The sequence below is a fragment of the Apium graveolens genome, chromosome 1, assembly GCF_009905375.1.
Source record: "Apium graveolens cultivar Ventura chromosome 1, ASM990537v1, whole genome shotgun sequence".
Lineage (NCBI taxonomy): Eukaryota > Viridiplantae > Streptophyta > Magnoliopsida > Apiales > Apiaceae > Apium > Apium graveolens.
This window is the reverse complement of record NC_133647.1, coordinates 11457595-11529683: the sequence shown is the minus strand read 5'-3', so window position 1 is coordinate 11529683 and position 72089 is coordinate 11457595. Positions and strand designations below refer to the sequence as shown.

Genomic DNA, 72089 nt, shown 5'->3' with positions numbered 1-72089 from the left:
AACATAATTATCATGCACATTTTGGTTTACATGAAAAGGCATGCTATTTGCAAACATGTTATTCCAGTAAGGCATGCTAAATGACATTTGAGACATACTAAATGCAGCATAATAAGGATTAGGTGCAAATGGCATAATAGCAAATTGTGCATTCATATTCTGAGTAGTCATAGCATTCATAGGCATGGTAGACATGACAGTCATATTGGGAAAAGAAGAGGGTGCAGACATGGGAGTAGGCATGGCAAGCTTGCAATTAACAAACAAATGATTAACACTACCACACTTAACACAGATTTTTCTTGGTGCATATTTATCAGGTGTGTAGTTGTTATGTTTGTTAATTCCTACTTTCTCATTTCTATTGTTTTTCTTTTTAGCTTATGTTTTAACCTCAATCTTTTCTAATCGGTCATTAAATTGTTTGATAGACAGATGCCCAACATTAACTCTCTTTTCTTTTCTAACTTGACTCGATTCTCCTGGAATAAAGTTTTTAGAAACTGATCCATATTTCTCATTTAATTTAGCTAGCTTAGGTTTGCTAACTGGTTTACTCACAACCGATGGATGTGGTTCCTCTTCGCTCGACGGATAATCCTTTTTATCATCCGACGGATGATTTTCATCATCCGTCGAGTCCACATCTGTCAACAATCCTTCAACCAAATTGGACTCAAACTTCTCTTTACTCTTCTTCCAGGCTGCATCACAAAAGGACTCAATACCTTGAACTTTAGTGATTTGAGCATGAACATCTCTAGATGATTTCCATGCCTTAATCACTTCTTGTTCTCGTTCAAGCTGCTTCTTTAAAATCTCTTCTTTCTTCAAGGACTCAGTTAATTCATCCTTAGCAATCTTACACTCAATTCTCAATTTCTCAAATTCAATAAACTGAGACTCTAGCACATTATTCCTCTCACTTAAAAAAAAAAATTTTCTTTAATTTTAGCATTTTCCTTAGTGAGGGACTTAAGTGTAACATGCAGGTGATATAATTCTGTAGACTTGTCATTTATTGCATCATTACACTCAGCTTTAGATAAATGAGCTAGGTTAGTGGTGATTACCTGATTGCTTGAAGAGCTTATTTCCGTTTCATCAGATTTGGCCATTAGGGCTAGATTGACATAGCTTGTTTCTTCATCTTCATCCAATCCATCTGTAGCCCAGTCATTCTCCTGTGTGATGAAAGCCCTTTCCTTTTGTTTGAGTAACTCAAAGTATTTCTATTTATAATCAACAGGCTGAAACTTCTTTTTGCTGAAATCAGACTTTCTACATTCACTGGAAAAATGACCCGCCAAGCCATATTTGAAACACTTGAATTTTGATTTATCAACCATGTTTCTATTTGGCTTGGCTGCTCCAAAATTTTTCTTAAATTTGAGCTTGGCAAATCTCCTGGATAAGAATGCTAGATGTTCATCAATTTCATCCATGTCATCTTGGTTCAACTGATCTTCATTTTCAGCTACCAGCCCTTAATCCTTGCTTTCACAGACCTTTGAAGTAGATTCAACCGCTTCTACCTTCATCTCTTTCTCCTTCTCTAACTCAGCAACCAGTGCTATGGATCCTCCTTTCTTCCTTCCTTTCTCCATCCTTTCTTCTTACTCTATTTCAAGCTCATAGGTTTTTAAGATGCCATACAGTCTCTCCAAGGTGAACTCCTTGTAATCTTGTGAATTTCTTAATGAGACTGTCATTGGTTTCCACTCCTTTGGGAGAGATCTAAGGAACTTGAGGTTAGAGTCTTTTGTTTGATAAATTCTTCCATGCAGTTTTAGAGCATTTAGTAGCTTTTGAAATCTACTACATATATCAGTGAGTGACTCACTATCTTCACAGTGGAAATGCTCATATTGCTGAATTAGGAGCTGCATCTTGTTCTCCCTTACTTGCTCAGTACCATCACAAATAATCTGGATTGTGTCCCAAACCTCTTTGGCTGTTTTACAGTTAATGATTTTATCAAACATATCACCATCAACTCCATTAAACAATATGTTCATGGCTTTCTTATCCTTCCTGACTTGCTCAATATCAGGATCTGACTATTCATGCCTAGGTTTTGGAACAGATGGTTCATTGCCAGTTGCAGGTCTGGTCTCATTGGTACATGAGGACCTCTCTCTATGCAGTCCACATAGGCCTCATCTTGGGAAAAAAATGTAGGTGCATCTTCACCTTCCAGTGGTGATAGTTGTCTTTGTCCAGAAATGGAATTTTAACTCCAACATCCTTTTTGTTCATCTTGTTGTTTGTTGTGATCTTTAAACTCTTTGTATTTCAAGAGCTTGCACTTATACCAATTATTATTCCCTAACAATACAAGAAGAATTACAGAAGGGGGGGGGTTGAATGTAATTCTGGCTATTTTTCTTGATTTTAAAAATGTTCTAACTTAATACATATAACAATCTTTGATTTGCTGAAGTGCGGAATAGAAAGATAATTGAAATCAAAACACTAAGTAATAAAACACAAGGCTTTAAAACACAAGATAATTGAAAGATAATCTTTGATTTGCTGAAGTGCGGAATAGCTCAAAGCTGCTTTACAAGTTGAACAAACAAACTACAGAGAAAATCTTGCAGAATACAGCCTGATATGTTTCTCTGAAAATAAACTTGCTTAGTTAACTGTTCTACTTGCTACTCTTGGTTTTTTTTATATATCACCAAGTCACATGATAGTAAGACAAGATAATAAAACAAAATATATCTAGCCTAACTCCAACTACTTCACTACTCTATTCCAGCATCTTTGAATATCTTCACCTTTTCATGGAAATGGTAATGCTTCTTTGTTGTCAAAATCTTTCTTAACAGACTGCCACATTCCTTTTACAAATACCCAACACATATGACTGTGTTGTCACTGTCAACAGCTATTTTGAATTTGATCATCCGTCGGGACTATGTTGGTCATCTGTCGGAAACTTTATTGATCATCCGTCGGGAGTCTTGTAGATCATCTATCGGGAGTCTATCTGCCACTTGACTCTATTTCACTTATACAGAAATACAAGACATTGTTAGGGGGAACACACACAAGTATAGAACCAAACAAACAATGTAAAACACACACTCAATATATGACGCGGAAAAACTACGTCCCAACTTGTATTATTAATCAAAACAATTATCAATAATACAATCAATCTCACCAAACGGTATTCACTCAAGCGATACTTAAGTCAAACAATACTCAAGCATACATCAAAACAATAACATGACTATGTATATATAGCCATCACAAACTTAGCCAACAAGACATACCTAATCTGATTACAATAATAATTGTCTACCCATACAATTATTACCCATTCCCATTATAATAATAATTGTCAACACATACAATTATTACCCAACTCAATTATGATAATAATTGTCTACCCATACAATTATTACCCAATTCAATTATGTTTACTATCACCAAGACCATACTACCTATTGGGTTTAACCCCAACAATCCTCCCCTTCAACCCAATATGATTTCATGCACAACCGAATTAACGATCACCATCAAGCCATCGACGTCGATCGCCCAATACCTCCCCTCGAACAATAACCCCTCCTTCTAGTACAAAATGATTTATCTTATCTTTTCAACCTTTGAGTATCTCTAAATCTCCTTAAGTGACTTTCAACATACTGTTCTTCATCATAACAGTATATCCCAAATCAGCTAATTTACCCAACGAAATCAGATTTCGATTTAACTCCGGTATGTATCTTACTTGAGTTAACTTCTGAACACGACCGTTGTGATGTTTCATTGTTACCTCACCAATGCCAGCAACCTTTACCATTTTACCGTTCGGTAAAGTTACAATCTTTCCCTCACACTTTTTATAGGACGAGAACCACTCCCTCCTACCACATATGTGATGAGAACATCCCGAGTCAAGCACCCATTCTTCTTTTGATCCCTTCTCTTCTTGAACCAAAAGAACATCTTCATCAGCTTCTACAAGCGAAACACTACCCCCTCGATTTTTCTTCAACTCTCTCAAGTCTTCTCTTGCCTTTGGACACATAAATTGTATATGACCCAATTCCTCACAATAAAAACACCTGATATTAGGGTTATGTTTCTTAGCATACTTCTTTTCAATGTCACGCGCACGTACCACAAATGCACTTCCATCAGATGTGTCACTCGATTCTTGTTTCATCAATCTTTCGGCCTCCAGAAGAACAACAATAGTCTCATCCAAATCTAACTTCATTTTCCCAACCAATAAAGAAGTCATCACAGTATTATACTTCTTCGGTAGAGACACTAGTAGTAGAACAGCTTTGTCCTCATCCTTTAATTTTTCATCCAAATTATTTAGCTGGTTGATTAAGCCATTAAAACGATTCAGATGATCTCTTAAATCTCCGTCTCCTTCCATCTTGAGCCCAAACAAATCTTTCTTGAGAAGCAGCTTGTTGGCCAAAGACTTTGAGTGATAAGTCTTCGTTAACTTCTCCCACAAATTCTTGGGATTGTCCTCTTCAAGAACATCATACTTGATTTCCGGTGCAAGGGCCAACCGGATCGTTGATGTCGCACGTAACTTCATGTCTCCCCACTTTGTATCATCAACTTCAGTAGGCTTCTTCCCTCCGAGAGTCGCATATAACCCTCGTTGAATTAACAGATCTTTTACCGTACTTTGCCACAAGGTAAAATTGTTTCTTCCATTAAACAATTCAATTTCAAATCCCCCAAGCTTCTCCATCATGAACCTTGGCTCTGATACCAATTGTTAGGGGGAACACACACAAGTATAGAACCAACAAACAATGCAAAATACACACTAAATATATGACGCAGAAAAACCACGTCCCAACTTGTATTATTAATCAAAACAATTATTAATAATACAATCAATCTCACCAAACGGTATTCACTCAAGCGATACTTAAGTCAAACAATACTCAAACATACATCAAAACAATAACATGACTATGTATATATAGCCATCACAAACTTAGCCAACAAGACATACCTAATCTGATTACAATAATAATTGTCTACCCATACAATTATTACCCATTCCCATTATAATAATAATTGTCAACACATACAATTATTACCCAACTCAATTATAATAATAATTGTCTACCCATACAATTATTACCCAATTCAATTATGTTTTCTATCACCAAGACCATACTACCTATTGGGTTTAACCCCAACAGACATCTCATATTTATAATTAGTCAACCTATTCTGCATATCAATCGAGTAGACAATAAGACTCAGAAAACCCTACACAATCTACCAGACTAAAACATGTTGTTTACAGAAATGTGCTACAATACTTATTTGTTACACAAGCTACACTCTCGATGGATGTCAAATTGTCATCCGTCGGGACTATAAAGTTCATCCGTCGGGACTATACTAGATCATCCGTCGAGAGCTACAAATTTCACTAAGTTAAATCTACTAAGGTGTTTTGTTTGACTTATCATCAAGTTCACAACATATTCCTAACATTTATGATCTTTTAAAGAAGTTTGATCTAATGGATTGCACATCTGAAGAAACTCCCATGGCTACTGCAACTAAACTTGAATTAAATACAACTGAAAAGTCTGTGGATATTTCAAGCTATAGAGGCATGGTTGGCTCACTTCTGTACTTAACAACTAGTAGGCCAGATATAATGTTTGCTAATTGTCTATGTGCTAGATTTCAGGCTGATCCTAGAGAATCTCATTTAGTAGCTATTAAGAGAATTTTCATATATCTCAAGGGCACACCAAAACTTGGCATTTGGTACCCTAGAGATTCTAGTTTTGATCTAACTGGTTATTCAGATGCAGATTATGCAGGTTGTAAAATTGATAGAAAAAGTACAACAGGAACCTGTCAATTTCTAGGAAACAAGCTAGTATTCTGGTTCAGTAAAAAGTAAAATTCAGTTTCTACTTCTACAGTTGAAGCTGAGTATATTGCTACTGGTAGTTGTTGTGCACAGATTCTATGGATGAAAAACCAAATGTTTGACTATGGTCTGTAAGTGGACAGAATTCCTATATTCTATGACAACACAAGTGCAATTGTCATCACTGAAAATCTAGTATAGCATTCAAGAACAAAGTACATAGACATCAAGTACCACTTCACTAGGGAACATGTGATGTCATTTTGTTCCAAGTGAAAAGCAGCTTGTAGATATCTTTACCAAGCCACTTGATGAGTCCACCTTTACTAGGTTGGTAAGTGAGTTAGGTATGCTTAATTATTCTTAGATTATTTCTGATAATTTTACAAGATGTAATGAAGCCAGAAACTTAATTGATTTTTCTGTTTTGGATGAAATTTTGGCTAAGTCCAAATTTACATCTCGACGAATGTTCATTATCCATCAAGTTTGATCATCCGTCGAAATAGTAAAATATGATAAAAATCAATTACTTTTCTGGATTATTTTTTACCCGACGGATAATTGCTTTATTCTCATCCATCGAATTGTCTACATCTTAGCCGTTAAAAGTACTGAACATTATCCATCGGATATACTTACAGTCTGTAAGTATATCACGACGGATAAATGACAGAATTTTGACAGTTTATTTTTTAAACGACTATTTTGGGCAATTCTCATTGGGTCTTTAATTTTTATCTTTAATTTTTTATCCCATTTTATCTGAGAATTCATAAAAGCCTTTAAGTTTATTTTAGCTTTTATCCTTATCTATTGCAATTAACTGCTATTTTCTTCTTCAAAGCAAAATTCTCTTTCTCTCTGCAAATTTCCTTACTTTAACAATGGCACCAGTAGTAAAGATCATGTCTCAGTCAGAATTCATATATGAGAAGAACAACTTTGTAGCACTAGTGAACAAAGAGATTCCAGCATCTGAGGATTATCATAAAATGATGGATTTTGTGAAGGGATGCAAGATTATCTATGCCATGCTGGAATCACCCACAATCTACTATGAAGTTGTGGAAGAGATGTGGACAACTACTTTGTATCAGGCAACTGACAAGACCATAACTCTCTTTGTGAAAGGTAAGGAATTCTGCATTAACAGTGATATTATCAAAGCATGCTTTAAAATCCTGATAACACTACTACTAAGCCACACACAGATGTTGATATAGTTAATTTGCTTAATTCTATGGGCTATGCACTTCCTACCATTAAGTTAAGTGAAATTAGGAGGCTAGGTCTTAGGAAAGAGTGGAGTTATTTGTATGATGTAGTTACCAAGGTGTTTTCTGGTAAAATAAGTAACTTTGATCCTGTCAACACTACAATGCTTCACATTCTTTACATGCTTCTTAATGATAAGTACTATAATTTTAGTGATGCCATCACGTTTAAGTTAGGATACAAGTTTTGGGAAATTAAAAAGAGATCTAGGAGTGTCTATTATGCTAGATTCTTTATGATTATTGCTATTCATCTTTGTGAGAATCTTGAGATTGTGAACCCAACCAACAAACTGGATTATTGGGTTCAAGAAAGGAGAGTAATTGCAGATTTGAACAGAGCCAATCACCACAAAGAGGTGCCCCTTGTCTATTTGCCTATCATGGAGGGCACTCAGGTAAGTGAGGTAAGCTCTACTGTCTCTACTATCTCTACCTCTCAAATTTCTTTGCCATTGAGTGTGGCTATGGCATCTATCTCAATGACTCAACAGATGCCTACCCAAGCCACCAAATCTAAATCTTCAAAATTCAAGACAAAGAAACCACACTCTGGTGTCTCTCAAAAGACGCCAGTTTCAAAATTCACCAAAACCAAAGAGGGGAGTGTGAAGGTGGGTAAGATAGGTGAGGGACATGGTGAAAATAAAATAAACCCTAAGGATAAGGATGGAGAGATGAGGGTGTAAGGGTGGTGAGCCAAGGGGAGCCCTTGATGCAAGAACAGAGAGAAATTGAGAGAAAAACAGGTACAGCTGAATGGGAAGAGCCCATTGTAAGTGAGTTAATGGATGTCAATGAGGCTGAAAAGAAATAACTAATTCAATAAGAATATCAAGCTGTCTTAGATTCTGTTTCTTATGAAGCTGAGGCATTTACTCACCCTATCTCAACTTATCAAGTTCAAGCTGAGCAGGACAATGTGGCTGCATAAAGAATGCTAAATCAGGTGCATACAACAGCCTCCATGCAAAGAGCTAAAGATGTCATCTCAGCCATGCCTCCCACGACTGGTGATGATGTTGATTATGGAACTGGTGGTTCTGAAGACTTTTTTGGAGATGAAGATGATAATGAAGAAGAGCTCATGGACATAGGGGGAGAAGCAGGCCCTAGCTCAAGATCAAACATTTCATCTTGGGTGTTTTCCAAAGAATGTGATAAGCAACACTTCAAGACTACTCTCTTTCATATCATCCAACAAACGCAAACAGCTCTTCAAGCTACAACCAATGCCAACACCAAGAAGCTTCTTCAAACTCATCTCAATTCTCTTCAACTGCACCAAATTCAATCTCTCAAATAGTCTATGGATGTCACTGAACTGAAGACAGAAATTGCTCAAGTCAAGAAGGATGTTACAGACATGCTAGATGCTAAGTTTCTCAACACCACCATGCTTGACATTAACAGACAACTCAGGAAAAATTCTGATCTGGCCAGTAAAGTGGACTCTTTGGACACAAGACTCAAGACAGTGGAAGCTTCCATCACTGCAATTCATTTACATCAAGCTCAACAAACTTAGTTGCTTCAAAAGCTAGTGGTTGCACAAACTTCTATCTCTACTCAACTTGATGCTAACAAAAAGGGGGAGAAAGATTTACTTGTCCAAGTTAGTCAAGGAGAGCCAACAAGTGAGGGGGAGAATGTGCTAAACATACAAGTCAGTCAAGTAATTGTTCTAGAAATTACTTTTTCTAAGCCACCAGTCTTGGACATAATTGATCTGATCCAGATAGCAGCTGCTAAGTTAAATTCAAAGTCAAATTTCACAAAGCTTGATGTTGCAGCAGCTGAAAAGGAATTAGATGATAAATGGAAGAAAATTGATGAAGCAATTCAGAAGAAGTTTTGTCCCATTGAGAAACCTAACACGATTTTTCATCACTTCTCTCAAGTCAAGCAAATTTCTGTGAATGAATTGAGTCTAGATAACTTGGAAAAGGGCCAACCTTCATGCATAAAGTCTCCAAAAGCCAATATGGTTTTGAAGCCCAAAAGAAACTATCCAAAGTCATCTGACAAAAATCCCTTGGATCTTATGTTTGAGACTCCAAGGCCAGATGAAAAGAAGCTGTTATCAAGGTCTATTGCATTCTTCAAAGATCCAACTGACTCGGTACAAAAGAAAAGAATTGCCAAAATCTACAGGAATGGGAAAGAAATCTTTGTGGTGGCTGGACACCCTCAGTTTGCAGAAGCCAAAAGGGAAGAAAAACAAAGAATCAAGCAAGAAAAGAAGCAAGCTGCTTTAGAGGCTAAGAAGCTCAAACAGAAGAAAGAGCAAGCTGCTATAGTTGCCAAGCTTCAAGTTGTGAAAACTGTAACTGACATTTCTGAGAAACCACATGTGGTAGCTGAAGATCAAGATTAGAAAATGCACAAGGAACCTCAACAGAAAAGAAAGTTCAGATACAAACTCTTTTCCAAAAGAAGATTGGACTTCAATGATGATGAGATGGAAGACTACATTCCCAAACAGTCTACAACTTCAACTCAAACATCCAAGCCCTCAGTAATGCAGGATGAAGTTAAGGAAGATCCTACAAAGAACTTTCATGGTGAGCCAATAGTTCTAAATGATGAGCCTATAGACTGGGATAACTTGTCTTTTCCTGAACTTAACTTACCATTCCTCAACAAGCTAAAGAAGACAAAGACAAGAGCAATCAAAAAGGTCAAGCCTGTGAAACTCAGAACCAAAACCCTAACTAAAGCTCAACCAACTATCAACAAGGGAAATCTTCTATACATTTGTGACATCAAAGAATTTTCAGATATATATCTCTACTTGGATGAACTAGAAGAATTAAGAGGAATTGATGATCACAGACATCTCCCTGAAAGGCTGGTATTCAAATACAAGGGTGGTAAAGAAATCATATGGCCCCTTCACAAAATTCTCCAAGAAAGTTGTTCTGTTTTGATTAAGATATTCTCATCCCTCAAGAAGAATTTTGGATTCAATGTGACAGCCAGGAAATTGGTTCTAAAGAAGATCGAAGAACTGAGGAGCAGAAAAGCCTCAAATGCACTTCCAAGAACTCTAACAATTCCCTTTACAGGAAGTACAGTGCACTTGAGGCCTTACTGGCTGATGGAATTCATGGATGAGAAAGGTGTGAGAAGATTCTTCAGATTGGATGACCAATTGAGCCTCTCAAGCAATGAGACTCTACTGGAAATGCAAGAAAAGCTAGATCTGTCAAATGCTGAAGAATTTGAATTCCACAAGCAGCTCCAAAATCAAATAGAAGAAAACAACTGAAAACTTAAGAAGAAATCAAGACCATCAAGGAAATAGAAAACATCTGCTCAGACTAGAGGAGCACCTTGATAAGGATTGTGAGAACTCTCTGTACACTTTACTTTGTCCAATTTTTAATAAATAGTAGCACTTACTAGTTTCATCTACTATTATTCAATCTGTACATTTAGGATGTTTTGTTATCATCAAGTTTCTCTTAATTTATGGCTACAATTCCAGTAGACATAAATTGGGAGAGATTGTTAGGAATATGTTGTGAACTTGATGATAAGTTAAATAAAACACCTTAGTAGATTTAACTTAGTGTTTTTGTATCTCTCGACGAATGTTCTAATATAGTCCCAACGGATGATCTTTATAGTCCCGACGAATGACAATTTGACATCCATCGAGAGTGTAGCTTATGTAATAATAAGTCTTGTAGCACATTTCTGCAAACAACAATGTTTTTAGTTGAGTAGATTATGTAGGATTCCTTAAGTCATGTTGACTACTAGTTTGATATGCAAAATATGTTGGCTAATTGTAAATATAAAATGTCTTATAATTCTGCATAAGTGAAATAGAATCAAGTGACAGAAAGACTCTCGACGGATGATCTACAAAGACTCCCGACAGATAATCAACAAGGCTCCCGACGGATGATCAACATAGTCCCGACAGATGATTATATTCAAAATAGTAGTTGACAGTGACAACAAGGTCACATACGTCGGGTGTTCGCAAATGGAATGTGGCAGCCTAATTGCAGAATTTAGAGAACAAAGAAGCATTACCATTTACATGCAATTATGAAGATATTCAAAGATATTGGATAGAATAATGTAGCAGTATGAAGTTAGACTGGATTAAGTTTGTCTTATTGTCTTGTCTTACTATCATGTAACTTGGTGATATATAAACCAAGTGTAGCAAGTAGAACAACTAACTTAGTAAGCATTATTTTCAGAGAGATAGAAAAAGCTGTATATGTTAAGAATTTCTCTGTAAGTTTGTAAGTTCTCTTGTAAGCAGTTGTGTGCTATTCAAGCATCACAGAGTTTTCATACTAATATATATCTCCGGTGGATAAGTTCAAATCTACCAGAAAGTTTTAAAGCTTTGTGTTTTATTACTTTGTGTTTTGATTTCAATTTAAGTTCCATTCCGCACTTCTTGCAAAATCAAACACTGTTATATATATATATATATATATATATATATATTAAGTAAGAACAGTCTTAAAATTCAAAAAGGAGCTAGAATTACATTCAATCCCCCCTTCTGTAATTCTTGTTGCATTTCCTGGGAATAACAATGGATATGTTTGAACATAGTACAGTGTACCATGGCTTTTTTTGTGACATACGCTTAAATGTATATGCATAGAAATATGTAATAATTTGCACATAAATAAATATTTGAATATCTTTGCTACACGGTACTTTGTAGCCACACAATCAAAATCCCTTCTATAAAATCAGAAACTAACATTGATTATCTTAGTAAATATTTGGATATATTAATATATGCATCTTTTTGTAGGAGAGGTGGTATACTGGAAAAAAGTGCTCAGAAAGTCAGGAACTAACACTGGTTTTGCAAGGCTCTTGATTGCTTTGTAAATGCTACTAATAAACATAAAATTGTAATATAATAAATAAATATATCCATATAAGGCATAAATTATATTTATAGATGGTATGTACTATCCCAAGCAGCCGATTTCCTTCAACGACTTTTTAAATTTAAAGCCAGACTATAAAATTTTTAAGTGGTCTAAATAAATTTAACTGCAGAAGGGGATATGGCATAAGAATATCTACATATTATATTTTTATCCTTTTTTATGATAAACTCAAGTCCAACTCTTAGCTACCATAAATATAAACAACTTAGATCAGAACACAAAACCATTATTTTTAAGTTAGTCTAGCTACAATAAGCAATTTAATAGTAGTGATATCAGAAAATGGAATTTTCTGCAAGCTCACAATTATAACATAAAATGGCGAAAAAAGTTATTTTTCTTTGTATTTTTCGGGTGTGCTTAATCATTGAGTTAGAACAATACCTCATTTTGCATTAAAGGCTCCAGCCTTGTTTTAAATTCTTATACAAAGGGTAACATGTTCCTTAAGCACGGTTTTGTGCAACTCTACATATGACCTTCGCCAGATATCTGGATAACTGCATCTTTTGCATCAATTTTAATTTTTTCTGCTCAACTCAGATAATATAGAGATATAATGAAAACTATACTAATGAGATAGAAAGTAACCAACAAATTTAAGCACCGTATCTTCAAAATATTAGCAGAATTTTTCGTCACAAATTGAATAACATCCCACTCACCAATAAGAACATCTATAGTATTCCCCACGCTGGTGGATCATCTATAAGTTGCGTTTCAAGTTTTCATGTGGACTTAAAACTATTTGCAGATCACTTTTCGGTTGCAATTTAGAAATTTCAACTATTAGAAAATACAAAATCATATAGAAACCATCTTACTGCTTAACTATCTTAACTATATAGAAACCAAATTACTTAAAAATATGATATGTTAAAATCATCTTACTACTTAATTATATTATCTAAAACACATTAGATCCAAGAGCTAAATAGATAAAATAATTTTTCCATTTTATTAAAAATTAAAATTAGTTGCCAGATTTTTTGCTTGTACTATTTAAATCTCCTTTTGAACCGATGTATCAGATGACATAGTTATGTTAATGCTGCTGAATTTTGATATAGTCGTGTCATTTATATTATCTCTGAGAAATATCAATTCATTCATATTTTATTTAGTTATATATTTTTACAATACACTTATTGAAAATGGGTAGAAGCTAATGATGTTTTACGCCTTATCAACATGTTTAAAAGTTGGGATTATAGAAAGTTCCGACATGTGTTGGACTTTATTAATTAAAGTTATTGGACTTTATAAGAAGTAGTGCATCAAATTTTAAGTAACTTCACTTATAATGTAAATATTGTATTATTATCAACACACTGAAAGAATACCTAGTTTCTCTATTCAACGCACTGTTTTGCATAAAGCCCAGTAACTTCATATGTCCTTTCCAGAAGGTTCATTGTTATATCTTCATATAGAGATCTTCTCAACCTGATCATACAAATATATTATCAAAATTTAAGAAAAAATTATTATAAAGACAATGATATCTACATAATCCAGCTGCAAGAGACTTCCTTAAGCATATTTTATTTCACTCCCCAACTCCGGAGATCTGCAGATATTGTCATTGTGCAAATGATTATATAGTTAATCTATTTGCTCCAACCCAAAATACAATATTGCATCTAATCTAAAATAAAAACTGTTTAATGTAGTTATTCCATATAATACAATCATCTGCCTGAGTCGTATTATCCCAACTAAAAAATAAATCTGTATAATATAACTTGTAGCATTGCAAGATGTATGAAACTCAAACCAATTAAGGAACTAACCCGACGAGTTTTCCGGAAAGATATCCTCATTTCACGCCTTTTGCTGAGCAGATTTGAGTTTTTGTACAGGTTATCCCAATCAATTATTATGGCCTCTCTATCTTAACTGGCCATTAATCTGCAACTTTGACATAATTTAATAGACTTGAAATAATAGATACCATAGTTGAGTGACAAATAGCTTGTTTACTTCTTTGACATAATAAGATATAATAGATAACATAGTTTAATGACAAACTTGTTTGCTTGCTCAACGTTTGATATCTAATACTTCAACCTCTTTAGCCATTCTTCTAGCGGATTATGCGTGTAAGAATCCTCCATTTTTCCAGCCTCAAACTCTACATTAATATTCTTTTAATGCCTCTATCTCTGATTGGTGCATAACCATTTTACTGTAACTATTGTAATACAACACCATAATATTTAAAAATGAATGATCAAAACACATGCATACTTTTGAGTCATTTAAAATAATAAAGTGGTTACCGGTTGAACAGAAGCAATATTGATAGACATATGCAAATAGAAAGCAACCTTTGACAATCATCTGCAAAAATAGGAATCAAAATTGTGAGTATTTATATAAAAAACAAATCAAATACGTGAATAAGCAACCAAATCTCATACAAATATAAACATAAACATGTATGTACAAAAAGAGGAGATTGCCTGCATACTATGAGGTGAGGGTTGTGTAACGATATGAGCATCACTTTTCTTATGACATGATAAGTCCTTATTGTCAGTTACTCCATTTTAATACCATCCTGCAAGAAACAAAATACCAAAGCACACATAAAGTTGTTTAGAATTAATATCAAATAGTTGGAGTGCAAAAACTTAAGTTCTAACAAAATCGAAAACATAATTGAATCATGATAAGACTAAAAAATCACAGGATTGTGTATTGAGATGTTTCAAAAGATTAACGAAAAAATATTAACGAAATCAAGATATATAAAATAACAGTAGAATGGTATATAAAAAAAAGAATGTTAAACACAATCATACCTTTGAATCATTTAAAAGAATAAATTGGCTACCGGTTGAATAGAAACAAATATTGATAGTTATCTGCAAACAGAATCAACAACCATTGATAATCATATGCAAAAAAAAAATAATTTAAAATTATGAGTGTTCATCTATAAAAATAAATCTAATACGTGAATAATTAACCATCACACAAAAATAAAAATATAAAAGATGTATCTACAGATATACTGTAAGAAATTATGGATTTATGAAGAATGAAGAAGAAGAATGTTTGAGATGATGAGTACTGCCCGTAAAAAGTGAAGAAGATACAATCTAAATTTTTTGAATTATTCTGTTAACGTAAATTGTGGATCTATAATTGATTTATTATTGATTTGTTATATTGGTGAAAATATTTTAATTGTAGTATTGATTTTGTTTATAATATTTTAATTAATTTAAAACCCATGTAACTATCGGATAGTTCATGGATATATCTAGGCTAATTTGGATATAAAATAGTATGTTTAGGAAAATGGATCGACCCACTAGTCAAATTTTAAAAATATGGATCAAAATATTTACAAAAATGTCATTCTTAGTACAAATTTTTAGATCTATTCACTAGTGCTTATTAAGATATAACAGATTTTTGGAAAAAATATATTTTAGTCAGAAAAAATAAAAAAGGTAACTTGTTTTACCTAAAAAGATAATTGGTTTATCACTAATTAAATAAGATTAATTAAGTAAAATATTGAAATCATTAAGTAAGCATAATTAAGTAATTTAAGATAAGACTCTGCCAACAAAACTTTCAATATTTCGTTTATCATAAAATGGACTCAGTATTCGATTACTCAGTAACCAATCGGTTCAGTATCCGATAAACAATGCGCAACGCTAAGTATACATACATAGATAGGTGTGTGAAATAAGTATGATATTATATTTAAATATTGGAAAACAACAAATTATAATAATGAAATCACAATATACAAAAAAATTAAACAATATTTTATTTAAACAAATATGGTCTCATCTAGGCCTGTCAATGGAGCGAAAATCCGATCCGACCCGATCTGATCCGAGGTCATTTTAGCGGATATGGATCGACCTATTAAAAATCCGATCCAGGATCCGATTCGATAAGAAATATCCGATTATAAATGGAGCGGATATGGATTTAGGCCGATCTGATCCGTTGATAACCCGATCCGGTTATATATATATAATATTTTTTAATAATTCTAATTTTAAACGTATTATCCTCGAGTCAAGTTCCATTATCTATATTTCGTTCGATTCAGTCTCAAGCGTAAAGTCCATTTCTATAACGTCATTTCTATAACCCTAGTTCTTTTACCTTTTAGAGTCGCATAACCCAAAGTCTCAATTCATATAACACTTACATTTCGCAACATTAATTTTTTCATAGTTAACCTTAAAATATTGTACAACTCGATATGTTTTATTTCAAAAAGCGAATTTTAGTTTATAATTTATTTCTGAATTTCGTTATATTTTACCTGTATTTTAATATTTTTCAGAATTGTAAATTTTAAATAAATTTTGTAATAAGTTAAGTTAAAAAATAAATATACACAAATGGAGTGGATATCCGATCCGAAATCCGTGATCCGAACGGATCCGGATATGGATCGGCCCATAAAAAATCCGGAGTCGATCCGATCCGAATCCGAAAAAATAAATAAATATGGATATGGATTTAGACCGATCCAAACCCGATCTATTGACAGTCCTGCTCTCATCCCCGTGAAAAAAGGAAAATTGGGAATGAACACTTGCAGCTGCAGGCTTATCATCTTCATCCGGACACTGTAAAACCCTCCATAAATCTCTCTCTCTCTCTCTCTCTCTCTCTCACATACACATCCAGACACTGTAAAATCCTCCTTAAATCTCTGTCTCTCTCTCTCTCCTTCTCTCTCTCTCTGAACTGCCTAAACACACATACATACAGATAAAATGCTAGCAGCAGCTCCTTTTTTCTCACCACCACCACCTCTCTGTAATTCACAATTTGGTCCAAACACCAAAAGACCCAACTGGTTAATTTCACCCACACCTCTCCAAACATCAACATTATCCACAACACCAAGAAGATTAGTTTGTAAACCACCTTCTGGGAAACATGTTAGAGAAGACTATCTTGTGGTATGCATTTATTAACATTTATTTACTTATATTAGACTTTTAATATTTTGGGTTCTTGATTTTGGTTTAGCTATTGCTTTATATTGTGTTTGGATGTTATAATCTTATTTTAAGTGATGGATTTGGTGTAAATGACATGTTTGGAATTTTCGAAAAAAAATTGGGTATGGATTTAGTTTAATTCCCTGATTTTGGATTTTTCGAAATGATGTTGTCTAATGTGTTTGATTGGAAATACATTGTTTGAAATAAATGGCGTGTTTTCTGATAAAGTCTTTTTGAATTGTATATACTATGAATGCCCGGAAAATCTTAACTCAGTGGATACAAGAAGTTGTGTTTTTAGGTGTAATATGTGAAAAAGGAAGTGAGAAAGCTGTAATGATATCCAAAATTATAGTTTCCCTTTTTGGCTACTTAATTTTTACCGTTATTTTAATGAATAATGTTAATTTTGAACTTAAGTTGAAGGGATAATAGTGTGGGCAAAAAGAAGTTGAGTTTTCCTGTTTAGTTTGTTTTAGGCTTTTAGCTGTTACGATTGCTATTGCTTCTAAAGTTTTGAGGTATTTATTTGGATGGCCTTTTGGTTTTTGTTGCAGAAAAAGTTATCTGCTACGGAGATCCAAGAGCTAGTTAAGGGAGATAGAAATGTGCCATTGATAATTGATTTTTACGCAACTTGGTGTGGCCCTTGTATCTTGATGGCTCAGGAACTTGAAATGGTACACTTACATATAAATTGAACTGTTTTGAGTTATACAGGTCCATTTTCAATAGTTATTGTCAGTTTTATGTCATTACTTGTAATCTTGTAAAGAATGTGACTACGTTTAAGTTGTCCAAAGATCTCGTATATGACAAGGCCCTTCCCCATTATAAAGGAAGACTTATTGGTATATACAGAGTATGCAACTGATAACCGCTTCCACATGATTGTATGCAAATGACTGCAAAATATGCACTCACATGTAACATGGTTAAGTTTGGAGAAGTAATCAATAATATTATAGCGTACGCCTATAGTTCTCTGGGAGTTGTATTTGATTGGTGGGACTTTAATCTGGTGGTAATTTGATGAGATCTAAACCATTTTGATGCATTTATGCTAAATTAACAATCTTTCATTCCATTAATTTAAGCTGAAGTTAATTTCATGTCTCCTTCTTATCTTCAAATCTTTTGACGGAAAATTACAGTCGGTCTTCACTCTCACCACTCTTTCTGCCCTTCATCCTTCTAATTTTCCATCTTCACATTTTTTATTCTGTTCCATTTGAACCAACTAAATACAGCCGGGCTAGCATAGTCTTAGATATGTATAGCATTTAGAGTTACCAAATTTTTATGTTGAAGACTTATTTATAACGATAAAAATATCTATGTTGCTTTTCTAAGACTTCCTAGCTTACAGTTGATAATTCTACACAACCGGTTATCTGTAATTGCATACTCATCAATGTCCTTAATCTGTCTTTCTGAAAGGGCATATAATTGTAACATGGATACCAAAATGTTAAAAGGATTCTTTTAGAAGAGGATCCTTTTCTGATGGAAAAATAAACTTTTTCGGTGGTTAACAGATAAGTAGGTGGATTTATCTTTTAATTTGTTCATGTACTGGATTTTCCAAACTTTGATTTGTCATGTGACGTGTGTCACTAACAAATTATAGACATGATGTCTATAATTTCTTGAGAAGAGTTTGCATAAATAAACTATAACAAGTTCTATTCATAAAGTCTAAGGCTTTCCAACCTGATAATAGTATAATGGTCATATATGTTACTCTTTTATGCATTTTAACTGTTTTTTTAATTCAAAAATCAATTAAATTGATGGACTCGCAGTTGAACATAGCTCAGTACATTTGTTTGTAAAAGAGTATATAATAATAATACTCTGCAATTTATCTAAAACAATAAAAATGTTTCTGTTTTTTCAGTTCATCCTTTTTGTTAGTGACACAAATTAAATGGCGAGTCAGCGTCATACTACTCTCGGTTGGCAAAGAGATATCGATTAGCGTCATAATGAACTGTGAACCCCACCCTGAACCTCCAACCTCCTCCATGTAATAATTATTATTTGTACAAGCTCTATCATGTATGCTAAATCTTTTTGGAGAGATGTATAACAGGTTTGCAGCGTAAAAAGTCTTGATGAAAAAAAGCTTTTGGTCACCATCTTTTGCATCAAAATGTGTCTTTTAACTTAAAAAAATCTTAGATCTTAGACTGGAATTGCGTGTGAGGTATCATTTTCCACCGCAGAATTGTTCCTTGCCATTAGCCCCTACCAATGACTAATATAAAATCTCTTTCTACTTCTGTAGACTTTTCGAAACTCTGAACTGATTCTTAAACTACGAAAATTGATAATAGGAAGCTACATACCTAAGTAGGTCAATTCCTACGACTTCAAAGTAAGTTCCCAAAGTAAGTTCCCAGTTGATCAAGTTGTTCAGCTATCAACCGTTGGAAGATGCACTTGGGCAAAAAAAACATATTGTATTTATATACTCAAAATTGAAATTTTTGTTTGTAGTTAGTTCAAAAAGAGAATAAGATGCAAAAACTCGATACATGGTTGATATCATTTTCACGGTACAGTTAATTTTTTTGACAGTTAGCTGTGGAATATGAAAGCAATGCGCTAATTGTGAAGGTTGACACGGACGATGAATATGAATTTGCAAATGACATGCAGGTAATTTAAGTGGTTTATATCAAATTTTACCTCGAATCAAATAAATGATAGTAGAAAGGAGATATCAATTTTAAATAAAACCATCGTGGAATCTAATATCAAAAAGGAGGATGATTTACATCTCAGTACATATCAATTCATCATCATGATTTTATACTTCTCTAGGATTTTCTCTATTATACTCTCAGAATGTAAATCAAATGCATCACAATTGATCAAGTAAATTAGTGTCTTGCAGGATCTGAACTTAATTTGCATTTGGTTGGCATTCCTTTGGCCAGAAAGATTGAAACAAACTTTTAAATCTATACAATGTACATTCAAACATAATACTCTCATTCCTTTCTGCAAATCATGTTCAGTTTCAGTTATTTTTCCCACATAAGCTTTTCTCATTATTAATATCTTTAATAAGTTCTTCAAGTTCTCCCAACTCTCCTTTTCCTTTGTAAGAGAGTTTGTCAACTTCTTCCAACTCTATCTGCTCATTCTTTGTCATCCATTTCTATTTTGAGATTGAAAAGTAACTTCAATACAAGGAAATGCATCTAAACTTTAAATATCGTTTCAGGTACGGGGATTACCAACAGTGTATTTTATCAGTCCAGATCCGAATAAAGATGCAATCAGAGCTGAAGGTCTTATTCCAATACAAATGATGAGAGATATCATTGACAATGATATGTAACATGGCAGGCGCTTGTGAACTCATTGGGAACCAGTTGTACAAGTTCTTGTAATGTGAACATTCTTATATTTAGAGTATACGAAATTTTGTTAATTATGATAGCAGCGTTGTGACCGTTGTATTAATTAGGTTGAGTAGTGGCGACATCAGGAATGTGTGTAGGATGGTAGAGTTTGCTATTGGGTATTGAAATTAACAAGACATGAGTTTATTGTTGGCTCAAATATTAAGGTGTTGTTTTTGTCTGCGTTCAGTAACTATTGCTTGGTTGTCTATGCTCCTTGCTAGATTCTAGAGCAAGTCCAAGAGTGTCCTATAATGTTGTCCTAAACTAAAATTTGAGGCATGTTGAGCAAATAAGTGATCTAATAATGTCCTAGTGGTGCTTTAAAACACTAGGACATTTATTACATGCCTTATTTAGAGCAAGTCCAACAATGTCCTAACACATGCCTTATAAATATAATAAAAAATGATGTCCTAGTAATTTAGGACATTAATATGATATATCAATTCCAACAATTTGCCTTATAGTTATGTCTTATTATTTAAATAATAATATATTTGAATTAAAATTGGAGGGAAGAGTAAAGATGAGAGGAGAGAGATGTGTAAAAAAAATAGGGAAACAAATTTTTTATTGGTAGAAATAAAATAAGGCATGTATCGTGGTGCCCTAAAAATAAGGCACTTGAAAGATGTTCTATCATTTTAAGGCATGTTTAGGACACTTTTGAAGCTCTTATTTTTATCAATTGCCCTAATTTTGATTTAGGATAAGTTTTAAGGCTTCTCTTGGACTTGCTCTTATTTTTGAGGCACTATTGTACATGTCCTAAATCATTTATTTTAATAAAAAAAATATGTTTCCCTCCCTTTTTACACTTCTCTCTCCTCTTATTATTTACTTTCCCTCTAATTATAATTCAAATATATTATTATTTTAATAATAAGACACAAGTATAAGGTAAGTTGTTGGAATTGATTTGCAAATACATTGTCCTAAATCATTAGGACATTATATTTTATTATATTTATAAGGAAATTATTAGGACATTGTTTGAGTTGTTCTTACATGGATTCCTTGTACAATTAAATTACAGGTTTAACGGAAACATTTACAACTAACAGTGAGAAGATGAGCCAAATCAAAATCTTTGATGGCGTTGTAAAATGACCTATGCAATTCTCACTTAAATTGTACTCAGAGCATCTCTAATCTCTAATGGTGCAAAACCCTTATCTAAATTATCTATGTGGTACTTAAGTGACAATATTTGGAGATTATATAAAATTTCAAGCACTCCAACCATAATTGCCCTTAGCAAAAAATATAGATAATCATATTTGGTTGTTTATATTTGTCCAACCATTAAATCCTTAGGTATAATTTTGCTATCATAATTATACATAATATCATTGGAGTGTTCCCTTCCTCTTAGGTAAAATTTTACATAATTCCTTATTTATCATATTTTAGCTAACAGCTCTTATAATTATCATTGGAGATGCTCTTAACCGGTGGCTATTATAATTTTTATGGGGAATTTGCTGTTACAAAATTGTTTTAAATGTAGTTACTCTAGTATTAGCTTAATGCACAGATTGTTTTTAATATTATATAATTTTTGAATTTAATTTGAAGTGAAAATTTTAAATTCTGAAATTTATTTATTAGAAATTTTTTATTATATGATTTGATAATTATTTTAAATATGCATGTGTATAATATAATGAAATTTTTGTTTTAAAAAAAATATCACTAGTTTATTAGTTGACATGAGCTATCGAAAGACATGTGGGAATCGAACTCGAATTGCTTTATTCTTCTATACAACCACATATCACTACACCATATTGTCACACATGTGCTTTTTATGATACACATAATATGTAAGTGTGCTAAAGGAATATTTTATTTAACTTTAAAGATAGCTACTTGAATTCCGCAAAAAAAATGATAGTTACTTGAATATTTGTACAATTAATTTTTAAGAACTGAATTTCAGATATAAAGTTAGGCATAGTACATAAATGGATTATTATCTTATTTATTATTATTTTTTAGTTTAAAAATATATCTCATATAATTTTAACATATTTTTTATTATAAAAAATAATTAAAATGTACATATATAAATTTTAAAGAAAATATTGAAAATAGAATCGCCTATATATAAATAATCTAGATTGGTATTAAATATTTAGATAAGTTCGAATTATAATCTAGATTGGTATTAAATATTATCAAATTATTATATGAAGAAATATTAGAGTTGTAATGAAAAAACTTAAAAATATTTTAAATAACAATATAATTACAATTTTTCGTTCAAATTCTTGAAAAAAATCATGAACATCAATAATAAGTCTTACAATATATAATTTATTTTTATATTACATGATTGATACTCGGTCGCGTAAAAACAGATATGGATTGTTTGTCAGTGATAATGTGAATACCATATATAAATTATTGCAATTTATTTATTACATAATTTTAATTTTTGAATAATTATAAATACATGTTATTTAAGTAATCAATTGCCTCACTAGATATTAATAATGATTATACATGTACATAAATCAGATATTTAGCATATAAATAATTGAAACCATCGTAATTTCCTAAAAAATGTAACATACGATAATTCACATGCTAAAATAGACACATATAACTTAATCTTATTTTGTTAAGAGTGGTGTAAAAAAACTAAAATTTTTCCAAACATACATACGTTAAATTTCAAAAACTAACATTTTTCATTAAAATCAACTTTTATATTAACAGTAGTGTAAATTTTATATTATTTTATATTATGATTGCAAGTAATTCTGAATTCAGTTATTCATTTTTTATCTTTTTAAATTGAGTAAATTAATTATAACTTAGTAGAGCACTCAGTAATAATATAGACCAGTTATATAATTAATTTAAATAAAATTCAAAATTTTTGGTCAACTTTGTATCCAACATATATGTTAATTTTTAACTTTTTCTTTGTAAACATACCAACGACATTTTACATATTAAGTTTATTTGTTTTATTTTAAACGTACACTGACTACCTGTTTATATTCATTCATTAAATACAATTATACAACACAAATAGGAATATATATATTTTTCTTAATGAGCTATATTGGAAACGTTGTGTAATTTAGTAATGTCTTGTATGAAAATTATACACAGATAAATATGTTAGACATTATACAACATTTACAAATAAGAATATAACTAAAAATATTATAATTGCATGCATAAAAAAACTCTAGAAAATAACCCGTGCCTCGCACAATTTGATGAGGGGACTTTTTTTCTTCCTTGAGTTCTTTTTTTATATTGGGTTTTACTCTCGGAGGTTTTAATGAGGCTTTTGTGTGGATTATCTTTTCGGATATTAAAGTTTTATTGTCTAAGCTTTCGGGGTCATTTTACATGTCCTTCGGTCAGATGATATAAATGATATGCTCTTTCTATGCTTATTGTATTTTGACTACAATTCATCAATCAAATCATTTACTCACAAAAAAAAATATCACTCATTGAAATATGTTTTAATTAAAAGATAAATTTTAGCTCACAATAGTAATCGAATTATCTTTACTTTACTATAGCAAACAAATCTAACTAATTATATTCAAATTTATTTTGGTTTAATTTGTTTAAACCGAAATCAATGATAAAAAATTTATGTAACAATAATAAAAATATTAATCCGAATAAATGTACATATTATTTTATTTTTGCTGATATTGTTATTTTCTTATTTTGATTTTGATTTATCATGAATCAATTGTATAATTTTTTTAACTCTGGATGAATAACATGTATTAATTTATTTTAATCCGACGCAATTATACTAACTAAGGACATCTCTATTTTTATTTTATTAAAATAGTTTTAGATATTATAAAAATTGAACAAAACTCGTAATTATATAAACTCAAACATTTTACAGACATATATGCGATCAAATTTTTAATATTTAGGCTATTATGGTGGTATCCCAGTTATCCCACAATCCTAAGCCTACATTATACTAAATAACGAAGTAGTTATATTTTAATTTTATTCCAACACAAATCAATAATATAAGAATTATTTATTATTTAAAAATTATTTTTTATCGTAGTTAACCCGCAGCCGCTACCCTTCGGGTGCACACTGGGTAAACCCTACAGACTCACGTAATAGCCTGCAAACCACGTGAACCAAGGTAAACCGCATTTAAGCGACAGACTCTGACTTCTCCTCCCATGTGATTCGAACCTGTGAACAAAAGCATAGTTATCCCCTTTTTAATAAACTGAGACAAAATTTGCTAGCATAATTATTTTAGTTTAAATTTAATTTTAGTTTCAGCGTAGATCACTAATATACATTATTTTGTTTTAATCTTAGGCTCGTTATATCAACCATCTAATTACATTTAGTTTGTTTTTAATTTTATTTTAACTCTAATTAAGTATTATTTTAACTACACTTAGTTCTGTTGACATTATATCGACCAACACATTATGTTGTAGTCCGGTTTGATAAAATATTTTTTTAGTTATATCGATAGTATTTATTATATTATTTTAGCTTGAGATAACAAATCTTCGTTTTAGTCTCACACCCGTTATGTCAATCAAATTCACCTAATTATATTTAATTTTTTGTTTAATTTCTTTTTAGCCCAGAATGAATGTTATTATGTTTTAGACCGAATTGATAATATGTATAATTTTATTTTAATCTGATGACATTATATCTGCCGAACAAATTTACTTTCAATTTATTTTGTTTTAACTCGTTTATTTTTTTGTATTAACTTGATGACATTATATCGAGCAAACGAATTTGCCTTTAAATATCAGTCTTTATTATTTTATTTTAATCTGAGAATGATGATCCAACTAATTGTACATAATTTATTGAATTTTATTTAGGATTAGATCAATAACATAATTTTATTTAACATTATATATTATTTTGTTTAAATTAAAACCATTAAACATATTACAATTATATATTTATATTGTGAATAGTAATATATTTATGAGAATATTTATTTTAAATATTACTATAATTATGGTGACCAGACCGACTATTAACCAAACTTTCATTTTTTTTAATATAATAATATAGATAGATAGATAAATAGAAAGACCACAAATAAAAGATAAAATTGCACTATTCATACCTCAGTTATTTTGTTTTTGCAGTTTAGTGGCTCAAACAAAAAACATGCCAATTGTTTGGCTAAAAAAATCTTTTTAAACCAATTAAAGGGATCGTGACAACTTCCGTCTAATTAAACTAACGTCGTTTGGTTTACTTTTAGAAAGCACAGTCTGGAAAAGGGTGTTTAAGTAAACTGTCTTCTATTACAATATCTTTTTATCATTTCTCTTCCTTCATCCCCAATTCCCTCCAAAATTATAATCGTACTGTACAACCCTACCAAAATTCAAGTTAGGAGTAAGATCAATGGCTTGGTATCGAAGGTTGAAGGAAGATGCAGATGCTTATAAACCCAGAGAAAGCCCCGTTTATATAGGTACATCTTTTCCCAGGGCCGGCCCTATGTATTTGGGTGCCCTAGGCGGGATTCAAAAATGGTGCCCCATATTCATAACCAAAAAATCACAATAAGATATATTCATTGTATAAAAGAAAACTTACTTGAATCTAAAGTAGCAAGTGAATATAATGAATTTCTTGTACGCTAAATATCCAAGTTTTCAACCTCCTGCAATAATCTTCTGCAAGCCACTAATGTAGTATCATGAATATAGAACAGTCATCATTACTAGTACACAAAAATGTCAAAATAAAGTTATAAAAATGAGTGTACCTTTATTGATTTTGAAATTTTTTTCTAGGCTTTTGAGATGTGAATCTCTCTATGATTTTACTATAATCTAGAGAACTTGCCAGCTCATTTTCAATAGACAATAAAGCCAATCCATTAAGTCTATCTTGAGACATCGAAGAGCGGAGATAAGATTTGATCAGTTTCAATCTAGAAAATGTCCTTTCCGCCTCTACCACTGTAACATGAATGGTCACAACGATTCTATAAGCTATCCAAGCATTTGGATAATTTATTTGTCTTGAACTAGAACTTAAATAATTAAGCACGTCTATTGCCTTTGTTATCTCATCGGGTATTACCATTCGAAACACTAGTAACTCGTTAAACAACTCTGCGCCAACAATATCATATCGCATATCATGTCTAAGAAATCCCTCAAGTTTCATGCAACAAGATTTTAACCCCTCATCATCACCAGACAAATGCTTCTTCAGGTTAAATAAAAACCCAAATTTTTCCTTATAATCTTGAAACTGTTTAAACCGTTCTTTGAGTTGAAAAGCACCCTGATCAACAATATACAAGAAATAATACCTTCTGAATTTTTGTTCAACACTCAAGTTCTGATCATCATCAGCTGCTGTAACCCCAAGATCATCAAAATGAACAAGCCTACGAATTTTTCGCTTTTCAGGAAACACAGGCTCCACATCCAACTCCAAAGCTAACTCTTTTGCCTCCTTCTTACAAGAGTCATAACCAGTTTCTCTAAACTCATTAAAGAAATTTATAAGTTCTTCCAATCTTGACAATGCAATATCAATATCAATATCTTCAAGTTGTAAGAACTTACTAACTGCATTAATGATATTTAACAAGTTAAACCAGATGCACATAGAAAATAGAAACTCAAAACTCTCAATTTCTTTCTCAGTCTCTTCTACATTATTCTCGACAAGCCCATCTTTTAAATTTTGAGTTTCTGGCTCTTCAGTTTCAGTCTTCTGCTCAAATTCAGTATATGTAGCTTCATTCTCAAATTCTTTTCTAATATCTGTATTCTCAATAGGAACCCCAATATCACCACTATTAGTTGTTTTTTTCCCAAAAAACTTGTCAAGAGAGCCCATTTGCAATTTCTTTGCTTCCGCCGCTTTCAATTTCTTTTGCCTTTTTTGATGCCCTGATAACTGGTTACGCTTCATTTTCAAATTATCTAGTCATCAAACAAAATAATGCAATTAATTTTAGTCACCAATCCCAAATCAGTAAATCACAAAAGACATACTACTTTTTACAAAAATAAATCTCAATTATTCTCTAATCGTTCACATCAAATCCTTAAATTAAAAAATAATAATAAATAAATAGTAAATTATAATATTATTAAAAAAGTAATTAGAATAGAAATCTTTAAACCATACCTGTGTTATAATTGCTGAATTGCAAAGCACAGATGATCTGATCTTCACGATGAGTCGATGACTTCCAGTGTTTTGATAATTGATATTCAGAATGAACAGAGAACAATCTGTGTTCTGTATTTTATTCGGTAGCTAAGCAGAGGGAAGGAGAGGGTTTTGTACTTTTGTAATATGACTTCATCTAGCCATCTGGGGTAATGGGTATAGACGCGCATAGTCCAAAAACTCAATTTCTCCAAATCTTTCACATTTTTACTTTGTTTTATTTATTAAATAAATTTATTAATTATATTTTTAAAGTAAATTAAAGTAAATTATATTTAAATTTTAAAATAAAGTTATCACAAAGATAATAATATATTTTAAAATTTTAATATGTCCCCCAATCACATATATGTTAATGTATTCTAATTAAAATTTGTATTTTAAAATATAAAAAATAAATACACCTATATACATATGTTATTGAAATATTTTGGTGGCCCTGTGCGCGGTGGTGCCCTAGGCGGCCGCCTTGGTCGCCTTACCCAAGGGCCGGCCCTGTTTGCCTAAACTTGTATTTACATTGCTCTGTTTAATTTTGGGGATAATGTGAAAGATGTTGTTATTGTTTACATGCATGTTAATTTATAGTATTTCCCTTTCAATCGAACTGCTTATGTTATGTCTAAATAATGCTTTGTTACTTGAAAGTCAGGGTATTTACAATTAGGTTTAAAATCCATTTGTTGATTGGAATGATGTTGCTTTGTTTCTGCTCTGTACTTGCAATTTACTCTAATGTTGAATTTAGAGGAATTTTGATAAAATTACAGATGTCAATTATTTTATGATTAAATTGGTACATGGTGGAGAGATGCAGTATAATCCTAAGAATTATGTAAATGGGTGTGTGGATTATATTGACCACTATAATGCTGATCAAATGAGTCTTATAGAATTAACTTCCATGCTGAAAGAAGTAGATGAGTTTGGAGGATTTCATACATTTTGGTATAGGTTGCCCAATAATGCAATGGAGTCAGGGTGTTTTGAGTTGGAGAGTGATGATGATGTAGTGGTCATGTGTGAACTGCTAGTAAATAGGAGCCTTGAATTAGATAGGTATATAGAGGTTTTTACAGAAGTCATTCCCTCTATTTCTACCTCTCAAATTGAAAAAACATAAAGATTCAGACTGATGAAAACATAGGAATGTTTGATGTATCCATATTTGATGAAAACTACTATGACAGTACACAATTTGAGGATGTTGTAATTAGAGGTGAGGAAGAATTTAGAGAAGCTTTTGCCTCTAAACTGAATGAAGAAGATGAGAGTTCTGAGGGTTCTGATGAGGAATATGAGGGTGATGGTGATGTAAGTGATGTTAGTGAAGAGAGCTTCCACTATGACCATTCAAATTAGGATGAGAGTGATGATGACCTATTATTTGATACAAACATTGATGAGGATGAGAATAGTACAAGGAGATTTGATGTTGATACTGAGATGGGGAATGAGAGTGATCATTCCAGTATATATGCTGGTTTTGATGAGGAGAGAATGGCAACCAACAACACAGATGAGGATGAAACTAACTATCCTGTTTTATATGTATTTGTTGTAGGGCTTAATAAATGCATTAAAAGCCATTGTGCCTCAAGCAGAGCACGGATTTTGTGTAATGCACTTGTTCCGGAACATGCATAAGGAGTATAAAGGCCTTGCTTTGAGGCATTTACTTTGAAAAGCTGCTAGGGCCAATACCATGTGGGAGTTAAACCTGCACATGAACCAAATGAAGGAGGTAGTCATCTGATTTGTTATAGTTGGGAGTTGTATTTTCATTTATAATTGTATGAACCAATTGTATGTGTAGGTGTCACCTAATTGCTATGATTGGCTTATGCAAAAACCAAGGGAGCAGTGGTCTAGGTCAGTATTTAGGACCATATCCCACAGTGATATGTTTGTTAACAATCACTGTGAGGTATTCAACAGTAGTTTAAGCAAGCTGAGGGACCTCCCAATCATTACTCTATTTAGAGAGTTACATAAAGCCATTATGAAGAGGATCCAGATTAGGAGAGACAAAATGGCAAATGCAAATGTTATAATTTGCCCTAGTGCTCAGAAGAAATTGACAAAGTATGTTCCAAAAGTTGCCCTAATGTCAATTTCCATAATGCATGTTGTTTATGTCTTCATTTTAACTTGTGAAAATTATATACAGGTCTATTCATTATGCTGGAAATTGTGTGGTGACATGGTCTAGAGGTTCTGCATACAGTGTTACTTGCACTGATGGGGGGCATGAGTTGGTGGTGAATTTGGTGAAGAGGACCTGTTCCTGCAGGAAGTGGGATCTCACAGGCCTTCATTGCTATCATGCATGTACATGTATAGCACTAAGGAATGAGCCTTGGGAGAATTATATCCATGACTGTTACAAGAAGGATACCTATCTTCAGCTATATGGCAACACTTTAGAACCAATTATTGGTCCTGAATTCTGGGAAGAAACCCCAGAACCAAAGCCACTGCCTCCGGCTGTTAAGATACCTACATGAAGACCCAAAAAGAAAAGGAACAAAAAGAATGATGTTCCTGCAGACACTACAAAGCTGAAGAGGACTAATACCAAAGTGCATTGCACATACTGTAAGGCTGCTGGTCATAATCAGAGAAGTTGTACAGCCAAGGTATGATGCATAAATCCAAAGTTGGTCATAATCAAACATTTTGTGTTGTTAGGTCATGTATTGATGGTATGTGGTATTGTTGCAGAAATCTGATGAGACAACAAAGGCTGCAGCAGAAGGGAGAGACATTCCAGTTGGAAAATCCAAAGTTAGGTGCAAGAATTGCAGCAAGGAAGGCCATAATTCAAGAACCTGCAAAGTCAAGAAAATTCCACCTAACTGGTCTAGGCCAGAAACAGATGAAAGTGCCTCAACAAGTCAAGCTTCTCAACAAGATCCGAATGATGGACAAGTTACTCAACAAGATCCAACAGATGGGGATGCTCAGAGGCCAAAGAGGAAGAGAGTCTCTCAGAAGATAGATGTTGGTGCAAAGTGACATTGCTTAAACCTAAGAATGTACTATAAGGTTCAACTGTTTGAGAATGTACTCATTGGTTCTTTTGTTAAACTTAAGATTGATGCATTTAGATTTTATATCAGTACTTTATGTAGTGGCTGCTACTTCTGTTAAAACTATGAAGTATTTATCTAAGAATATTTGTGGTTCAAGTTTTTTTGTTATTTCGTTGTCCATTTCTGTACTTATGAGATATAGATCATGAGATATAGATGATTAAAAACCAGCAGTTATATAGATGATTGGAAAGGGTTGCATTTCATTAAAACTAAAAGTACACAATACAAAAGGGACACATTGCAAACTACATTCTAACTGCCAAATACACAACCACAAACAGCACATTTAGACCACATTTAAAGCAACCCAAAAACATCATCTTCATTCAGCAAACTTTCCATTGGAGCTAAACCATGTGTGAAAGACATACAACAACAACAACAAAATACACAAACACTTCCACTTCCAAATTTCACACTTTGCATTCTTCAATTCCTCAGTGTAAACATTTCGAGCAACCACAAACTCTAGGATATGATCATCTTCTCTCCTACCTATGCGATTCTTCAACCCGTTAATCACCGCTATGCTGCGTGCATCAAACTCTGGCTCAGCCCAACGGAAGAAGTTGCAGCCACCAGTAGCACAAGTGAGGAACTTACGGCCCGGATTATAATCAGTCCACGAGGTCTTCTGCACAACCCAATTGTTATAAAGGCATTGCTGATTCATGTTAAAAACAGAGATGTATTGAACTGTAAATAAAGAAAAAGTGTTTAGGTCATAAGGAAGAAGAGGGTGGGTGTGTGGTTAAGTTAAATAAAGGAAAATAGAGACGTTAGAATAATGTAAGGACACAAATACCCTCACGGCGTTAACTCCGTTTGAGTCATGTACCCACGAGCCCTTTAATTGGTTTAAAAAGATTTTTTTAGCCAAGCAATTGGCATGTTTTTTGTTTGAGCCACTAAAATGCAAAAATAAAATAACTGAGGTATAAATAGTGCAATTTTGTCCAAATAAAATTTATAAGAAAAAAAATACAATAACCTTTGTTATGAAACAATAGCTCACACTATATGCAAAACTTCCTTGGTAGTTTTCATGTTTAACGTAAAAAGTGACTCATTTATGATACACCTATTATCTAGGTACTCGTCTATAACCCGTGCGATGCACAAACTGATTATAATATTTACTTATTATATAAAAATTAAATTATAAAAAGATAAAAATTAGGTATTATTGAAATTAATGAAGTTCAATTTTTGTATGTATGGTGATACAGATGGATTCAAAATATGAATTAAAAATTTGAATTATTTTCTAATATTAAAAAATGAATTATTAAAATTAAGTTTGGAAGTATTTGGTTTCCTGTGCAAGAGATGAGAAAGAAGTTGAGAAGAATTAGAAGTTAAGTTGAACTCTAGTTCAAAGAGTTTGTAATTATATTAGATACCTGATTTAATATATTTAAATAAATTATTTTTGTTTTAACTTTATTTTAGAATGTGAAAACAAATATTTTAAGAAGGTGTTAACCAACTGATCAAATAAAACCATATTTCGCTTATAATAATATAATATATTGAAAATTAGAAATGACTCATTTCGTTCTTTGTTTTGACTAAACAACATGATTTTCATTTCGAATGAAATGATCATTCCATTTTTGTAAAAATTCATTCAACTTCACCCTTAAATAGTACTCACCTATAACTCGTGCGATGCACGAGCTGATTATAATATTTGCAATTTGCTTATTATATAAAAATAAATTATAAAAGATAATAATTAGGTATTATTGAAATTAAAGAAGTTAATTTTTTGTATGTACGGTGATATTGATGGATTTAAAATATGAATTATTTTTTAATATTAAAATATTATTATTAAAATTAATTTTGGAAGTATTTGATTTCCTGTGAAAGTGCAAGAGATGAGAAAGAAGTTGAGATTAATTAGAAATAAAGTTGAATTGTAATTCAAAGAGTTTGTAATTATATTAGATACATAATTTAATATATATATATATAAATAAATTATTTTTGTTTTAACTTTATTTTGAAAGGTAAAAACAAATATTTTAGAAAGGTGTTAACGAACTGACCAAACAAATCATGTTTCGGTTATAATAGTATTATAATAATAGGAACTGATCCCCAGCCATCGTTGGATGGGATACAACAACCGCATTGTTTCATTGCGGGTGTACTCAACCGCCGCAATGAAACATTGCGGCAGCCCGCAATGTAATATTACGGCAGCCCGCAATGTAATATTACGGCTGGTGTATCCCAGCCAAGTTGGCCGTGGATAATTTCCCCATAATAATATAGTATATATATTATACTAAAATGGAAGTGGAGATAATCATTTGGTACATTAGTCAATGGCCTGGGGGACTCAACGGTAAGACAAACGTGATTCTAGTAACACATGCCGGCTAAATAGTACTCCCTCCGTCCCTAAAAACGTTTTCTCTTTGTGTTGGACACGTTTACCAATACATACTTTTGATCGTTAATATCTTTAAATTCGTATTAGTATAAAATATAAAAATTTCACTGTATTAAAGTACTGATAAATACGAATCCAACGAGATCACTCGTGACTATGTTTGATATTATAGATTAGACGTAAATTAGTAGTCAATCGCTTAACGTCAACAGTACCGAAAGTCAATATAGGAACATCATTTTGAGACGGAGGGAGTATTACAAATTCTATTACGGAACACCATAGCAAAGAAATTAAACTTCCGCAACTCTACTGAACAATGAAAGAAGTCACAGTATGAGATCTCACATACTAAATACCCCAGTGAACATTCAATTACAGTTGTTGCAACCAACAAGATATAACCTGAATGACTCCAAAGAACAGCGGAAGGAGCCTAATTCCACCAATATAATCTAAGAAAACAAATTCTCTTCAAGCACATGCAGACAGAACTCCAGTGTCTATTTAACTACTCTCTACAACATACCTCTACCAAACTCAACTCACACACATACATGAATCTACCAAAATCAACAAGCTTCCCTGCTAAACATTCTTCAATGGTCCTCATCCTGATACCTAACTGATAAAGTATAATTACTATAACAAGTCCACCCCTAGATTGTGAATTTGCATGCACCAAAGATCCACTAGAGCATCCAACACATACTATTTTGTGATACTTCTCCTGTGTCAATGTAACCATACAAGAACATATTTACTTATTTTTTTGACAAGATACCAATTTGATAGGAGAAACAACATTAGCGAGAGGTAAAACAGAAGAATAATCAACATGAAGTAGCCGAAAATTAACACACAACACAGCAACAGAAACTATCTGGAAAACATACCACAATTTTCATGCGCATATATTCAACCTAAACTCGTGAAATTTATTGAACACTTTTTTTCAATCCTTAACTTGATCCATACTTTAGGTATACAATAACGTAGTTAAGACATATCAGTTAGTTAAGACATATAAGTATGTTTTTGCATTGAGGCCAGAGGAATCATTCATTATGTGGAGCCATATGATTCAGTTTGAAGGCGCCTTCTTCATTCTTATGCACCTCAACCTTGAGCTTCTCTTCTTTATCACCTCGGCTGACCTTCAAAAGGATATCAAACTTTGCCAATTCCTCTATGACCTTAAGGAGAAAAACAATTTCTTATCAATCTCCAGCACAAGACTACAGAACATGGAATACTTCATAATGCTATGATCACAAGCAACAAGTTCAAAGTACACATTGATAACAAGTACATTATTAAAATGTACTCCCTCCGTCCTTCTGATTTGTTATCAAAAGGATCGGGCACGGAGATTAAGAAATATGTTTAAAGTAGTAAAAAAGAGAAAGAAAAGTGGGTTAAGTGGTGGGAGCCATTGATTTTTAATGCATAAAAGGGAGATAGTGGGGTAAAAATAGTGTAAAAAGGGAGGAAAAGTGGGGAAATGGAGGGACCCATTGACTATTTTTGATAAGTTATGAAATGTAAAAAAATGAATGGGACATCCCAAAAAGGAAAGTTTAAAGAAATGAAAAAGACGGAGGGAGTACCAAACATGGGTGCAGATAGGTACATGAACCATTAGAGGATTAGAATAAGAGGAGCATACAGAACAGCACATATACAATAAATATTAACACAAAACAAATTTATATGAACCCGTGTACTTTTCCACTATTGATGCCGATCAATGTTACTATCAGACCCAAGGACATATGGGCTGAACAGGATTTTAGGTTTGAAGCCCAATAATTAGAAAATTCAAGAGAAAAGTCCAGATTTTATCCTTTAGAGTTCAATTAGTCAAAATTTATATCTTAGAGTAACATAATAATTAGGAAATTAAATTTTTATTATAAACTGTTTGTTGAAAAAAAGAATTAGAATGATAAAGAACAGGAATCTAGAGTAGTCAATAAAATTTTAGAACCTGAAATTTGCAAAAGATAGACAAAGCAGGGAAAGAATGAATTCAATGATGAATCAAAAATAATGAGTTCTTAAAAATGGAAATGAATGGGCTTTTAAACAAAGGTCTTACATACATAATAAATCAACCAAATTAAACTGAATGATTAAATGAGTTTACGCCTTTCCGGTGTTCCGTTGCATTGGTTATATTATGAAAAATATTGCAACAGAAAAAGGTTGTATACATAACGGTGTCTCAACTACCATAACCTTTGTAAAACAAAAAATCTAAATCAGTTAAAAAAATATAAATTTGAACTTTTGTTTAGCATATTCACCTCAACATTAGCATGAACAATTTCCATAAGCTGATATGGAATCAACGAGTTTGACCTCTGCTGGATGGTTTTAATAGCATGATCAGCAGCATCTTGTACCACAGGATCATGGACAGGAACAGATTGCCACCCTGGAGGATGATCACCTTGTTTGTACCACAAAAACTATCAGTGTCCGAAGATAATAAATTTTATGGGCATAGAAATTTCATTTTATTGTTGCAATGTTTTCTTTTTCAAGTTGTATACTAATTAATACCATCGCTAGAAGAAACAGTTAAACACAGTGTATCATACAATCTCGTACAACTTCCTGTATCAAAAATCATAGCACAATACAATAGTTGAGGTAGATGGTGAGCATATTTGGATGTTAAAACAAAATCTTAATCTGAAGTTCCCCATAGAACAGTAAAAAGAGAGGCTGCTAAATCTCAGAAAATAAGCAGCTGAAACATGCATTATTGCAGCTTACTGTTGATAGGATCACGGCTTCCACAAGTTATTATCCCAATGAAACCACAATGTAACAGAACTTCCTTAAAAGGGTAAAAGTTAGCCAGCTCAGGTACCTTTCTTAACACCAAGATCTGAAGGTGTAATGGAGGGGGGGCATTCATCAACATTCTTGAACTCTTGCAGTTCTTTGAAATTCATCCATGGTTTCACCCAGATCTTTGCCTCATATAATTTCTTTTTACCTGCCTCGATAACCTCCACAGTAAGATGATGCAATGTACCAGCAACAACTTGTTCTTTTGCTTTCACAACCCTTGCAAACTCCAGCAGTGCATTCTTAAGAAATGACGCAAAATAGGTAATGTTATTATAAAAAAGGTGTTTAATAATTGTTAAATAGATAAAGCACAATCGCAACAGAAGAATATTTAATATCACGACAAATGCAGGCAACAGGAACATATAAGAGAGACAGAGTGTAGAGTAGATTGTAGTGTTCATTTTCTAAATAAAAAAAAGTGCTTAAAGTTCAACTAGATTGAGTTTCCAACACATACAGTTGCATTCCTGATAATACAATTAATAGTGTTATGATGCTGGAAGACATAACAATTAACAAATGTTGAATGACTATAAACGCCTAACTATGCGAAAATCCTAAATAGATTTGGGAACGTCAAGTCAATAGGTCATCTAAATGCCCTTGCTATTTGATTTTACTAGGTAGAGCGATGACCTTGCTATTTGATTTTACTAGGTAGAGAAACAGAAAAATTTGAACACAAATGGGTGTCGCGCCATACTGGCACTGTTCATAGAATCTCACAATCTTCCGGTTTATTTTATATAAACTACACACACAATAAATAGAACATAAAATCCGTTTTATCTATTAAGTACAGAATGTTAGCTTTTGCTGTTTTATGCCCTTATTCATAAACAGGCAAGCGTGGCCAGAGCAATCACAAGGTTGGCAATCTTCGCAGGGTTTTAAAAATTCTAAAATCTTCATTGAACACAATCCCTAAACTTGTCGCACAATAAAATCAATCCTATTTTACATGTTAAATATTGGATTAACAAATTTACTTTGCAATTAACATAATACACACAAATAAATAAACTGTTCCGGAACTAAAGTTTTTTGTTTCTTCAGAATGAAGCAAAACATAGCTTACACCAATTTCCTTGCACAATATCAACAAGAAATCATGTAATTTCACGAATAACTCGGGTCGGGTTCAGATTGGATTGTATTTCTGATCCAAGTCGGTTAACCCGAACCCAACCAGAAATTGCCACCCCTACCACAAACTTGCGAGAAGTTCGACTTTGGGCGTGTGCGTGTGTAATCGATTAATAAAAAATATAAACCAAAACCAAAAATTGTAAAATTTGAACAAACAACAACTACACATACAGAGAAACAATATCAATCAGCAAAACATTGAATCAATAAAAAAAAATAGGCACCTGTTTCTTATTATGCTCATCAACAGCGAAACGAGCAAGACCATCCAACTCTAAACTATTCTGAGAAGATGCTGAAGAATCTTTGAGTCCACCAAGAGTTGCCATTGTATTCAGATTTTGATCAGTACAAAATCCTAGTTGTTGTTGTGAACAAACAAAGAAAGAGAAATATAAAGAGATTTGTAATAAAAAGAACAAGTAGAAGTTGAAGTTGTGTTTGTAAGTGAACACTTTCATTTAAGTTCCGTCTCTTGGGTATTTGGGTTTAAATAAAGAGAGTGTTTGTTGATGTTAAGATGTGTTGGGGCGTGTGTGTATGTGATGAGTTGACGCGTGGCGTATGGTGTACGCGTGTTTTATTTATTTATTTTTTGAAAATATCCTCTTTGTTGTTTGATCCCTTGTTTATTAAGTTTTCTTAAGGAGGTCGGTTTGCCCCCTGCCGACTTTGCAACTTTGCAATTTTTTCAATTTTTGTATTCAAAAATTATTTTAATTTAACTTTTTTTTTTACATACCAACCTGATTTACCGTGGATAATAATTTAGGTAAACAAAAAATTGGTGTAGTGATTGAGTTTTGTTGCCGTGATTAAGTTGACTCCATATATATTTTGTGTGTGTATAGTTAGTTAACGGAAAAAAATTAGTGGAGTCACTAAAAACCTCGTCACTAATCTCGTCGGTTCATTTTATTGATTCATTTTATTAATTACTCTAATTTCAGTCCATTTTATTGATTATAACTAAATCTTATAATGCATGGCTTATTTAGTTATGCTACTCCTGTAAATCTATAATACAATCCTGTGTTCTAAAAACACACTCCCGAGTTTATAAGAAAATCATTTAATTTATTTATTTTAAAAATATATTTATAAGCTATCGCCACTCGCCAGTGGTCATATTTACTAACCTAACCTGAAAAAATATACTTATCTACAGAAAATATTTTTTCTCCGGAGATATGTAACTTATATTTGAAATGTAAAATAAGCCCAAGGACCTACTTTTTTTCCTTCTTTAACAAAACACGAGATCACATATTGCTGCTATGATAGAAGAAAATGCATCAGATCAACTTGAAGTGAAGAAGAAATACTAATACTAATATAGCAATTTAGTACACTGGCAATATATGAAATGTGTCTGGCATCTGGATTAATTATAAACATTTTAGCAAGAGTAAGTTTTAACATTCATGTTTCAGCAATACAATCTCTGTCTATAAAGAGATCGATGAAACTTATATTAGAAATATGATCTTTCCAGATACCAACATCAGATTAGCAAGTTAAGCAGATTCACCAGCGTGCTTGAACTCCTGAAGTTCCTTGAAGTTCAACCATGGTTTGACCCAGACCTTTGCTTCATAAAGCTTTTTAGTTCCAGCATCGATAACCTCGACAGTAAGATGATGCATCGTACCGGCAACTACCTGTTCTTTCGCCTTCACTACCTTCGCAAACTCCAGCAGTGCATTCTTCAAGAAATTGAGAATATGTAAACATAATGTATTAGATATTGCCAAACATGAAATAGTACCAAAGAGGCCGATAGTCTCATACAGTCAAACTAATAAAAATTATTTCACATAACGAAACATAATATGTTTCATCAAACAGTTTAACAATGAAAATATTCTAAACACACACTGTGCCATTATAATAAAATGCAATCTTACTCGAAACCAGAAACCAATATTACTTTCAAAAAACACATATTCAAAGACTATGCCCGAAAAAATGAATTACAGTTTTCCTTAAATTGAGCCGGGCAAGTATAATAAACAATGTCAAGTGTGACTCGATACTCAGCCGCATACAGTGTCACAAATTTTGTGTTGGTCACCTCACCCACAACATCTGATGTAAATTGTACTTCCAACACATAAATGAGGCAACATGTTAAAGTGGACAAGTGGTGCAATGTAGGACAGATACAAGAAACATGGATTGGGTGATACAAAAGGCCATGGAAGCACGTTTATCAAACTACGACTGTAAGTAATTGCTTTGAGATTATATCTGTTTAAAAGAATCGATCCTGGACGTGAAGCCCTAAAAGATCTATTCCCATTATGGTACAGACACAACTTTACAAATGTCGAGTCTGAATTATACTTAGTTGCTTGTAGGAACTGATTCTGATAGTCCCTCTCTATAGTAAAATCCTCCATATCAAAATACGTGCAATGCATTTTATTTAGCTGATAGGCCTGATAGCATGCTTTTAAAATCTTACTACTCAAAACTATATGACTTCAGATGCGTATTAATGTAGATAGAGTGCGAATTTTGACAAATTTTATACTTCTCTCTTTTTATAAGTTTGGCAAGTGCATACTATAATTACATTTTTGTCCGTCCATAATAATAGTAGACATAAAAATAGGACATATCGAGGCAAAGACCCATTATTAACTATTACCTAGAAATAGAGAGGTTAATATTTCATTACATAATTAATTAATAAACTAACATACCTAATGAAAATGCAAGACATTCCTTTAAAACAAAGGGGTTAAACTTGTCTCGCTTTTTAACTAAATCATATTTTTTGTTTCATTATACATAATGAGTCTTGTACAATATCAAGTGAAAAACCACTAACAATATGAAACTAAGAACTGTTAATATGAACCAATGACTATTAATAAAAAGACTACTCAACCCACAAAGTTGTAGAGGGAATGCAGTTTTTTAAAAGAAATTAGTGCAAACTACTTCTAATTTGAACCATTGCGATACATTTATACATACTTGTAGATATCAAGTATGTTAAACTTCCTAGTCATTCAACAGTTATAGTATTGCTTTGAAATAATTTAAAACTTTGGAAGTCGATAAAATTGCCTACTAAAGAATCACACAGCGATGGATCATTGTTAGAGCAAGTCCAATGCAATGCTATCTTTAGTGCCATTTCTATAATTTGAAATCAAATGTCAAAATTCAACTCCAAAGGGGTCCTATACTTGGATGCAAATATGCATATATACATCTTTGGTTCTAAATTTGAAACCAAGGATGCATTTATGTATTTAACCACATCATCAAACAACTACTAATGAGATTCATGTTAGTGTGCTTTAAATGAAATTTAGGGAAAAGTGACAAAATTTAGTTAAATATGGAAATATTTGGTTTCAAAATGAATCAACATTGGTGTTGAAGTTTTATTTTAGCACAAAGGACACTTGCTCTTATAGCAATGTCTATAGTTATTTTGCATCTTGCATTGGACTTGCTCTTACAAATGAAGCAGCCAATAGGGTCTATTTGAAGCAACAAAACTAAATATAAAATATAAGATTTAGATAGTTTAGTTTGTACAAGTCGAAAAAAATCACATTCTCAAACATCCTAATACATATTTAAACATCAGTCAACAATCTTGATCAAATACATAAACACCACAAAGATCATTAAAAATAATTCTACAAAACAACATCAAACATCAAACAAACAAAACCCAAGTTCCAATTCTCATATAATTCACATAAAACATTAAACAAATCATACAAGCACATATATAACATTTATAAGCATGTTTAAAAATCAAAGTAAAGTAAACCTCTTTCTTGTTGTGTTCTTCAACAGCAAATCGAGCGAGACTTTCGATCTCTGTGCTGTTCTGAGATGATGGGGTTGCTCCTCCAAGAGTTGCCATTCGACAGATGTTTTGTGTATGGATTAGATTTCTAGTCTCTGCGACTCTTTGTATATATATAATGGTTTTTTTGTTCTTTTGTTTGTTGCTTTTGGACTTCTTTATAATTTTTTAGAATTTTGTTCCTTTTGGACTTTGTACGCAACTAGGCAACTTTGGCATGGTTGCTTTAATTTGCTATTTTATATATTACATTTTCTAAATTAAATTTTGTTTGATTTTATTTCGATTTTATCTTAATTTTTTTATAATATACTTGCATATATTATAAAGCCTCAAAGTAAATTACATGATGAATAAAATCAGGAGCATTTTCAAGCCACTCCTGAAAATCTGACATAGAATGAGCCGTTTTTGCTAAAGCATGGGCAACTCTATTCGCAGATTTTCCTCTGAATTAAATCCACACAATCTTTAACAATGGTATGAAACAACGATCTTCCCCTACCTCCTTTGCACGCACGAGCAAGGACTTGTGAATCAGTCTCAAACACACATTTCTGGAGTCCTTTATCCTTGAGCCATACTAGAGATTCCTTCAAACACATAGCTTCAGCTTCTCTCGGGGGAATTAAAACATCTTGTCTGCTACTCCTTGCCATGATGAATTGTCCATTTGATCCTCTAACAACACTTCCCAATCCTATACAGTCGATATCCTCAAACAGCGCATCATCTATGTTAATTTTAACCCAAGAAACCTGCGGCTTCTCCCACTTTCGAATTGCCAGTGGTGTCCCTGTATTGTTACCTGAATTCAGCTGTTGATCATGAGCCTTTCTCCATTCAGTGAGCATATTAAGAGCAGCTGCTTTAATACCAAATACATATTGATTTATCTTCTCCCAAACCCATATGTTTCTTCTCCTCCATATGCTCCAACACATTAATGTAATTAACGTGCATTGTTCTCTATTACATGTAGCAAACACTCTACAAAAGACATCGAACACATTATCTGAAGGTAAGATAGTGATATTACCTTGTAAACCAGCTTCCCCCACGTCTGAGCAGCTATTGGGCATTCAAATAATGCATGTATGTCTGTTTCCTCATCAGCTCGACATCATTGACATATCCTATCAATATGCACCCTTTTTACAGCCAATCGTACTGCTGTAGGCAAGCACGCAGAACACATTCTCCATAGAAAATGAGTGATCTTGCCAGGTAATTTTAAACTCCATAACTTGTTCCAGAACTGAGCATGTGAAGTCTCTATTTCCCCTTGAAGTAACCTATAGCAGCTTCTCACTGTAAAGCACCCTTCCTCATCTGGTAACCAGTACCAAGCATCCCCACCCTCCTTAGCCGGTAACGGAATCTTTTTGATAAGTTTCCGATCTCTCTCATTACATATATCCAAAAGTATAACATCATCCCATTTCTTTCTTTCAATTTGTATCAAACTATCTACTTTGCTTCCTTCCAACTGGGCCGACATTTCCGTAGTCATGAAACCATTTTCACCACATGGAAGCCATGGAACCTTCCATATCTCAATTTGCTTCCCATCGCCAATTCTCTTTCTACAGTCTCGTTTCACAACCTCTTGTGCAACTAAGATACTGCGCCACATATAGCTCGGGTTCGCCCCCAGTTTTGCTGTAAGAAAGTCTCCTTCTGGAAAATATTTAGCCTTCATACATCTTGTGACTAGAGGATTTTCACTGTTTATTAATCGCCATCCTTGTTTCGCAAGCATGGAGATATTGAATTTTTTCAATTCTTTAAAGCCCAGTCCACCAGCTCCCTTTAGCTTGCACATCTTGTCCCAGGATTTCCACCTGATTCCTCTATTGTCTTGCCCATACCCCCACCAGAATCCATTAAGTAGGACTTCAATACTTTCACAAATTTCATAATTTTATAATTTTTTTTATCTAATTATCACTATTATATAAAAGATGAAATATTAAAAATTTTAGTAAGATATCAGTTTTTCGGTACACGCTTATTTTACCAAATTACCCTTATTTATAATATTATATTTATATTAATATATATAACTCAATTATTAGTAAAAGAGGACTATCTTGTCTTGCATAAACCTTAAAACATTGAAAGTTTTTATAAGATACCAATTTTTTTATACACTTTAATTTTACAGAATTAACCTTATTTATAAATTATATTCATATTAATTTATATAACTCAATTATTATTAGTAAAAGAAGACCATCTTGCACACATCTTAATATATATGCGTACATATTATTTTTGATACATACAACAATTGACAAAACAGGAATCATTCGTTGCTGAACATTGCAACCAGGAGCCCAAATTGCCTTGGTAACTATATTATAAATAAATTAAATGATATTTAATATGCTTATTTTAATTTAAACTAACGTAAAAATTCGTGCGAGACACAGACCTGTATTTATATCAAAATATTATCTCGAATTAATTTATGTCTATAAGAAATTAAATTTTGAATACAGTAAATGATTTTTTTAACTCTATTTTATATTCATACATCAATTACGTGATAATGAATAATATATTTTTATAAATTTAATTATATTTCATAAAAATTTAAATAAATAAATATACAATGAAAATGAGATGACATAAAAGAATCATTGTATTTTCTTATTTTTTTCCTTTTCAAACATATAGATAACTTAAGTGGTGAAAACTTATTTTTGTCATAAAATTCGATTCTCTCTCACCACAAAAATTTTGATATTAGATAATTAGTTTGAGGTAGATAAACCTAATTACTAAAAAAAATTAAAACTATACTATTATAACAAAAATACTTGTAGTTTGTTTGTAGGGATATGCATTGGGTAATTTCGGGATCAGGAAGTGTTATCTGATCCCAAACCCACCATACACCCCGAACAGAGATTTTATTCATTTCCAGTCCTCACCCGAATGGGAAATCCTACGAGAATTTTGGATATAATTAAAAATAATAACCATGTATTTTTATTTTATTTTTTTAAAAAAAATCTACTAATTTGTATTATACAAAAATATTAGTAATATCTCATATTTTTAATATTAAATCATATTAAAATTGATTTACAATTAAAAAATGATAAATTAAAATTCAGACAAATATTTTAAATTATAATGTAAAAAAATTGATCAACAAATTTTTTGATTAATTAGAATAAAATAATATTTTATTAATTTTTTTCTAATAATTAATTTAATATAATATTTAAATATGTTGTTATGTATATATATATACACATATAATCGGGGTCGGGGAAATGGGGCGGGAAGAGACTAATCCTAAACTCCGCCCGATCCCCGTAATTTTATAAAACCTTCCTCGTTACTAGGTCCGTCCACGAAAACTTCTCGAAATCCCTGACCCGAACGGGTTGGGATCGATCGGGGTCAGGAGGGACGACGTTAACCCATTCCTATTTATTTCATTGAGATTAAAAAAATGAAGAGTGAAAAAAAGAGAACAAATTTATTATTAATTCGTCTCAATTCTAAATTGTTAACACTTAGGTTGACTAAGCGCGTAAATTAATAAGAGTGTAAAGTATTTTAAAACTAATAAAAAACTAACATTCTCTATTATAAAATAATAACAAATGAAGTATACTCAGAAAAATAGCATGATAAAAAATAAATTTTTCAAAATGAGGGTGTAAAAATGAATGTTGTCTAATTTAATAAAACTTTTGGCACTAATTTTCTTATTTTACAAGTATACTTAATACAAGTAATGAAATGCACTACATTTAACATATTATTTATATTATATCAAATTTTAGTATTTTATTTTTCCGTGTCACTGCTCGACTAACCCAATTTTTTATTCTAAAACTCGAACGTTTTAGCCAAGATATCGACCGAGTACACATAATTGAACTTATTCACGAGTTGATTTTTCTTTAGTCGAATAAAACCCGATTTTGAGTCTAACTCGGGTCAAATTTGTATCTACTCGGATTAAATATTAAGAAGTCTAAAAATAAATAGAAGGTGAGAAAAATATTGAACCGACACAATTACCTAATTATTTAAGAGTCTTACCAAATTTACTTACTCATCTCGTTGTGTAATCTATATGTGTCCGATTTTGTACACAATTAACATTTTTACCTCCGTAATGAATTATAATTAAAAAAATTTTGTTACGTAGGACAGTAGGAGTATGTATATAATAATGATAAAAATAAGAGTAATGCATATTGTTTCGATTGGTTTCATTTTTAAAAGTAATATATAATTTTTTATACGATACATATCTATAATAAGGGTATCTCCGATCACATCTTTATATGCCATATTATTTCATTTCTTACTCAATATATGAAGTTACGGAAAGAGCCGTGCCAGAAATTTCTAGTGCTCTGTGCAAAATTAAAAAATGTGCCCCAAGTCTTGACAATAAGAAACAATACCAAATATATGTGACAATAAAAATTAATCTAAAATTATATCTTTAACATAATTATAATTAATTTTAAATTAAAAATTTTACAAGCACATAAGAGTAAGATAAAATAATTATAAAAAAGAAGATAATCATACAAAACTTAATTCATATGTAAACTTATTTACATCTATATATAAATATTAATTAATTTATTAGTATTTCAAAATAAATTTTATTATTATGAAAATATTACTATTATTTAAAATAAATTAATTACCTAAAAACTGTATTATTTAAAATCTTAAAAATAATATAATGTACAAGTTCTGTAAGAAAATCTACTATTATCCTTAGTATTTTATTCACAATACTAGTATTTTTTATAGTACTTATCAAAAAAATTAATATTCTTATTTCTCTAGTAATTGTTTCTTAATTCTTTTGTAACTTATTTAATATTTAGGATTAAAATATTTTTTATAACTTTGCTAAAGATAATAATTTATAATTATTTAATTTTTACTCTTTTCTAACCTTTCTTTATGTGTATATTCTTGTTATTTGAAAAGAAAGTTATACATTGTTTTTATTTTTTCAAACAAATAAAATATATTTATATACACTTGCATTTAGAAAATGTGCCTCTATAAATTTAGGGACATGTTCCATTGAACACCCTAAGGCACGGCTCTACTTACGGGGGCTCCAACGATGAATTACCCTATCTTTATAAATAAAGAAAAATAACGTGTAACTCCAAAATTTGGAGTTATATTGTAGATATGAAGATATTGATTTTATAATAAACTCTCTCACATGTTTCTATATCATGTAAGCCCAACTCTCTGTATATTTAAAATTATTTAATTATTGTACATAGTGATTAAGTAGATTTATAGTAAAATTTGAAGAAATGATTGGAGATGAAATGATAATATAAGTAAAAAGAGGTGAAATATGAAGATAAAGTTATTTTAAGATAGAGTAATGCTTGGAAATGACCCAGTGAATTAGTTTTCAAAGTTAATTTTTTTTAATATATTTGATTTTTTAGATCCAAGTACTCCCGTATTAAACCGAATACTTTTGACTCGACAATCACACAAGTTAAACCGAATAAAATAGAATTATGATTTTTTGAAAACAAATCCAAAAAAGTTAAAAAATGTTTAATTTTATAAAGTATATTTTAAAACATAACTGATATGTGTGTGTGTCTAACTACAAAATTTAAATTGCATATATATAATTATATAAACTATTATTTTATTTACTCAAAAGTTAAAATTAAAAAAAAAGAGAAAATATAATTTTTTTAAACAAAACTTTTAAAATAAAATCAAAATCTCTTCCATATATAATAGGAGAATAAGAGTATAATTTCATGAGATTAAAAAATCTCATTAAAAAGACTAAATTACCCCTATTTTTTATTATTTATACAAAAGCCATGGTTTGTGGGAATCGAACTAAGTTATTTCATTCAATTATACAACCTCTTACCACTACACCATATTGTCACATGTGATTTTTATCATACACATAATATGTAAGTGTGCTAAATGAATATTTTATTTAACTTTAAAGATACTTACTTGATAATATTTAGTTGAATATTTGTGCAGTTAATTTTAAAAAATTGAATTCCAGATATAAAATTAGGCATAGTACATAAATGGATTATTATCTTATTTATTAATCATTTTTTAGTTTGAAAATATATCTCATATACTTTTTCATATTTTTTATTAAAAAAAGTAATTAAAATGTACATATATAATTTTTTTTTAAAAATATATATTGAAAATAGAATCGCTTATATATAAATAATCTATATTGGTATTACATATTTAGATAAGTTCGAATTACAATGACTATATATAATAGGAGAATAAGGGTATAATTTCATGAGATTAAAAAGTCTCATTGAAAAGACTAAATTACCCCATGTTTTTAATATTTATATAATAGATGTGGTTTGTGAGAATCGAACTCAAATTATTTCATTCTACTATACAACCTCTTACCAGTACACCATATTATCACATGTGTTTTTTATCATACACATAATATGTAAGTGTGTTAAATAAATGTTTTATTTAACTTCAAAGATACTTACTTGAATTCCGGAAATAAAAATAGTTAGTTGAATATTTGTGCAGTTAATTTTAAAGAATTGAATTCCAGATATAAAATTAGGCATAGTACATAAATGAATTATTATCTTATTTATTAATTCTTTTTTAGTTTGAAAATATATCTCATATACTTTTAACATATTTTTTATTATAAAAAGTAATTAAAATATACATATATATATATATTAAAAATATATATTGAAAATAGAATCGCTTATATATAAATAATCTATATTGGTATTATATATTTAGATAAGTTCAAATTATAATGAGTCAATGTATTTTAGAACTTGACCCATTGTTCAAAAAATACTCGAAATTTGACTACATGACCTGGCCGAAAAACATCGTCACATTCTACGTTTAGTAAATTTAAATTACAAGTTCAGCGAGAATATTTTACCAATAATGTGAAATTTTTTAATATCTTATGTTAATATAAATTCATGTGTTTGAGATATTTATAGGATCAAGTCAATTGATTATTTATATTAAAATTACTAACTTCACTGGTAATGCATTATTATTTTTGGGATTTGTCCCGATTTTAAGAATATTCGAAATTTGATATGAGATCTCACGATATTTGTTAAAACTATGATGATCTATTAAATCGATTTATTTTTCATTTTTCACTTTAAAAAAATTAACTTTTTAAAAAGAATTCTTTTATATCAGCAATATTCATTGATCAAGATAATATTGTACAAATAGTTTGAATTATTTTAATATTTTGAATTATTCAAATAAAATTTATATCTATACTATATTTTAGCATTTGATTCAATGCATTTTATATTATTTAAGGAAAAAATATATATTGTTCAATAATTTGAAGGAATTAACCAGTTCAACTGATATTTATAAAACTTTATCGAACTGAAATTTTTTAATTTTAGAATAATAGTATAAAATGTTATCAAATTATTATATGAAGAAATATTTGAGTCGTAATGACAGAAACTTAAAAATGGTTTAAATAACGATATAAATATAATTTTTCTTTCGAATTCTTGAAAAAAATTATGAATATCAATAATAAGTCTTAAAAATATACAATTCATTTTTATGTTACAACCATGATTGATACCCGGTTGCGTAAAAAATAGATATAGATTGTTTGTCAGTGATAATGTGAATACCGTATATAAATTATAGCAATTTATTTATTACATAATTATTAATTTTTGAATAATTATAAATGCATGTTATTTAAGTAATCAGTTATCTCACTAGATGTTAATAATGATTATACATGTACATAAATTAGATATTTAGCATATAAATAATTGAAACCATCATAATTTAGTAAGAGATGTAACATAAAATAATTTACATACTAAAACACACATACATATAACTTAATCTTACTTTGTTAACAGTAGTGTAAATAAAAAACTAACATTTTCCCATACATACATACGTTGAATTTCAAAAACTAATATTTTTCATTAATATCAATTTTAATATTAACAATAATATAAATTTTACATTATTATATATTATGATTACAATTCATTCTGACTTCAATTATGCATTTTTTTATCTTTTTAAATTGAGTAAATTAATTGTAAGTTAGTAGTGAACTCAGTAATAATATAAAGCAGTACATATAGTTTATTTAAATAAAATTCAAGATTTTGGTCAACTCTGTATTCAACATATGTTAATTTGTAGCTTTTTATTTGTAAACACACTAACGACATTCGACATTCTACAGAATAAGTTTAATCATTTCGTTTTAAACGTACACTTACTACGTACCCTATTTATATTCATTCATTAAATATAAAATAACGGGTAAGAAAAATATAATATAATAATAGTTGAGGGGATATTCACTCCTAAAAGCAGTATTGTAAAAATCGCAAATCGGACATAAGCGGTGATATCACCTTCTAGCGCTAAAGCGAACGCTTAAGCGGTTTTAAAAGCGGACGCTTAATCGGATTATAAATAAATAAAAATATGTATATTTTAAAAATAATGAATAATTTTTTGAATAAAGAGATAACATTCACGCATTATAATAAATCAATATAATAATCATTCAGAAAGTCATAATCAACTTAAAAAATACAAGTAACATTTAAAAATATCAAATTATACCTTTTTTAAAATTAAGATTTATTTTTTTTAATTATTTTTAATCCCCCTTTTAATTGGTTAAAAACCGCTTAATCGTCAAAATCCGCTTAATTCCGCTTAGAGCCGCTTAAACCCGCTTAAACTTTATTAAACGCTTAAATATCCGATTTTGCACTAATCCAAGCGCTTTTACCTCTGATTCCGCTTAAGCCCCCGCCTAATCGTCCGTTTAATGCGCTTTTTACATCACTGCCTAAAAGTGAGGAAGCATTCGAAGCTCCTATTATTATAGAGGGGGACATTGAGCTTGTTGGAGAGAAATTTTATCTATATTTCTACAAAATTTGACACAAGAGCCTATATAAGGATATTGTTGGAGTTGCTCTACAAACATTATAATTGCATGATGCATAAAAAAACTCTAGAAAATGACCCGTGCCTCGCACGGGTTATTATGCTAGTTAATTATAGTGTCATGGTTCTAAGATAAAATTTAGTCACAAGTTCGATTCTCGTATATTTGATTTTTTTATCTGATTACTCATTCCATGTATTTCCGGATTAAACCGAAAACTTTTGACTCGATAAACACACAAGTAAAACTGAATTAAATGAAATTATGATATTTTGAAAACAAATCCAAAAAAAATATAAAAAATATTTAATTTTATAAAATATATATCATAACAATTGCAACATAATTGATATATATATATATGTGTGTGTATTTTTATTTAACTACAAAATTTACATCACAACCATATAACTGTATAAACTAACATTTTATTCACTCAAAAGTTGAAATAATAAAAAATAAAAATTCGTATAAGGAGAAGATATGGCTTGTTTAATAAAAAAATTAATTTGGACTCAAAAAAGTTATGTAGTTTGATGGTAGTGACATGAAATTTGTGAGTAGGAGGTAAGAGGTTCGATTCCTATTGAATAAAGTGACTCTATTATGGTTGACATATAATATATAGTAAGAAATATGATTTCATTTATTTTACAACCAATTTTATACAGTTGATCCAAACTAAAACTAAATTAAAATCAAAATATTATTTTACCAACTAATATAAAATCCTTCCGGGCTAAAACAAAATTATCCTATTGATCCGGGTTTAAAACAATTATACTTATTTGGTCGGTATAATAAATCTCGGGTTAAAACAAAATAATGTAACCTATTAATTCAAAGATGAAGAGAAGTTAATATCAGAATAAAAGTAATTTGTCTACTATTAATCTAAACTAAATTGACTTTTAATTAAAAAAAAATCATGGCCACACGTAAAAATGTGAATAAAAACATATTATTGAATGGGTAACATTACTTTTTTCAGATAACTCTTCTTAAAATCTAGAAAAAGTCAAGAACATAGATTAAAATATTTATCATTAAATCAGGTCATTTAGAAATATAAAATAAACAAAATGAAGAAATAAATTATGATTAAAATTTTAAAAAAATTATGTAATATTCTAAAAAACCCGTGCATTGCACGGATTTTAAACTAGTTTATATAACAAGCGCAAGAGAGTTCTTATCCAAAATTTTGGTCATGTACCACCAAAACGATCCCAGTCGTTGATCTGGTTTTTTTTTTTGAAAAATAGACAATCAAGATCATATCTAATTTGAAAAAATAAGACTTCCAAAATTCATTGAAAAAATTATTAATACAATCGTAAATAAAAAATGATTATATTGTTCTATTACTATTTAAATACCATAATGTTATACAATGTTCTAATGCAATCCTATATATAATATAATTAGAGGTTCAACCGATCATATATATGAAAGAATTATTTAACCAAAAAAATAATATAAAAAATATTACATCGTTCTATAATATACTAATACAATTCTAGATAAAATATGATTAGAGATTCAATCAATCATAAATATAAAAAGAATTACAATGTTCTACTACTATTCAAATACCAAAATCTGATATAAAAATAAAATAGAATATTGTGGAATAAAACTAGGGTTCATTATATTTAATGCTAGGGTTTGTGAGTTTCGAGTTTTGAAGGTTTTTCTCACGGGGGGACTAGCTGTCCTCGCAAGATGCCTACGTATCCACGTGTTGTCGTGAATCAATCCAAAAATGTAGTTCTAGGTTGAGGGGTAGAACCCTTTATATAGAGGTAAGTCTAGAGTTAGACTTGTATTGGGAGATTTGGGGGACAAGCCTCCAAATTAGATGGTAATTAGGACTCCTGTAAGACAAGAGATTCTGGATCCTTTTTTGTTGGAGTTTGTGTCCATATTGGACGTCATGTCTCTGTTCTTTTAGTCGTATTGGGCCTAGTCCATGAACAACTCATGTTCGTGGAACTTGTCGACCTTTGCTCATGGGATTTGACGAATTGGGTCGTATTTAGTCTGTTACTAACTTTGACCAACCTGGTTTGTATTGAGTTTTGGACAAGAATTCCAAGCGTAATTAACGTGACATTTAATGTATCTTTCGGATGTATTTCTAATCCAGATCATGTCCCCCAACTTCCGGGGAAACTACTCGAGTTTTCGTGAAAGTTATAATAGTCTATTCGCGACTCGGGGTATTTTCGGCCTTTCTCGGGTATCTGTCCTTCATGGGGATCGACCCTTATTGGGTATCGTCATTTTATAGTACAGTGTGGAGCGACCAACACATTTACAATGACTTATACTATTAGTGTGAGTATACACACTAAGGACCTTTGCACAGGCTATTTGAATAGTGTTTGACACTAAACGGTTCTAATCGGGACTAAAAAGTGAGCATTTATTATCCCTCAACCTTCGTCAAGGTTAATTATAGGGTGAAAATTCCTAACTGGCCCTAATCGGCCCTAAACGAGGCTAATTTCCATGTTCAAATTGCTAATTAGGCTTAAAATAGCCTAATTTTAAGCTAAAGTACGCTATTTGGCCTTAATCAAGGCTAATATGCCATAATCAGGACTAATTAGCATGCACAAGCCACTAATTATCCCTAATTCATGCTAATCATGTGCGTGAACAAGTTAAACGACCCTAAATAGGGATAATTATATCACACAAGCCACTAATTATCCTTGATTCAGGTTAAATTATATGTAATATACATTAATCGATCCTAATCGAAGCTAATCCTCATTAATCGGCCCTAAACGGGGCTAAATTTAAAATCCTGAAAATTTGAAAAAAAATTGATTTTTTTTCAATTTTTTCCAAAATATTTCAAAAAAATTACAGGAGGGTCATTGGAAATCCTCCAGGAGGCTCTAGACCAACCTCCCAGGAGGTTATGGTCGACCGAAGCCTCCCATGCGGTGGACTCGTCTCCTCCTGGTCGGCTGAGAGTGAACCTCCTCTTGGCCAAGAGGTGAACGTCTTAATTTTTTTTGCAGGAGGTTCTACTTAGCCCTAAGCCCCCAATATGGAGGTATCGGCTCCTTCTGCTATTGGTCGGCCCTGGAGCCACCTTCATGGTGGCCCTGGTCGGCCGGGTTGTGGATCCTCTCAAAACTTTTCTGCTATGGTTCTCATGAACGCTTTGTACTTGTTCTAGTGAACGTTCTGCTCTTGTTCTAGTAAATGTTCTGCTCTTCACGGAACTTATTTCCATGGACGTTATAGTCTTCACAAAACTTGTTCTCATGGACATTTTAGCCTTCGCGAAACTTGTTCTCGTGGGCGTTCGAGTCTTCACGAAACTTGTTCTCGTTGGGCACCAAAATTTTAAAAAACTTTCAAAAATTTCCTAGGAGGGTCACCGGAAATCCTTTAGGAGGTCCTGGACCAAACTCCCACGAGGTTCTGGTAGGGCAGAGGCCTTCTTATGGAGAACTCGACCCCTCCTGCTTCTGGTTGGCCATGGAGCCACCTCCATGGTGGTCCTGGTCGTCTGGGAGGTGAACGTTCTCCGAACTTTTTTGTATTCATCCCTGTGAACGTTCTAAGCTCGTTATGGTGAACGTTCTACTCTTTTTTGGTAGATGTTCTACTATTATTCTAGTGAACCTTCTAATTCTATTTTCATGAACTTTCTACTCTTCATGAAACTTGCTTCTCAGAAGGTTCTCGTAATTGAGACGTGGCTATAGATGGCCATTAATGTTAGATTATGAGCTTGGCCTTGCTCTAATCTTCAAGGTTTTCACTAATTATTATGATTAGCGTAATTAACCTCTGAATTATGACTAATGACTTATGTTTAGCCTTCATTAGCTTTCTTGGAGGACTGGTACGATAAGCGACGTTCTACATCGCTTTGTTCATTTTTATGTCCTTTCCTCTCAGTTCTTGATCATTTTTCCTGCCATTTTTCGATCTTTTTTCAAGCGATACTTGTTAGCACGAACCAGAAAAAGTTGTGACCTATTGTAGCAGGTACCTCTTTTCTTATAAAAGAAGATGAAAAGTGCACATTTTCATTCACACCTTTATTTCTCAACTCCTCCCAAGTTTTCTCAAGCTTAGAAGCTCTCAACTTCCCAAGTGTTTTAGGATATCTCAAGGTCCTTACAGCAAGCCCTCCATCTCGGCTAAGGAAGCTATGCACAAGCAAGCCACGATTCGGTCACTGAAAGGCATAGATTTCATTTTTCCCTATTCTCTTAATCGTTGTTCCAATAGCCTAATGAGCATGCTAGATGAGCGAGCCGACGTATATCCGAGCATCGTGCACTTTGATGCGTTCAAGCATAAAAGAATGCTCGATGAAGGGGATGTTGATGAGATTCAGTCAAGTTATCCATGGCCTAACTGTATAGAGGTTTGCAAGGCCAAGTCCAATGAGAGGACTTGCAACCTAAGTACCACGGGACTGTATGTGTACAAGGCAGCGTTGAAGTCCGTGATAAGGTTCCCACTGCACCCTTTCATTCCAAGACTCCTTGCTGAGCTGAAGGTTAATCCATGTCATATTTACCCCAATGGGTGGGCTTTCATCATCGTTTTTATTGTAAGATAAAATGACCTTGGTATTCCTTTTGAGTGTTTCGATTTTTCGAAGCATATTCATGTTGAAGGCGTCCCCTTCCTCCAGGTCCGGCTGGGTTCTACTACAACACAGGCCCCGTGTTCCTTATTTTGTGAAAACTCACTCTCTTCATGACTTGATCCATCAGTGGAATAAAAAGTTTATGGTTTTGGAGTGGAAGGAAGGTGACCGAGGAGTACATTTCAGACGTGACTTCAGCTGTTCTGTAGACAGTGCTCACTACATTCTTCACCTCACAGATGTTGAGCTTCATGATCGCGATCGTCTTATATATGATGATGGACAAACCTCTTATTGGGAGTTTGTTATGAAAATAAAGCTCATCGAGGTCGGTATTAGCATCCTTTTTAAAGAGGGTATTCATTTTTATTCTATCTCAAAATTGGTCAAGTTTGTTCTTATATCTATCTTTCCTTTATTTTATTTCATCTGCTAAAGCCTTAGATGCATTGACTGACAAGAGTGACATAGTCACTGTAAGGATGGTTAGGGAAGCTTCCGAGCAGGTTAATTGCATTCCCAAAGTCCCGACATTCTTGGAGGCCTCTGGATCCGGAAAGAAAAGGGTCAAGATTTCAGATGGAAACGTGAAGATCCCCTTCGAACCTTCGTGGGGTATATCCACCAATGCCTCGGTGTTCGGGAGTCTGGCCCTTGCTCTTGAATGGTCCAAGAATTGAATCACTCCCCCAGACCTTGTTCACGTCTCATCGGGTGAGAAGTTACTCGAGGCCGAGATGGTAGGGTCTCACGCCTTGTATCAGGTACTCTTAACTTGTAATTTGTTTTGTTCAAGTGCACTTTTTTTCATGAATTTTCTTCAAAATTTTCACAAAATTTTCACAGGAGGATCACGGGAAGTTTTCCAGCAGGATTTGGACCAACCTCCGTGGAGGTTCTGGTCGGCCAAAGGACTCAACCCATCCCGATCTTGGTCTGCCGAGATCATACCTTCGTGAAGGTCTTGGCCGACCGGGACTCTCAGTGTTAAGAACTCGGCCCTCTTAAGTCTTGCTCGGTCTTTGTATCTTACCCATGTCTTCCATGGAGTTAGCCTTATTTATGACCTCTCTTTTTGTTTTTTTTGCCAGGCCAATGCCTGCTTTGCTGTATCTTCTACACAAAGCATCAAGATGAGGAGTGACTACGCAGCACTGCAAGCCTCTATGAACAATATGAAGATCTCTTCAAAGGAGTTGGAGTCCAAGGCATATCAAGCGGAGGACAAGGCCGCCCTCCTCGAGAATAAGCATTCCAAGAAGATTAAAATGAGGAAGATGGAGTGGAAAAAACTCGTGAATGTGTATCATGGATCCAAAGAGTTTCTCCAGATGATGGATGATCATGACGATCAGATGCACCCTATGAACCTGGAAATTAGATGGAAAAGGGGCATCAAGGAAGTTCATAGTCTGTATGCAGACGTGGTTGACCCGAGCCTTTTCACTTGCCCTTGGGAAGCTCCTGTGGTTGATCCATCCGGACAGGCCTCCGGGTCCATACCCGAGACTCCCTGCCAGCAGTCCCTATTCAGTTCGAGTCGCAGGGGTTCTGGTTTTAAGGGCAAAGCTCTCTCAAGAAGTCCTAGCTCCAAGGCGGCTCTCTACGGGAAGATCCGAAAGCCGGTTTTAGGGAGTATCAACTCTTCCTCTGAGGTTGGTTCAGATGAAGATGGTGAAGAAGAGGAGTGGAAGCTCGCTTAGGGAGATGGGAACGAAGAGGAGGAGGATTCTTCATATGATTGACTGTGATAGCCTTCCATGGCTTTAGATGCCACATGTGGCTTTTTATTCAGAACTTTGTTTATTTGAACTCTTATGGTCTGTAACCTAACTATCCCTCAGGACTAATTTGTGATTCTTCGGGATCTTATCTGTGCATCTTTTGGTTTAATTTCATATTTGTCTTTATTATTGGTATTTGGTCATTCGAGACTTGTATTCTTTAAATGCTTGTATTTAAATAAATTGGTAGACAAGATGATAGAAACAAACTTGCATAAACAGATAATATCTTTGAAAATGGGTCCAACTCTTACATAAGATGGTTTCATCGACCTTATTCATATATCTACTACTAAGTACTAGAAACACGTTACAAATATTCTAAATATAAATAAACCTTCAGGTTTAAAGCGTGCCAAGTGCGGGGCACTTCGTTACCTTTCAAGGTTTCTAACTTGCAGGATCCTCGTTCTAAAGTCTTTCTGGCCTTATAAGGCCCTTCCCAGTTAGGGTCTAGTTTTCCTCTTTCCCCAACTCCTGATGCCTCAATTTTCCTTAAGACCAGGTCTATTTGCTAAATGAACATTTCCTTAACCCTTCTATTGTAATAGAGAGAGGCTCTTATTTGATGCTCTGTATTACAGGCGTTGGCCTCATCTCTGACCTCGTCAATGAGATCGAGAGCGAGGCTCATGCCTTCTTCATTAGTTTTTGGTCCATGAGCATCGACCCTAGGCGATTCATGGGTGATTTTTATAGGTACTACAGCTTCAGCTCCGTAAGCCAGCATGAATGGTGTAGCTTCAGTCGTCACTTTGCAGGTGGTATGATATGCACATAGTATAGGTAGTAACTAGTCCACCAAACTGTTCCTCGAGCATTCGACCCTTTTCTTAAGTACGTCAAGCATGATTTTATATGTAATTTCAGCATGCCCATGTGCCTGTGGGTGTGCAACTGAGGTGAAGCAACGTTGTTATCGTTACAATATTCCTTGAACTCTGTATTATCAAATTGTCACCCATTATCCGTGACAAGGATGTCTGGGATACCAAACCGGGATATCATATTTTCCCAGAAGAATTGGGTAATTTTCTTGGTTGTTATCTTGGCTAGTTCCTTAGCCACAATCCACTTTGTGAAGTAGTCTATGGCCACCACAATGAACTTCTTCTGTCCCGATGCCACAAGAAATGGACCAAGTATATCCATTACCCACATCATAAAGAGGATGGGTGTGCTGATGGATGTAAGCCTCTCTTTGGGATATCGTACTATCGGAGCATGCCTCTGGCATCTGTCGTATTTCTTTACATAAGTCTTTGCATCGGCTAACAACGTTTGCCAGTAGAACCCCAATCGAGTTATCTTGTGAGTGAGGGCCCTGCCTCCTAAGAGCTGTCCATAAATCCCCTCATGAACTTCCTTAAGTGCCTCCTCTGCTTCAAGAGGTCTCAAGCATTTCAAGTACAGAATAACAAAAGACCTTTTTATACAGAAGGACTTCAATCAAAGAATATCTCAACGTTCTCACCGACAACTTACGTGCCTCTTGGGCATCATCGGGGAGCCATCCAGTCTCAAGGCGAGATTTGATTGGATCTATCCAACAACTTGCCACACAAATTGGTGCTATCAAATTTATGACATGTATAATAGGGATCTTCAAGACCTGGAAGTAGATACTTCTCTGGTAGTTCTCAATTTTAGACGATGTGAACTTAGATAGGGCCTCGGCCGTAGTGTTCTCCTCTCTCGGAACATGTTCATCGTACCATTCATCAAACTGAGTCAGTATTCCCTTTACTAATCTTAGATACTTGGCCATTGTAGCATCCTTGGCCTCAAACTCTCTATTAACTTGAGCAACCACGAGTCTTGAATCTCAACAAATCTTAAGGTTTTTGGCCCTCACGACTTTAGACAAGCCTAAGCCGGCTATCAAAGCTTCGTATTCTGCTTCATTTTTCGTAGTTGGGAAGTCCAACTTCAAAGCATACTCAATCATGAACACTTCGGGGCTTTGCAAGACTAGGCCTGCACCACTAAATTTTGTTTTGGACGCTCCATCAAAATGGGGAACCCAATACTCGCTTAGAGTCACACCTTCATCTTCATCTTTCTATTCTCCTTCCGTGGTTACCATCTCTTGCCCCCTAATTTTTTGATCGACAATGGTGCATTCGACCATAAAGTTTGCTAAGGAATGAGCTTTGATGGCTATTCAAGACTTGTATTTTATTTCAAATTCACCTAACTCAATTGCCTATTTTATGAGTTTGCCACTTGCCTTCGCGCTGTGAAGAATGTTCTTCATGAAGGGTTTCGTGCACATAAACGCAACGGAAAGAGTAATTAAAAACGTAAAAAACCAGAATTATTGGTTGACTAATGGAGATCCAAAGCTTTTCAATCACCACGTATTCCGCTCTCGCGATCTACGGTCTATCGGTATCCACACGAATGCTTGAACTCAAGGATTGGATGTGTACTAGCACAAACTCGTTTCTTCTCTCTCTCTCTCTATCTTCTCTCTTGGTGGCTAGGGTTTTAGTAAAAGTTTTGCTTGCAAAATCAGCCACACAAGAGATATTATATAGAGAGTAGAAAAAGAATTATAACTCTTAACTAATTAGGAGTTATTATTAATTAAAAATTCCTATTTGTATAATAACTAAGTCACACTTAATTATTTAACAACTGAATTTCATAATTAATATTAGTAAATTCAAATATCAATATTTATCTAATTAATTAAGTCATAATTAATTAATATTATAAATCATTCGAATTACTTTAATATAATTTAAATCCAATTTAAATTAAATAATCCTTCAAGCATTCTTAGTGTGTTATGCTATAGGTTATTATTACGTTGGCAATAAATTTTAAATCTAATTTAAAATCGTAAATAATGAGCGGCATCTAGTAATACATCATTGCTACCCAAGTAATAATAATTGAATCAGTGATCGATTAACCTTTCGTGAATAATGTATAATGTAATATAATCCCTTTAACCACATATTATAGATTAAACTATAGGCATGTAATGTGTCATCCTCATCAATGTTTAATCCAGGTTTCTTTGATCAATGAGTAGACTATCATATCAAATCAACATTTGAGCGTGGCCACGCATTTCATAGTCTAGCTCACACAAGAGGCCAATAATATCATTCCTAAAATTAGGAGGGTTAAATCCTTTCTAGATTATTCATATTTCTCATACGATTCATAATATACCCGAAATACACTTTTATCATTAACCGGTCAAAGGTAACTTTTAATGTAATCAAAGTACATTAATTCTCATATAAAAATATAATGATTTTAAGTCTAAGGACCATTACATCATTATTACAGTGAGAATTACTAATGACACAACTGGCATGTAGAATCTCACATCGGGTCAGTCCAATACCATGTATATTTACATATGCCTATATTTTTTGACTTTAGTATCACTATACCTATGATCAATGAGATGTGATCATCAGTCAACAAACACACCAGTACTAATGCATTATTATTGTCCTTTAATAATAATCCTTGACTAGGGACCTTTAGGAATATTGATACTATTCTCATAATCTAATTTCTAAGTCACGTACTTAGAGATATATAATTGCATATCATATTCCAAGGACATTTATTAATCTGACATTTATATCGCAGTAAATTAAGAATTTATAAATTATAAAGGGAATAATCGATAGAACATAAACATTAATAATCCAAATGTCTTAAACTAAAACATCATAGTGTTGTCTTTAGGGCACAAACACTAAGACTTCAAAGGTTGGTCCGTCAGGACTTCGATCTCGTGGACGTGAAAATATGGTCTCAACTTCCTCGAGGTTGTGATTAGGGCAAGCGCAAACTTCTCAGTGGTGGAATATTTCAATTCTGCTCCGTGGGGTACTTTACTCAAATAGTAGACGGGCTTCTAGAGCTTCTATGCTTCCTTTACCAGACAATAACTATGGCCTATTCAGAGACAGCGAGGTATAGTAAGAGAGGTCCTCCGAACTAGGTTTGGCCAACAACAGGGCCTCAGTCATGTACTTCTTCAGCTGGTCGAAGGCCTCTTGGCTTTCAGTTGTGCAATTAAAGTTTTTCACCTTCTTGAGGGTTTTGAAAAAGGGCAGGCATTTGTCTCCAGACTTGAAGATGAACCTCCCTAGAGCTGCGATTCTTCAGGTTTAGCTTCTGAACATCCTTGATGGAGTGTGGTGGCTTCATGTCTAGATGGATTTGATCTTGTCGGGGTTGGCCTCGATTCCCCGTTTCGAGACCATATGACCCAAAAAAAATTCCAGACATAAAACCAAAAGCATATTTGGCAGGGTTTAACATCATCTTGTGGTGTCTGGGCACTTTGAATGCCTCTCTGAGGTGATTGATATGATTGGACTTGGCTAGGTTTTTGACTAACATATCATCAACATAGACCTTCATGATCTTTCCAATTAGATGGGAAAATATCTTATTTACCAATCTCTAGTAAGTAGCTCCTGCATTCTTAAGTCCAAAAGCCATAACAAGATAATAAAAGACACCTAAATCAGTTATAAAAGATATCTTGGGGATCTCATCTTTGTGCATTTTGATCTGATTGTAACGCTAAAACAATTCATGAAACTTAACATCTTCTGTCCAGCGGTGGGATCGATTCCCTGTTTCGAGACCATATGACCCAAAAAAATTCCAGACCTAACACCAAAAGCACATTTGGCAGGGTTTAACATCATCTTGTGGTGTCTCGGCACTTTGAATGCCTCTTTGAGGTGATCTGATATGAGGAAAATCCCCTTGTCTTGCTATCTGTTGAGGCCTTGATGTCTGGTGCATCTTTAAATCACGCTTCATCCTTTGACTCTCAGCTTCATGAGCCTTGATCTTCTCTTTTACATCTTAGGGAATCGTCCCTTGAGTGCTCCTATGTTGTTGATAACCATTAGGCATCGGCTCCTTATGAGCACGTCTCCTCCTTGGAGCGACTTCATCATCCGATGAGTCGGAGTCTCTAGCGGAGTAGGGTTCAGAGAACTCTCGATTCTTAGTGATGGGATCCAAGCCATAGACGTATTGGGGCTTCTGCCCTTGTCCTTCGCTTCAATTAGAATGTCCACTTCCTCCAACCTCGGGGTATAGAGGCATCCCGTAAAGGGGGGTTGGTAGTCCCTGAAATCACGATCGCTGAGTAATCATACCCAACGGGTTGAGGGTTTATTGTTGCCTGTAGTTGCTGAAATTGGGGATTCGTCCCTTGAGGAGCCGGGGGATTCGTCCTTAGTGGCGGTTCTTGGATTAGGGGATTCGTCCTTTGAGGTTGAGCCTCAGATGCCCCCACAGGCGTTCCTTCTTGGGGGAGGCATAAGTTGAGTGCGGGGGTATCTCCACCATTGACGAGATTGTTTATGATGGTACCGGATCATAGTTCTACTGTTATTTCTGCTCCGTGTAAGTACCATGGTTGTTGTTATACCCACAGACAGCGCCAAATATTGTGGAATAAAATTAGGGTTCATTATTATTTAATGATAGGGTTTGTGTGTTTTGAGATTTAATGGTTGTTCTCGCGGTGGGGACTGGCTGTCCTCGCAAGATGCCTACGTATCTCTGTGTTATAGAGAATCAAGCCAAAAACGTGGTTCTAGCTAGGTTGAGGGGTATAGCCCTTTATATAGAGGTGAGTCTAGGGTTAGACTTGTGTTGGGAGACTTGGTGGACAAGTCTCCAACTTCGATGATAATTAGGACTCCTATAAGGCAAGAGATTCTGGATCCTTCCTTGTAGGAGTTAGTGTCCATGTTGGACGTCATGTCTCTGTTATTTAAGCCTTATTGGGCCTAGTCCATGAACAACTCATGTTCGTGGACCTTCTCGACCTTTACTCGTGGGCCTTGACGACTTGAGCCATCTTTAGTGTGTTATAAACTTTGATCAGCCTGGTTTATATTGGGCTTTGGACAAGAATTCCAAGCGTAATTAATGTGACATTTAATGTATCTTTAGGATGTATTTTCTATCTATATCATCAAAGATTGAATATGATCAGATATTCTCCTATTTAGCTATATTATATGTATCATCAAAAAAATAATTCAAACATCCTTATATTTCTAAGTATCAACAAACTATTAAAATTAAAAATATTATTGAAACAACATCATAAAAATAACAATATATGTACATAAAAAAATATAAAAATAAATTCATAAAATTTTTAAAAATAAAACAAGCAAATTTAAAAAAAATCGTGCATAGCACGTGCTATAATCTAGTTCATGCAAAGCTCAAGAAATCATACTTGATTCAGTGATTATTTAAAAAGTATTACTAAATTAAAATTACCTAAAAACCGAATAGAAAAAATAGTTATGAATTTTGTATTATATATTATATTCAATTTAAAATATCTACTTATTTTCAATTTAAAACATGAAAATATAAAATACTCTTTTATTTTATGTCCAACAATTATCATCAAGATCTTAATGTTCTTATTACATTGATCATAAGATACAAATTTTAATAAAATTCCCCTCATGTTTATTATATAAAAAAAATGTAACTTAAATCTAAAGTTTTTATGTACAAAATTTAAATATATTTGATACATTATCTTTAATTCATTTTTATGACATCCAATTTTATATGTTAAACTCATACTTTAACATTTTCAAATTATATAAAATTTACCTTTTTAATCATAATTTATCAAAAAAAAATTTTAAATAACACAAATAGACTAGATTACAAACAAAAAATTATGATATCAATATTGTATTAGTTAAAGCGTTGTCCTATTTCAATATTCGAACTTCAGCTTTAAAAATTATTTTAGGGAAAATTTCAAGAATTGAATAAATGCTAAATTAGAACATGTCTAAGCATATTTTATCTGGATTTTGGATGCAATTCTCAAAATTCTTGTTTACTTATAAATTAATTTTACAATTTTAGCCTATCAATTACAAAATTATAACTTTTCTATAAACAAACATTATATTATGTGTTTTTTACCGATATCTAATTTTTTTTATACATTTGATATATGGTTCATTGTTAAAATTGACATAAATATTTAAGAAATATTTAATTGCATATATGAAAATAATGTAGAGTAAAAATTATAATTTTAAAATTTTTCTAATTAAAAAATTATATTAATCTCAATTATCATGAATCTCACTGACTACTAATTTACAATTTATAAGGAATCTATTTTTTATCCGAAAGATAACGATATATCATATAATTTAGTGAAAAAGATGGGCATGCAAATCTGTCTTCCACAAATTGTAATATTTTTTTAATTTGTACACGTTAAATTTATAGCTATATTATCTATAGTTAAAACTCATATTTTTAATTTTTTTGATCAATTTACCCATATAAACATATCTTTAGGCAAACATATATTATAAATTGAAAGTACTATAGTGAGACTATCCTTGTTTGACTTGACCATAATTTGAAAATCTTTTTTTCTAGCTTGCAAGGATCTCACTAGTAGCATCAAAATCCCTACTTTTGATAAGGCTAACTACACTTTATGGAAAAAGAAAATGTTGCTGTTTATCAGGATGACCAACCCACTATACACCCAGATCCTCAAAAATGGGTCTTTCATGGTAAGAGTTGAGGAATCTACAGATGTGGACATGGTTATTCCAGCACATTATGCTCCTCAAGATCGTTCAGAATATAATGAAACTGAAAAAGAAAAAGTCTCTCTGGACAGTGTCTTGCAATTAATTCTTATTGAGTCACTAGACAATGTAATGTATAACAACATTGTTAATGTGACACTGTTAAGCAGATCTGGGAGAAGATAGAGATACTTTGTAAAGAAACAGAGGAGGTTAGGTCAAATCAAAGAAGGATAATGATTTCACAATATGAGGGTTTCATGGCTAAGTTAAAGGAAAGCATTGTTGATGTATTTGAAAGGTTTAACAAGCTGATTAATGACTTGTAGCTGCATGATAAATATTATGAAGCTGAAGAAGTGAACTTGAAGTTTCTGCTCACACTCCCTGGCCATTTGGAACAAAAAATCTCAGTAATCAGAGAAGGGAGAGACTTAAGAAGAATGACTCTAGAAGTTCTATATGGAATCTTAAAAATATATGAATTGGAAATGATTCAAAGGAAATCATTAAGAGCTGGTCAAGGGCATGTTGTAGATTGTTCAAGTGCTCTAATTGTTAATGAAATCCAAATCTCAAATGATGAGCCAAAATTCCAGACTCTAGATGCCTCAACAAGTGAGCAAAGAAACAATGATTCACATGAGCAAGTCATACTGAAATTAGAAGAAGATGAGTTCTACACCCTGGATGAACTTGATGAGCTAGATCAATCAATGGCCTATCTGGAAAGAAAGTTCTCTAACATTAGAGTAAAGAAGCCAAGATTCTTCAAGGGAAAAGGGCAATTATTTAACAAAGACAGAAGCTAGAAATGAAAAGGAAAGTACACACCTGATAGCAAAAATGGCTACAAAACTGGATATGTTGACAGATCAAAGATAAGGTGCTATAACTGTGATGAGCTAGGCCATTTTGCTACAGAATGCAGGAAACTCAAGAAAGCAAAGAAAGACAAAGGTTATCTTGAACTGGAAGCAAAATATGAAGCTCTTCTGAGGAAATAGCAAAGTAAAGCCTATATTACAGAGGGAAATAGTTGGGATGATTCTGATAATGATAAAGATGAGGAAGTTGGAAATTATGCATTTATATACTTGGAGAAATGAGAGTCATCCTCATCAAAAGCACAGGTATCAACTCTTACCATCATTGATTTAAATGTGAGTCAATATAAGGAAACTGTTGAAAAGATGAGCACATAAATATTTCACATTCATACAAGTATGATTGCTGCTAATGAAGAAATTAGCAGACTAACAAAGATCAATGAGAAGTTTAAAAGTAAGAAATAAGAAACTGAATTGTTGTTAGTAGAGCTTGAAGCTGTGAAACAAGAAAATGCATATCTAAAGAACAAGCTCAAGTGTGCAAATGAGATTGAAGCAGTGTTGAGGGAGAAGCTAGAAAAGAATGAAGTCAAGTTAAAATATTTCAAGAATACATCTGAGTTGGTTGTACAATACCATGAGAAGAACAAGCCATGTGCTAATATAGTTATTGGTCTTGATTATGATGCTTTAAACAACAAGAAGAAAGAAATAGGTGGCAAAGAAAAAACAACAGAAAATGAAGATGTTCCAGCTATGCTGAAAAAGGTTGGTTCACCTATGTTCAAGGCATGTGAAGTAGATTTCAGTGAAGAAGAGTTGATCATAAAGCAAGAAATTGTTGATGAAGACAATGAGAAGAAGAATACATAAACAACTCTAACTTTCACAGCTGAGAAGAAACACATGGTCAACCAAGATTCCAAGACACCTATCAAGGAAATGAAAAACTGAAGATGTAAGAAAGAAAAAGAAAAATAGAAATGGGAAGATAGGGATAAACAAAAACAACAATTTTTCTTATGTTGCAGATGCTCCAAGAAAACAATGTAAAAAATGTGGCTCTGTGAATCATCTAACTCACCTTTGTAAAAAGGTTGTTAGCAATCCAGTAGGAGGAGCATGCAAGTACAAAGAAGTAAATGCAAATGATCCCTACTCATTCTGTGATAAGATTGATTGCATCCCTTACAAAATGAAAGTGATAAAAAGTTGCTACAAGCTGAGAGTAGATCTCAAAGAAGTCAGTATTAGATCTACAACTACATTGGAAAATGCACAAACATCTATAAATGCCATTCTTTCTAAGACTTCTAACTCTACGTCTGCTAAATCAGTTAACAAGAAGAAAGTACCCAACATTACTTGGGTTGATAAGTACACTTAATCCTCATTATATGCAAGGCAAAATGAAGAAGGTCATATGGATCATAGACAGTAGATGGTGGATGACTTCAAGAAAGAAATATGTACTTGTGATGGTGGATGACTTCTCAAGGTACACTTGGGTAGAATTTATGCACTCCAAAGATGAGACTCCACACATCATAATTGAGCATATAAAGAAGATAGAAAAACAGGCTGAAGATCAAAACTGTGTGAAGAGATTGAGAAGTGATAATGGGACAGAATTTAAAAATGCAATATTGAGTCAATTTTGCAAAAATAAAGGCATTGTTCAAGAATTCTCAGCTGCTAGAACACCTCAACAAAATGGGTCAGTTGAGAGAAAGAATAGAACATTAGTAGAGGTTGCTAGGACAATGTTGCAAGATACCAAGTTGCCAACTAGTTTTTGGGAAAAAGCTATTAACACTGCATGCTGCACTCAAAACAGATTTCTCATTAACAAGATTCATGGCAAATCACCTTACTCAATCATGTCTAAGAGAAAGGCTACTGTAAAGCATCTTCATGTGTTTGAAAGCAAGTGTTACATTTTAAAAGACAACTCTGAATATGTGGGAAAATTTTACTTAAAGGTTTTTGAAGCAATTTTTCTAGGATATTCATTACAGAGAACTGCCTAAAAGGTCTATGTAATTGATCAAAAGAAAATTATGGAGATCACATATGTGACTTTTGAAAGTGTTTGTCCTAAATCCAATCATGTATGATGAGTTAGGAAGAACTTTCTTGTATTCCTATTTGATTTCATTGAAATTAATAAAAGACTTGTTTTGGTTTTATTATGGGCTTTATCTATTTAAAGTTTATTAAATAAGATACTCCTTAGTTTAGAGTAAAGCTTCTAGAATTATAATGAGATTATAATAGTGAGATCTAGAAGACGATACCTCTAGACTTAAACAGTTCCTGATCACAGGATAACTAATCGGATGTTAGTAGATCCGCAAAGATCGGTATATACTATGCTTGCTCCCTTCAGGAGGATGTCTGTTCTCATAGGCATTTGTGTGGTGACACTATAGCTAGTATGTAGGTGTTTATTAGGGAATAAGTTCACTGAACATGACTCGATAAGTTGAACTAATGGAGATTACTCACGTGTCAATAGTTGTTCACTGAGTGATAGTTGTACAAGTGTCCTTAGACTTGAGATCGTTAAAGTTATCTTGTATATAATGAACTGTGCTTTGGTTTAGTCCTTAGTCTCAAGGACATCCATTAGGTCTTTTCTGGGCATAGGGATTTGTGTATAGAGATAGTTAACGTCAATAGATGATCTACCCCTTCAAGTATAGCAAGAGAATATCCTATGTTATTCTTAGTATGCGAGTTCTGGAATCTCTGGCCAGAGTGTATGAAATTAGAAAGGAGTTTCTAATTTGCATTAATATGAACTTTGCATTATGAATAAGAAATCATATGATTAAATTTGATAGGCCTGACACGAGATCCATGCCTTTTATTTAATCGGGATATTATAAGGGTAGAAGAAATTCATTGTACGGTAACTAGTCACTGACAGGTTCTTGGTATTCTAAGCAGTGAATTCATATTATCCGGATAGTCGCGATATGTTGAGAAGCATCACTCACGATCTAGAATAAATATAATTAATCAGTTAATTATATTTAGTGAATTTTAGTATTCATGTAAATAATTAATAAAAGTTTATTATTATTTATTTCTACTTCCGGCATAATATTGAACCTACAGGGTCACACCATAAAAGAATATTTTCTTTGATGAAGTAATGAGAGAGAGAATTATTTTCTAAATAGTTTAGAAAATGAAATAATGATTAAAATAGTTTTAATTATTATTAAAGCATTTTATAAAAATAAAATGTGGGGCTAATATATATATATTGATATATTATGAAAAACCCTAGGAGAGCCCTATAAATAGAATGAGATGGCTCATTCTAAACATATACTTGGTTTTGTGAAAACCCTAAGAAGAGCTAGCCTCCATCTTCTTCCTCTCTCTCTCTCCCAAAAACTCCATTTTTATAAAAGCTTGATTTTATAAAAAGCTTCATCGAAGAGGATTATTCTTGGTGGATACCGGTAGAGTGCTTCACACACTGAGGAGCAACTGCTAGCAACCATATTATGAAGCTTCGATTTTAAGGTATGGTTACGATTCCTCCGTTTTTCTGATTTATACATTTTTCTATATGTGTGATACATGGTTTTTAAGGAATAATTATTATATCACACTTCCGCTCATCCGTAAATTCCTTCATTGGCATCAGAGCTGGGTTCTGCATAAAGAGATTCATATAAAAAATTTCAGATTTTTTATGCATGTATGGATTTGTTATGATTTTTGCAAGTTTATTTAGATTTAATTATGAATTAATTTGAAATAAATTTTGCATAAGATCTTGACTACTGATCTGGGTTCTACAAGTGTTGTAGATCATCTAAGTATTTTTTTCATAATTTTGTGATGTGTAGATTATTTGTTATGAATTTTTAAAAATTGTTTTAATTAAAATTCATGAAATAATTATGCATGTGAATAAAAATATGATTAAAATTTGCACAAGTACCCCTGGCTGATCTGATAATTTTCTGCTACCGCCTGATTTAAGAAATTATATTATTTTGATTTTTATTAATTTATTAATTAAATGTTAATTAATTTATTAATAGTAAAAATTAAAATGATAACATATTAATAAAAGTTATTAAGTGAGGGAGTAAAGGAAAGGGGGGGGGGTCACCCTTTTATTTGTTTTGTAACGGCTGACAACGACAGGAAAACAAACGGCAGGAAGAAAAAAAAACACTGTACTGCAACGGGCGCCCTGGGCGCGTGAAGCGCACACGTGGGGGGGTGTCGCGCATTCCGGGAATGCGTTACACCCTGTTGCGCATTCACGGAATGCGTTACACCCGTTAATGGCTTAACAGGGTTGTAACGCATTATCGGAATGCGTTACAGCCCTTGTAACGCATTCCAGTAATGCGTTACAGCCCATCTGTCCACATTAAATTTGATTTTTTGGGAGTTTCGTAACTCCATTTTGGGCGTGCAATATATCGCTGGATTTGTTTTTCCGAGATGGATCTAATGGAGTTGTCAAATATTTTGAACTGTTTATATTCTCGAAAGTATTTTAAAACATATTTTAATTGTTTTAATTGCTTTTAAATGCTATAATAAATCCATACATCATTATATCAATGTGTGACATGATATTACTTGCATGCTTACTTGTTTATTTATTTTTATATATGAGATATATGCCTATATTTACCATGCGATGATAGATTTAGGTGAACTTAAATCAAAATAAGGCGTGCTCTAGAAAATCTAGAATAGGAATCATTTCTTGCCTTAACAATAATATTATGAATACAATCATGAGATTCTTGTGTTTATGAAACACGTAATTCAATATGAATTTTCAATATTGAGAGAAAGGATGATTCTGTCAAAAGCAGATTTCGATCTGTAAGAAAGGGGTATTAAGTGACGCCTCTTGACAATGCTCCCCCCGATCCGGAAATCATCTGATTATCGATTATTGATTTGAAATATTTAATTTAAAAGGAAGAATCTCTTTATAATATGATTATGATTGTAACATAATATAATCCCTCTAAAATTAAATAATATCAAGTAGTAATTGGCCAATGACACAATGAGTTTGTGTCGGTCATAGCCTTCCAACATGGTAGAAAGTAGTTCTTATTTTTAAATCATTGTCGTTTCGTGCTGCAGCCGAGGGCTTTGATTTTGAAATAAGAAATACTTGTCTATTATATAGAGATGTGTACATTGAATTAGAATCTAAAGGTCGTTGACCGCTGCAGCCGTGGGCCGTTGGAGACTGATTCAATTGTACGAAATGCTGGGTTAGACTTGACTTAGAATATTGAGTCGGTCGTGCTACAGCCGTGACTCAATTATTCAAGAGGCTAAAGTTTTATTAAGGAATAACATAAGATGTAATTGACAAGAGTTGTCTGCCTATTGAACATCACATGACGTTTCATGTTACAGCCGAGGTTGTGTGATAGAATGTAGGATCCCTATTCCCACTAGCATTATGAATGCTTAATTTTTCACTTAAGGGGGTTGTATAAATTAGATAAACTAGTGGGAGCCACTTATGAATAAAGACCCGATTTATATAGTGTTTTGAAATGAAATTGAATATTTGCTAAGTGTTGTTATGTGTTCATCATTTATAGATTTACTATATACGTTATGTCTTCTGCACTATCACTCCGGAGTATACTAGATGCTCACAAGTTGACTGGTCCTAATTTTGCTGAATGGCTTCGAAACTTGAGAAATGTTCTCAGGGTTGAGAAGCTGGAATATGTGCTTGACTCACCTAAGCCTGCTGAACCTGCTGACGATGCACATAATGATGAACATGTTGTGTATCGTAAGTGGATAGATGATGCAAATATTGCTCAATGTATCATGCTAGCTTCCATGAACATTGAGCTACAGAAGCAGCATGAGCATATGGATGCTCACACTATCCTTACGCATCTACAAGAGTTGTATGATGTGGCAGGGAGGATAGCTCGATATGATATATCGAAGGAGCTATTCGGTTGTAGGATGTCTGAAGGATCATCTGTGAATGACCATGTATTTAAGATGATCAATTTGATTGAACATCTTGGACAACTTGGTTTTAACATGGATGGGGAACTGACTCAAGACTTGGTCTTGAAATCACTTCTGGGTTCATTTTCGCAGTTTGTTGTGAACTTTCACATGAATAAGCTGGATGTCAGCCTGGCTGAACTCCACAACATGTTGAAGACTGCGGAATCAAATTTTCCCTCCAAGAAGAGCTCTGTTCTTCTAATTGGTGAAGGTTCCAATCCTAAGAAAAGGAAGAAGAACCCTTCAAAGAAGAAGAAAGTAGGTGAGAAAAAGCCGGTTCCACCAAAGTTGAAGACCCCAAGAGCAAAGTTGTTTGCTTCCACTGTAACAAGGTGGGGCACTGGAAAAGGAACTGCAAGGTTTACCTTGCAGAATTGAAGAAGAAGAAGGGTAGTGAGACTACCGCTTCTGTTTCAGGTATGTTCATGATTGAAGTGAATATGTCATTAAATCAAATTTCTACTTGGGTATTAAATACCGCCTGTGGTACTCACATTTGCAATTCGTTGCAGGGACTAAGGAGAAGTAGGACTCTTGAGGAAGAGGAGGTTATTCTACGGATGGGAAATGGAGCAAGAGTTGCTGCTGAAGCTGTAGGATCATTTCATTTACATATGCCTACGGGCAAGACTATTGTTTTAAATAATTGTTATTTTGTTCCCTCGATTGTGAGGAATATTATTTCTATTCCCATGTTAGACTTGGCTGGATTTTCGTTTGTTATTCAGAATAATAAATGTTCAATTCTTAGAGATAACGTTCTTTATGGAAGTGGTATTTTAAATAATGGTCTGTATGTATGTGACGTAGAGCATAATTTACTACAAATTGAACATACTAATAAAAGAAAAAGGGATGATGAAAATCTCACCTTTTTGTGGCACTGTAGACTTGGTCATATTAGTGAAAATAGACTGTGGACATTACATAAGGAAGGGTTACTTGACCCCTTTGATTTTGAATCATATCTTACATGCGAGTCTTGTCCATTGGACAAAATGACCAAATCTCCATTTAGTTGACATGGAGAGAGGGCTGTAGATTTGCTAGGATTGGTACACACAGATGTATGTGGACCAATGTCTACGCAAGCCATGGGTGGATTTTCATAC

The 72089-nt window shown here is 32.7% G+C and overlaps 5 protein-coding genes and 1 long non-coding RNA gene across 8 annotated transcripts; 1 reads left to right on the top strand and 5 right to left on the bottom strand.

The window, feature by feature from the left end:
- Positions 1-13403: 13403 nt before the first annotated feature.
- On the bottom strand, positions 13404-15169 carry LOC141719211 (uncharacterized). Of its 3 annotated transcripts, none has more exons than XR_012574045.1 (4): positions 14584-15169; positions 14393-14453; positions 13904-14304; positions 13404-13556 (listed from the first exon to the last, which is right to left on the bottom strand). It is a non-coding gene; the product is annotated as an uncharacterized LOC141719211 (long non-coding RNA). The 3 variants fall into 3 exon arrangements; XR_012574046.1 differs by having other exon boundaries at positions 13904-14244; XR_012574044.1 differs by having other exon boundaries at positions 13904-14453.
- Positions 15170-16639: 1470 nt separating this feature from the next.
- Positions 16640-20716, top strand: LOC141660920 (thioredoxin-like protein CITRX2, chloroplastic). Its single transcript, XM_074467900.1, has 4 exons — positions 16640-17062; positions 17665-17787; positions 19691-19771; positions 20343-20716. Exons 1-4 carry the CDS (start codon positions 16874-16876, stop codon positions 20457-20459), a joined length of 510 nt encoding a protein of 169 aa, XP_074324001.1. The 5' UTR covers positions 16640-16873; the 3' UTR covers positions 20460-20716.
- A 5588-nt stretch (positions 20717-26304) lies between these two features.
- On the bottom strand, positions 26305-27468 carry LOC141710286 (uncharacterized). The gene has a single exon (XM_074513046.1). It carries the CDS (start codon positions 27466-27468, stop codon positions 26305-26307), a length of 1164 nt encoding a protein of 387 aa, XP_074369147.1.
- A 6646-nt stretch (positions 27469-34114) lies between these two features.
- LOC141660905 (cysteine proteinase inhibitor 6-like) lies at positions 34115-37743 on the bottom strand. The gene is made up of 4 exons (XM_074467889.1): positions 37476-37743; positions 36116-36338; positions 35544-35689; positions 34115-34430 (listed from the first exon to the last, which is right to left on the bottom strand). The coding sequence occupies exons 1-4, from the start codon at positions 37710-37712 to the stop codon at positions 34293-34295; spliced, it is 744 nt and encodes a 247-aa protein (XP_074323990.1). The 5' UTR covers positions 37713-37743; the 3' UTR covers positions 34115-34292.
- An 819-nt stretch (positions 37744-38562) lies between these two features.
- LOC141660914 (cysteine proteinase inhibitor 6-like) lies at positions 38563-41227 on the bottom strand. Its single transcript, XM_074467895.1, has 2 exons — positions 41051-41227; positions 38563-38957 (listed from the first exon to the last, which is right to left on the bottom strand). The coding sequence occupies exons 1-2, from the start codon at positions 41144-41146 to the stop codon at positions 38769-38771; spliced, it is 285 nt and encodes a 94-aa protein (XP_074323996.1). The 5' UTR covers positions 41147-41227; the 3' UTR covers positions 38563-38768.
- A 293-nt stretch (positions 41228-41520) lies between these two features.
- LOC141710128 (uncharacterized) lies at positions 41521-42171 on the bottom strand. Its single transcript, XM_074513039.1, has one exon. It carries the CDS (start codon positions 42169-42171, stop codon positions 41521-41523), a length of 651 nt encoding a protein of 216 aa, XP_074369140.1.
- Between the last annotated feature and the right edge of the window lie 29918 nt (positions 42172-72089).

What these genes read in the sequence shown, in the direction of transcription:
- LOC141660920 (XM_074467900.1), top strand. Translation starts at nt 16,874, where the DNA reads ATGCTAGCAGCAGCTCCTTTTTTCTCACCACCACCACCTCTCTGTAAT. An exon ending in TTAGAGAAGACTATCTTGTG is followed by an intron (nt 17,063 to 17,664) that starts GTATGCATTTAT and finishes TTTTTGTTGCAG; the next exon opens with AAAAAGTTATCTGCTACGGA. An exon ending in TGGCTCAGGAACTTGAAATG is followed by an intron (nt 17,788 to 19,690) that starts GTACACTTACAT and finishes TTTTTTTGACAG; the next exon opens with TTAGCTGTGGAATATGAAAG.
- LOC141710286 (XM_074513046.1), bottom strand. Translation starts at nt 27,468, where the DNA reads ATGAAGCGTAACCAGTTATCAGGGCATCAAAAAAGGCAAAAGAAATTG.
- LOC141660905 (XM_074467889.1), bottom strand. Translation starts at nt 37,712, where the DNA reads ATGAAAGTGTTCACTTACAAACACAACTTCAACTTCTACTTGTTCTTT. An exon ending in ATGAGCATAATAAGAAACAG is followed by an intron (nt 36,339 to 37,475) that starts GTGCCTATTTTT and finishes TCATTTCTTAAG; the next exon opens with AATGCACTGCTGGAGTTTGC. An exon ending in AGATCTTGGTGTTAAGAAAG is followed by an intron (nt 35,690 to 36,115) that starts GTACCTGAGCTG and finishes GGTACAAACAAG; the next exon opens with GTGATCATCCTCCAGGGTGG.
- LOC141660914 (XM_074467895.1), bottom strand. Translation starts at nt 41,146, where the DNA reads ATGGCAACTCTTGGAGGAGCAACCCCATCATCTCAGAACAGCACAGAG. An exon ending in AAGAACACAACAAGAAAGAG is followed by an intron (nt 38,958 to 41,050) that starts GTTTACTTTACT and finishes AATTTCTTGAAG; the next exon opens with AATGCACTGCTGGAGTTTGC.
- LOC141710128 (XM_074513039.1), bottom strand. Translation starts at nt 42,171, where the DNA reads ATGCCCAATAGCTGCTCAGACGTGGGGGAAGCTGGTTTACAAGGTAAT.